We start from the raw sequence: 72,089 nt of genomic DNA on the forward strand, positions 1-72,089 counted from the left end.
GATGTAGATCGTTTTTTCGTCTATTGTTGTAAGATCTGTGTACTACATTCCGTGTTTGTCATGGACTTAAGACATGTTTTGTGTTTTAATGGTGTGTCTTCAGTAATAATCAGCACGCTTACAACTGCTCATTATCGTCGCTCATCATAAAGAACTTTTTTAAGGTTGGGTTTGCAAAGTCCTGGCCGTCCATGTCGGATGCTACAATGAATTTAAAGTGCATTCATCAACTGCATCCTAGGCATGCCAATGAGCTCTGGTATTGAGCGAAACGGCTTAAGTTCCAAAGTCTTAAGCTAATTTTTCGAAAAACTTCTTTTCAGTGTTGATGCATGCCTCCGCATAAGACATAAAAAGATCTTTGCCATTAATTTTTGCTTCTTCCACATTCAACTTCATTGCAACTAACGCATCTTATGTGAATTTTTTATAACCTGGAATTGAAAAACGTATGAATTTTGTCAGATGCAGTACTATATTTAATGTTTCATGCATGTCATCATAAGCTTTTCTTGAGGAAATATTTCAAGGTAGGAGCATAATTTGGCACATTATTCAGCCAAGAAGTTTTATCTTGATTTTGATGTACTAACCTGTTTACTATATAACATACAATTCATTTACAGAAACACCAGATGGCATTAATGAAACTTTTATCATAAAGCAAACCTTTACAAACCATCGTCATGATTGTCAATAATCTGTCAAATTGTCCAGGCAAGCTGCTTAATACAGGTATCTTTTATTGTACGATATGTACCAAGGAGTTCATTAATTAATCCTGCACTGCATTCGATTTCAATACAGCTCTTTTTTTAGTACTTGCTTTATATTTTCAGAAAATTATCACGAAAAAATCTTCCATTTCTTGAAGGTAAACTCAGTCGAAACAAGGAGTTTTAAGATATGCATATCTCGATAAGAGTTGGTTGCTTTGCCTCGTCTAGCAAGCGATTAAGTAAGGAATAAATAAGACTGGATAAACATAACTTTAATTATAACTTAGGAGTAAAAATGTCAAGGTAAATATTCAAACGCCTATACCTAAAAGTTTGCTTATGAAATGTTTCTCCAATGAAGAAAAGACTAAAGTTTGTTTATGAAATATTTAACCAATGAAGGAACGATAAAAAATCGAAAAAGATGACGACAGACTGATATGGTGACCCCAGCATTGGTTTCAACAATAAAATGTTGGAAAGGCCAAAAACACTCGTCTTTTTCACATACTTCGGAAAAGATTTGAATCTTGAAAATTGGTAAGAAGGTAAAAAAATTCATCCGTGCTCAATCGGCTGTTATTTTTTGTTTCATTGTTGTTGTTAATTAATAGTTTTAATTGTGAGTTTTTAAAGTATTTGTTTACTTTAGTTGCCTATCTTTTGTAATTATTAAACTGATAAGACACGTCACACTTCTTCAAAATTTCTTCAAGCGAATAATTTTTATCATAACTGGTTCCTAGCTTCTAATCAACTGACTGACGAACAACTCTCTATTCCTTATACAAAAGAACAACACCTACTAATTTAATTATAACAGGTTTATTCATTTTAAATCATGCAAGAAATCTTAGAATGATAAAATCTAGCTCAGCCCCATAACTGATTCATTACACTTACGTCTACGCAAATATATTTACCTTATTAATCGATGGTTTTTGTTGAATGTTGAGCCAATTGTTTAGACCTGAGAAAATGGCATCATTAAAAATTCGCTTTTACTAATAATCACTATATCACTTTAGTTAAGTATTTGTACTTTGTTACAGCCGGTGAAACTACCAGTGATTCGCTAATTGCATGAATTTTCGCGGCTGAAAACTCTTTGCCTTTCTTGCGTTTTATTTTGCTTGGATTCCATCAGAATGGTATCCGAATGTTATGACGTAAGCATTCTATATTTGTCAGGGCTCACTGATATGTATATATAACTTTGCATTAAATTAAAGGAATGAATTATAATAATAATTGTTAAAAAATTGAAAAGTTTCGTGGAATGTAAACATGTCATCGTAAGGTAATTCTTTACTTACTAAAAAAGGTTAAATCAACGAAAATCATTAAATGACTTTTTTCTTCCCATTAGACACATTTGTATCGATTTTTGCTAGATTTAGTATTTAAAACTTCGTGAAACTACATTGATTAAAGTTTTGATGAAAAACTAAGAAATAAAAGATGTTTATAATTGTTTGATAAGACTTATGCAAACCGAGGGAGAACTTAAGGGCAGATAAGTACAAGCACGAGACCGAAATACATACACAAAGACTTTAAAGCCAAGTATTTGAAATAAAGCCAATTTTAAAAATGTTTAAACTATTAATCACAATCGAGATGATTGGTGTTTATTTCAATTCAGTTCGCTTTCACTTCAGTTTAAAAAAACGACGTGGCTAAAAATCAACTTTTCTCGCAGCTTTCTGTACGCTAAGCGTAATAAATGTCCATATCACCGTAAATCGTGAAAAAAGGCAGACATTAAAACTCAAAAACTTACGGTGATTCTTCTTTTATTCAACAGCATCATGTGCTGACTATATTTTTATCGAGAAAAAGGTAGCAATGACGTCTAAATTGTGCAACGCATTTAAGAATAACATAAAAATTTACACTAAGACTAAAAATCATATAGTTACCCGCGCAATTTGACGTAACAATATTTAGTTACCAGCTTTCTTGCTGCTCATTATCTGACAAATAAAATGGCGTTTATATAAACATGGCAGATCATTATGTATGCCACCTGCATAAAAACCATAATGATAGGCAATAATCTCGCCACAATCTTCATTGCCATTGTTATTACTAGGTTTGCCGTCCCCCCAGTTGGTGAAAACCGGAAGACGGCCATTGGTAATGTAGAATTTCAAACCGAGGCCTGGAGCCGTCTTGAAGAAACCAATAAAAGCCTTATTTATCCCTTTTTTACTCATTTCTGAATAAAGATAGTCATCGTTTGTCTTTGAGAAGGGAACTGCAAGGTCAGCACCTTTATCTTGACAATACTTTCTTGCATTAAGCCTAGGTGGTTGTGTGATTACTGAAATAGTAACAATTTCCATGTACACACTCCCAACCTATATAAGAATTTTAACTGTTTTAAACATTTCTCAGTTAAACTAGTTTCTTATTCAAAGACAATATTCGTGCTAAACTCTTAGGTGCACTTACCATTCACCTGACTCGAAGTTCTGTCCAACACAAACAGCAGTAGCAGTAATTTCATGTTGCTGTTCATTTTCTCGATGATGTTATTTCTATAAAAATGGAAAATGTAACTTATTACTTGTGTACTCGATATATTTTAAGTGAATCCTATTTCTTTGAGAATATTTTATTGTATCCTATATTTTTAGTGTTTCCCGAGATATATCATTGTGCATCTTATTCATTTAGTTTTTTCTATTCGAATGATGTAGCGTTAAGACGAAACTTGTGAATATTACAACCCGAGTGATACACAAGATAAGGAATCAGACAAAAAGTTTGTTATCAAATCCGGCAGAGACAGAAAAGGGTTATTCCCTCCCCCACCCTTTATAAATTTTGCCGACGTTTTACTTTCTGAAATCAGCCCCCGTACGTTTACTTTTTAACCAACTTCAGTGCTAAGAAATTCCCTATAAAAGTGGCAGAAGAATGATGTAAGAAAACTTGGGACGCTAATAGTGTGTGAGTTACATGATAGTTCATATGAATTGAACAAAAGCAAGGCGAAATAGAATTGAGACCAATTGAAGGTTTGCGTTTTGGATCGATCGACTTGCCAAGCTAAACCCAAAGTGACTGCGGTGTGTGTGTGTGTGATTGGCGACGAATTCAAGTACGTCAAAGTATATAGTTGCAGCTCTTAATAGTAACGCTGAGACAGCGTGTACATTTGGAAGAGTGGCAAGGACACAATGAAAAATGCAGTAGAAATGCTGAGCTTTTAATTTGGAAGTGTGAGAACTTATGTCCCCGAGATAAGCTCTGTCATCCTACTCTTAGGCAAATTTTTTTAATTCGCAATTTTTCGAACAGATGAAATGTTAAAGATCTGTGAGAATAGTTTGTACACATCACAATCTCGTTCTATACAAAAACACTTCGGTCCGATATTTCTCCAAAGGACAAAAAAACCTCGCGCTTTGTCAACAAGTAATAATAGTTGATTATCACTGATATTTTATGATAAAAATAGCTACTCAATGTTTTAAATACTCTTACCAAACTGTGTAAAGTACTAGTTTTAAAGGACGTAAACATTCACAGAAATGGCGTAAAACGAATTTAAACTTCTGTTTTGAATTTGAAGACCATCTCACGAATTACCATAACACTTAGCGTATGTAGCAAAAGAAACAGATAATCTAATTTTCTTAACAGATCTTTTCTGATGGCCTCGAAGAAATTATTTCCTAAACCTTTTTTTGAGACATTGTCCATCACAGCATTTGTGTTTTACGTTACGCAAGTCATTATATATGAAATGGTTATGAAGTACTCACGTCTTACGTTTGAGTAGCAGGACAACGTTTACAAGATTTGATTGACAGTACGGAAAGCAAAAACGTCTTGAGCAAAGTATCTCATCCAAGCGCGCCGTCTTGCAACCACTCCGTTCAACGATTTGACGGATTTGACATACGTATGCAAAAATTTCTTTTAGAACGCATATGGTAATTGGGTCACATGAAACAGCATTTAATATTAATAACAATTGATGAAATATTATAAAGTTTTGAAGAATGTAAACATGTCAATGTTGGGTAATGCTTCACGTAATAAAGAAACCAAAAAACACAAAAACATTCAGATGACGTTTATTTGTTTCTTTCTATAACCAAGTACACTTTCACGAATTTAGTATTGAAATCTTTTTGCAAATATGTTGGAGTTTTGAAAACAAGCCTTCCACACAATGTTTATGGTGCATGAGATGAAAGAGTTAATGAAACGTGCATTGTAATTGTTAGTGGTGGAATTTAATAAAGTATATGGTTTAAGGCCGAGACTATCGTTACATGTTTGTAGATGTAGATCGTCCAGGTTAGTAGAATCGTGAGAAGGACTGTTGATGCTGATTTTGACTGATGTTTCGAAGATAAAGTACCGCACAGGTTGTCGAAACGTCAGTCAACATCAACAATCCTCAGGATTTTACTAACCTGGACGGTCTGCATCTACAAACATGTAACACTAAATCATCTCATAAAATCAATTCTTTCTCCTGTCACTTTTTGACAGAAGTTAATTTTCATTTCCTCCTTCAGTCTTCTCTTGCATCTAGTATTCATTTTGAGGAATTTAATGTGTCTTAGTTACTAAAAATTTACTATTGACCATAAGGTGTTCGTTCTTACAAATCAATCTCTCCCAAAAACTCTTAGACAGTAATAGTCTTCTAAATCTATCACGTTTTTTGAGGAAATCTGGCAAATCCAACTTTCGCTACATGTTAAGATCTGGAAAAATGGTTTTGACTGCAAGATAACTTAAGTCATTATATATGTCATTAAGTTGCACGAAAAAGTATTATTGTTATAAGCCTCGTGCATAAGCCCTTCCTTGTATAATCTAAACCTATTAAAACCGTATTTTAAGCATTTCTAGAAATTGTGTCAGTCAGCATGAGCATTTTATAACTTACATGCATGTCAAATTTCATTTCTTAAACTATTTCCATGTACTGCGCGTCATAAGTTGTCACATGGCTGGGAATAACGTTCCAGCATCCCAGCATTCAGTGCGTGCATTAGCAGCGTCTCCCAACAGTTTTGAGACTCTTGAAAACTGGAAATTTTCGTTGATTTTGGGCGAATGTCACATGCTCGAAATGTTTCTCACACGAAAATGTCAACTGCTTTACTCAAAATTATGCAATTCGATCATCGAGGGACATTTCTCTAAGCTGGCTACAAACGTCCAAGAATCATTTGCAAATCTTGGGAAAATCATTATATGACAGTAGATAGCTTCCCCCTCTAAAACCTAGCAGTGGCTCTTCCGTTCAAAAGTCAGACTCACGTAAGGAAAATAGCCGCGACCAAAACACTCATGAAAACAGGAAGTTTCATAAGATGATATAACTAAAATTGTAAATGAACCCTTCAGTCATCAGTATGTTTGTAAACCATTTACATTAAGTCATCAGTATGTCAAGAAAACAAACAACAAATCCACCCCCCAATTCATCACATTTGAAAGCTTTGGCCATAGTTGTTTATTACATTAAGTGATGAGAAATGAAGGCCTGAAGTAACTGAAAGCCTTGCAAAGGTTGCTGATAAACTTCATCGCATGTAGCTTACTGAAGAAAAATTAATATAGAAACAAGGTTTTCCCCCAAGTTAAAAGGGAAGCCATAGAACCCACCAGAGTAAACTCGGAAAATTGGCAACAACTGCAACCCAAAAGGTGTAGAGTTCCTTACTAAATGGACTAATCAGTTGAGCAAAACTCTCCTCCAGTTGGCAGAAAGCTTCTCTGAGGCGAAAGCAGAGAATTATTTGTAAAACAAGCTCTTGATACTTTATCCTTAATTGCCCAAGCGAATAGAGTCAAAACAGAGACAACGAGAATCAACGGACTAAACCTAAACTCAACAACAAAATTATCACGTGTTTGACTTGTAGTGCAAAGAAATAAAATTCAAAATTTAAAGGAGACGAACCTGTATGCTGATTTTTGATGTGATTTTTGTGAATTCTATCACTTGTGATGCAGAAAAAAGGTGATCACATCCCTCTACTCTCAAAAGTCCACCCTTGACACCTACCATCATTTGGCCAGTATGCTTTAGAATTTGAATGCTGGGTGCTTGCTACGCAATCTCATGTGATTCCATTGTTCTTGCATTTCAAGTCATAGTATTTAAATCAAACATCTACATAAAACTATGCATTCTTTCATTTTTGAATTATAAATGATATAGTTGTTTTGATCATAGGCTAACTTGCAATTAATTGACGAACGTTGCTCTTGGTGAAACAACACGCGATTTGATTGGCATAAAAATATTTTTAGCGGTGGGTTAATTTTTTATAATGAACGGGCGTAATTAAACGTAATTTCACAAAAAATTAAATAAATTTCCTGAAGCCAACAGAAAAAGATTTGTACAACGCAAAATTATAAAAAAACTATGTTCGTGTGTGCGACTAGGAGAAGGAACACTCGTCAAGTGAGTTAGAAAAGGTTTTATTTCTTAATTTTGTTCCATCCAGATAACAAAATTTCAAATGATTTATTTTCCAAAGACGAAAACCAGAGAAGAAGTATAATTAGAATTTGAGGTACTAAAGACTTAAATGTTTCTTAAACAATAATGTAATTCAGCCTTTGAGCTGCGAAGTAATGTTAATAAAATGATTAAAAACTATCAATGTCATATATTAGTAACGATCGGTTAAATCGGTCCGTCTGCTTGTAAATAAACACGCACAGTGTTTATGCAAGCTTTTGACCCTTATCTATCAAGGAAGACTGAGACAATTTACAGCACATAGATGAAAAATAAAATTAAGATATGAGTTAAAAAACAACGAATACCATTCCTATGACAAGGCTAGAAATCATCTATATAATGAAGGAATAAAACCAAAGGAAATTAAAACAACAAAATCGTATTATTATACTCATGAAATTGCAGCATTACGTCAGAGAAACACAAGTAAAAGGTGGAAACAAATTAAAAACCTAATGGGTCAGAATTATGCAACAGGAGCGGTACTATCAATTCTTGAGAGACAATGGAGATATAAAGGTATTAGCACTGCACATACAGTTAACGGTCATTTCTTGGTTATAACAGAAAACTTCACAAACACATTACCTTCTGGCACAAATCAACAAGTGCAAAACGAGTTACTTGTTTTTTAAGAAGAGGATTATTAGTCGCTTTTGGTTTATAGGTCGGTTTGTAAATCATATTGCAGATTGATCTCGTATGTAATCAAGTATGTAATAGGTATTTATGTAAAATTAATTATTCTTGAACTTTTCTATTCAGTGGTTAGTACTGCAAAAGAGTTTTCAATAAACAAAAATTATTAAGTTGGCTCCTTTGTTTACGGCATTTAACCCTTTGCGTGAGGTATCTGTCCCACATCACTATACTTGTTTCAAAGAATCACACTTTTCTTGCCTTATTCTTTTTACATATTTCTGACACACTTTTGCAAAATTTCTAGATTATTTTTATTGTGAATGTTCCCATCTCCACACCAAGGTCAAGAATTTTTTGACTTTCTGAGAATGTTAAACCAGCTAGGCTAAGCCGAAACCTAGACAACAGACATGTAAGTACAGCTACGTGCACATTGCACAAGTGAGTAAGAAAACCATTTAGTTTTCCTAACTAGGTGGCTCTCCTTCGATGAAATTTCTGTTCAAATTACATAGATTTTTGAGGTTAATTTAAAAAATCTTTACGTTCTTGCTGAGGCCTAGCTGAATGTGAATACGACATAATATTCAAAAATGGGATAAATTTTGACAAATCTAATTGCACTTTACTCCTAAACCGCGAAAGGTTGAATGCTAAAACGATTGAAGTCAAAGAAGAAGTTTCCAAACATTCCGTGCATGTTAATAAAGTTAAACTAAATTGCTCAGCAAAAGCAAATATATAATAGCACAAGACACACTTCATGAGTAAGTACAAGTGTGCATAAATAAATTATAGGGAGAACACGTGCATGATTTAAAGTTGAACTATATATGTGTGCATGTGCATGTGCGTGTGTTAACTACAGTTCATACATTTCCTACTAGTAAAATGATCCTCGACATTTTCCAAGCTATATATTAGGTTTGACGTTGTGGTAGCTGTGACGCTTGCACCATTGTCTGGTCCTGGAAAAAAAACTACACAGTTACCATTATCAAAGATGGTTGAGTGGTTCATTATTAAGACGTACACGACCAACCCTTGTAAGTGGTGAATCTTGAAAATAAAAAACGGAAGGTGGAGGTGGAGGTTGAGGTGTATATCCATGTAATTGCCATGGGACTAAAAAAACGTTATAAATAAATGAATATGTTATAAATAAGATGTTATAAATAAATGAATATGTGCACTTTATACATTTTTCAATGAGCATACTGTTGATATTTGAGTGATTCATTACAATCAGAAATCAGGAATACATAGAATAGAAATGTAATTGATAGAAAAAATAGTCATGGCTTCCCGTATAACATAACATGTGCTAAGATAACTTAAATACTTCATGCAATAATATTATAGTGTAACATTACATCATCAATAATACTTCATATTGCTAACACTCCCACTTAATGTGCACTATAAATGTTCTTTAAGAATTACGAATTCTTAAACTAAAATTTCTTTGACACCTAACATGTCTCGAAAGTTTTGGAATGTTTGCTTTGGTAAACTTTTCGTCATAACATCCGCTAACATCTGATCTGTACTACAGTATTGAACAATAATGGAATTATCGTTGACCTTTTCTCTAACAAAATGATACGCAACGTCAATATGTTTAGTGCGATTGTGAAATCGTGGATTCCTCGAAAGTTCAATTGCCCTTGGTTATCTTCGTTCAGTGTAGATGGTTGATCTTGATTTATTCCAATATCCGCTAGTAAACGTCGTAACCATATGATTTCCTGTGTTGCATAACTTAGTGCAACATACTCAGCTTCAGTCGAAGATCTTGCAACACAAGATTGTCGCTTGCTGCTCCAGCTGACGGTTGATTTGTTTATCTGGAACACGTATCCTGATGTAGATCTTCTTGTATTTACATCACTTGCCCAATCAGCATCTGAATATCCAACCACTTCGCATGTTGAATCTTTGCTTTGAAAAACAAGACCATAATTGATTGTGCCTTTTAGGTATCTCAACACTCTTTTTGCTCCCTGCCAATGCTCCTTTCCTGGCTTTGACATAAATTTTGAAAGAATACCTACAGCAGATGCCAAGTCAGGTCGAGTTGCCGTTGTCACGTATGTCAAACATCCGATAAGTTTTTGATATTCATGAATATTTGTTGCGGTCTCTTCTTCGGGCAGATTCTGAAAATGTTTTCCAGGTTCTAACGGTGTCGAAACAGGTTTGCAATGTTCCATGTTGAATCGTTTCAAGATTCCTTCCAAATATTTTGATTGACTAATTGTCAATTTTCCCCTTTTTCTGTCTCGTTTGATCAGCATACCAAGGACATGTTTGACTTCATTTAAATCTTCAACTTTCAACTTTGATGCAATGGCTTTCTTCTCCACCTTCAGCATTTTCGTAGAATTGGAAAATAGGAGAATATCATCTACATGAATAGATAGTATCACGAAATTCACATTTCCATCTTGCTGTTTAATAGATTTCATGTACAGACATGGATCACAGCTCATTTGATTGTATCCTTTTGACTTCAGGTATGAGTCGATGGCGCTGTTCCAACATCTGGCTGACTGTTTTAAACCATAGATGCTTTTTCTCAATTTGCAGACATAGTCAGGATGCTTCTTACTAATATAACCTTCAGGTTGTTGCATATAAATTTCTTCATCCAAATTTCCTTGTAAAAACGCTGTTTTAACGTCCATTTGGTGAATTTCCCAGTCTTTTGCATTCGCTAAAGCTAACAACGATCGAACAGTTGTATTTCGTATGACAGGTGAAAATACTTCATGATAGTCGACACCTTCAGCTTGTGAATAGCCTTGTGCAACTACGCGAGCTTTATATCTCTGTATTTCTCCATTTTCGTCTCTCTTCACCTTGAAAACCCATCGGCTTCCAACAATATTCCTATTATCTGGTAATGGGACAAGTTCCCAAGTATCGTTCTCGATAAGTGAATGAAATTCGGAGTCGGTTGCCTTTCTCCAGTCATGTCCATGTACTCCAGAATATGCTTCGTTGATGTTTGCTGGTTCGTTGATTTCCGCAGTTAAATCATTGGCGATGTAGCATTCTTCATCAAACCTTCGGGGAGGTCTTCTTTGTCTCCTTTCACCAATGTTTTGTACTTCATTCATAAATCTCTCCTCGTGCGTTACTCCCACTGGCTCGTTATCGTTGATTTCTGCATCCATGTTGACGTTTTCGATAATTGGATTCAAATCAAAATCTTTACCTGCTTGCGTTGGAGTTTCTTTGATAATCACCGGAACATTTTGCTCTTTCTTTTGATCAAATGCAGTCAATGGTCTTTTGTCTTCACCAAAGTCATGGAATTGTGTTTCCACAAACATTGCATCACGGCTACGGATGAATTTCAATCCAATAGGGTCATAAAACTTGTACCCTTTGTTCCGTCAGGGTATCCCACAAAAGTAATTTCCGGGATTTTGGGTCTAACTTCTTACGCTGGTTCTCTGGAATATGTACATAGCTCACACAACCAAATACTCGTAGATTAGCTACATCCGGTTTTCTTCCATATAGACATTCGTATGGAGTCATATCCTTTACTGATGTTGTAGGACTTCGATTACGTAAATAGACGGACGTATTTACAGCCTCAGCCCAAAATTCATTTGGCAAATGTGAATGAGACAGCATAGAACGAGCAGATTCAACAATGGTACGGTTCATTCTTTCTGCAATGCCGTTTTGCGCCGGATTATGAGGTACACTTAACTGATGGATGATACCATTTTTCTTCAGGAAATCTTTAAATTGCTGTGAGCAATATTCCCCACCGTTATCAGATCGTAGGGTCTTGATAGGTTTGCCAGTAATGTTGCGAACATGACTATGAAATTCCTTGAATTTCTCTAAAACTTCGCTTTTCTTCTTTATGAAGTAGATGTACGTATACCTTGAATAGTCGTCGATGAATGTGATGTAGTAGCGCGATCCACCAAAAGAGTTTACAGACATGGGACACACACATCACTGTGTACAAGCTCAAACGGTTGGTTGGCACGGTAATGGTCATCTTTCGGATAAGAACACCGATGTTGTTTCCCCATCATACATCCCTCGCAGAATGAGATATTTTCATTTACATCACTCATTCCTTTAACCAAATCTCCATTTAACAATTTACGAACATTGTTCATTCCCAAGTGCCCAAATCTGCAGTGCCATAAATGCAAGCTTGAATTTGATGCGTCCTTTGCAATGTTCACATGTTCATGTCCAATCCTTAATTTGTACAATTTTCCATGTATGTCCCCAACAGCTAGAAGTTTGGAATTACGAGATATCTTACACTTGTTACCTTCAAACATAACAGTAGCTCCAAGTTTTATCATGGCATAGACTGATAGTAGATTCTTGTCCAATTCTGGTAAGTACAATACGTTGCGTAATGATATGTTCTGAACGTGATCATCAAGTATTGCTTTCAAATGATAGGTACCTTTTCCATATGCCAAGATTGATCTATTATCACCTAGATTCACCACCGAGGGTTGCTTGAATGTCACATAATCCGTCAGTGCTTCTCTTTCATATGACATATGCTGGGTAGCACCAGAATCTATGATCCAATCTGATCTTCCAATAAGTTCAGATCCATTGCTTATCAAGGCTTCATCCTCATGCACTTTGTCATCTTGTCCTTCGGCACAGTGCGCTTGAGTGTTTCTGTTTGCACCATTCATAGTTTTCTTGTTTGGACAGTCACGAGCATAGTGTCCTTTCTCTTGACAATTGTGACATTTTCCTTGAAAAGGCTTTCTGTTGCTTCCATCGTTCTTCCCTTGTTTATTATTTTTATCACCACGATTCCTACCACGAATAAAATTTCCTCTATGAGCAGAATATGCATCTTCCTTAGTATTCTTCAAATCATTAGTACGGTCCACATCATTCAGAATTAAGTTCTTTACTTTTTCAAAAGAGATCTCTGTTTCTCCCATGGCATCTAAGGCTGTTATTAATGGTTAGTATTGCTCAGGTAAGCTAGCTAACAGCGTCATAGCCAATTCTTTGTCATCCACGCTGACTCCCATTTCCTTGAGTTGCTCATGCAGCGATTTGAGATGGCTGATGTGTTCAAGCACACTATCTCCAATATGGTATTTACAGGAATAATACTGTTGGCGTAGTCTCACCTTCTGAAGAAGTGATTCTCGTGCGAATTGATTTCTAATTGCATCCCATGCCTCCTTGGCAGTTTTCGTATCTCGCACGTGGATCTGTTGCTCGGGCTCGATGGCCAAACAGATGTACGTCCACGCTTTCTTCGCAGCCGAGTTAAACTTCCTTCGCGTTTCAGCACTAGCATCCTCATTTGGAAATTCAGCTGTTCCTCCGCATGCTCGAAAAGATCCAGACTTTCCAAATACAGCTTCATGTTGAAAACCCATGAGCGGTAATTACTGCCGTTCAGTTTCGCGAACCTTAACGCATTCGACATATCCGACGTGGCCATGCTTAAATTTCGACTATATATTTTATTGCAATGACTTTTCACTCAAATAATGACCTTCTACGTCCTGGGCCCATAACCTGTTGATATTTGAGTGATTCATTACAATCAGAAATCAGGAATACATAGAATAGAAATGTAATTGATAGAAAAAATAGTCATGGCTTCCCGTATAACATAACATGTGCTAAGATAACTTAAATACTTCATGCAATAATATTATAGTGTAACATTACATGATCAATAATACTTCATATTGCTAACACATACTTGGTTGTCCTTGCCATCTTGAAGATGGAGTGATTTGAGCAGTCGAAGGTGGTTGGTCAGAGTTCAGTAGTCCAGGAAGAGGAGATAGAAGATTGGATTGTCCTCGAGGGGCTAAATTTAAGTAAAGGAGGTAGACAATGTATATCTGAAACAAGTTAACTATATATAATACATATTACCTTGATTATTACCAAGCTTACCATGCATTCCAAATTGTTGAGGGTCATCAAACAACATTTGGTTACAAGGAGGTTTGCTCGATGAATAAGAACCACGTGGTATGGCTGAATTCCTCTTGAAAAAGTTTTCCACTGGCTATATATGAAAATTGCATTATATTTAACGAGAATTATTCAAATATGATTCACGAGTTATCTTATACTTCATGTCCTGTGTTAGGACTCTTTGCTCATGGGCGCATGTGTAATGATTCTACTCTTAATGTTTCCTGAACATTGTGTGCGCAAGGGTCTGGAAACAGGTTGTAGTGGTGGACATACAACTTCCAAAGTTCCCTGATATTTACGCATGGTGACATTCTGCTGACTAAAGTTGTGTTGAGGTGTTCTTCAATAGTTAGAGTATCATAGAAATGCTAATCACACTTCATCACTCAAATAATTTGAAAATGTTAGCCGAAAGTGCTCCGTATTTGTCTATTCTTTAGATCAACAGTTTCATCTGAGTTGCGTCAAATGTTTCTAAATTTTGAACTTTTAAGAATGTATTAGAAAACATACAGTTTTTAACGTACACAGATAGACTGCTCTTCACCCAACTCTTTATTAATCAAACCTTAATTTCAACATACCAAAGCGGTGTTTCCCCCAAATGACTCTTGAGCAGAGGATTCACTATACTCGCTCATTTCCGATGGTGTCTACAAAATAAATTATTGAATCTTCAGTGTTATCTAAGGTCGAGCTACACAATTTAAAATTTTTGTACCTTTCGCCTTGTTTCTTCTTCACTTGTTTCTTTCAGATTTTTATCACCAATTATATTTTTGTCATAAACGTCAGTATGTTCTTTTATGCAAAATAGCGAAGAGCAATCGGACCATTTTTCAGCGATGACAAATGTACCATCTTCTTTGGCCAAAACAACGACCTGCATCTCACGAACATTTTCAAACTGTATCAAGTCATCTCTTCCGGTAGTCGCGTCGTAAATTTTCACGTCACCATTTTTATCCCTGATAAGATTTTAACCATGACAGATTTCGTCAGTGTGATAAAGTAAAATGGCTACTTTGCGCCCAGAAAGTTTAAAAGCTTTTTCTGCATTTTCAAGCGAAATTTGTTCATTCATTTCCGGTTTTGGGTATATTACATCTAAACAGTTTTCCTTTTCTAGCAAAGAAAGCACTTTAGTACATGACTATAAAACAACTTCTTTTTTCAACACATCTGCCAATTCACTTCTTACTTTAGAGACCAAATCTCCAGTCTGCCTCCATTTATAGTTCAATTTTTTCCATGTTATCTCCACCAATCGCATGTCGAACAAATAATTAATAATTTTCTGGGACACCCTTGCCGGGCATAAACCTGTATTTTCATACTTTAGCGCCAAGTGTACCGCATTCATTCCGCATGATGAGTACTTGCACGTAAGTACTTTTTCAGGATCTACGCCTAAAACCTATAAAAATATTTACTGTATTTTAGGTATAACACAACTGAATTAACGGCGAGATGTTCCATTTTATAACGCAAATATTTTGAAGTTCAGCTATATAACGGTAATTTAAAAATTGACGAGGAGAAAAAAATTTTGAACAACACGCCTTGAATGCATCTTACCAATTCAACGGCACCGATACTTGGGTAAGGTTTACAAATGCAAAAGGAACTTCTGCATGGGTAACGTTGTCCTAATCAAATTTCAGATAAATTATCAAGCAGGAATACTTGGTTGTTTTGATTAAAGTCACAGCTCATCAGCATGCTAAGAAGCACGAATAATTTAATTTTAAACAGGATAGCCATTAGAATTTATGCCATCTGGTTTAGGCCGTAGAGACTAACCTCCGTACCTCTACTCTAGGAGTTCAGTTAGAAATAATTGAACATTTGGCATATGTTATGAATGTGAAATAGCTTAGGTTTTGCGACATCTCAGTCTGCTCTATTCATTTCATTTTCCCCACCCCACCTCCCTTGATGTTAGCAACTTGAAAAGGGGGAAAAAAAGGTCGTCGCTAAAATTTAAACTGAAGGAGGTGGGTTTGTGTATTCGTATATTAAGGTCTGTGCTGCGATACAGTCCTGAAATGAAAAGACTTTTAACATCAGTCAGCCTGATGGCAAAAAACTCACGTTTTCATGTCAGTTAACACATAAAGTCACTAAAACTATTCGCTACTTCCGTGCGTGTCGAATTTTTCCCCTAGAGTATACCTTTGGTGAAAGTACAATATTTTTGCAAAGAGAGCAACACAAATAACAAATGCCAACAAAGCACTGGTTCTCAAATCATCTAAAACTATTATTTCGATTGCATAAAAGATACTATTAAAAAAATTATAGTCTTTTCAGATCGTCTATAAATCCCTAGTGTGGGTTGCGCCACCGGCGTGACATGGGCAGGAGTTAGTATTTTTTCTGGCTACGTCACTGACTACGAGTTAAATGTAGTAAGCCTTATGGTAGTTTGATTTTGCCAACCATTTTCATTGCTGCTATTAAGTATCGCTGTCTGCGCGTAATCAGGGTTTACTACCTTTATGATCAGGGTTTATATCGAAGCACAAATGTATTGCAACGCACAAATTAAATGATAAATACAAAGATTAAGACGAGTGTTCATTGCTGTTGAGTTTTTTCCTCCTCCCCGGTGAAAGTTTAATTCCGAAAAAGAAACCCAAGTGGTTAGATATATTGCAGTGATGTTTTGAATCCTAAGAAAGTTGCTTTTATGATGAAGAGAGCGAGATCACAAATAGTCATGTAATTATCACTTAGTGTACGTCCAACTCCATGAACTGAAAACGTAAAAACTCCATCAAATACTAAGAAAATCCTTTAGTCTTTGCAGGGCGGATCCAGGATTTTAATTCTTTAGTGGAAGGGCGTGGTCGAACAAAATTTTAATAAACGTGGCGCACTAGCTAAAAATCTGCTAACGCAACATTGCCACATGACGAAATTATGGCGACTGTTTCAACCTCATATCTGAAGCCAATCAGCATGCCTAGGAAATGGCACCCTCACCACGTGAAAATGCAATTCGACATGGACAGCCTCAACGTAATGAGAAGCCTTTAAACAAAAAGAGAGCAGTCTGGTTTTAAGGCGCCAGATACTGCCTTTCACACCTTTGCAACAAAGCAACAGGAGTTTGATTAGAAAAGCGACAACGTGGGACATTTCAAAGATGTAAAATTGTTCAGTTTTCTACATAATCCCTGTCATTCTAATCTTTTAACCTCGCCCCAAGAATATGCACACACATAATCTGAATCTAATGGTTATTTTTGCCGAGCTAAACAGAAAAGTAAACACAAACCACCGCTAAAGAAAACGTCGAAACGCTGACCTAAACATTCAATTTCCATAAATTTTGACGATACTTCAAGCTCAAACTGATTTCTTTTATAAAAGGTATTGTTTAGGAAAAGATATGCTATTGACTGGTGACACAGTTAACTTAAATTCCTTTGAGAGCGTGACTCCAAATGTCAGTAACCCTGTTAATGATGAAGTTAAATATTTGGTCTTTCATAAGGTCAATTGTTCATTCACAAGTATCACAATTAGACAAAGTTGTTGTTATTCCCAGATCAAAACGCATATGCATTAATTAAGACCTTACAAAGGTGAATATTTCTTGTATGTTAGGCAACTTCATCAAACGCGCATCATATATATATTTTAAGATGTAGATCGCCTGTTAGTATAGTCCTTAGAAGGACTGTTGGTGTTGATGTTGACTGACGTTTCGACAACCTTAGTGGCGGTCATTTTAAAAGTCTAGTGACAGAAGATGTTGTATATTTGTACCATTTTCACAGAGATAAAGCAATTGTGCTGTGTATCACATAAATTGACGTTTTCAATGTTCCTTTAAAAAGTGCTACGAGAAAGAGATGAAATACTACATCCAATATTCCTAATTCAAACTTGAATAGACATATTAAAATGATGCAACATCATACAAATAATTTCAAAATTTCACGCAGGCTCAGAGGATTACCCATAATGAAATTATTTAATATACAAAATTAGTACAAGGACACGTTTGTCACTAAGATTTATGAGATATCATGACTATATAAAAATTAGAAGCTCTTTCTTTCCTTCTCGTCAAAACTATAATGACCAAGCCTAAAAGAGTCAAATTTTTACAGTAAGAAAGTTCTTTAATTTGACTAAAACATTTCTGACAAAGGGGACAGAACATGAATTACCAACACCACCTTTTGAGTAAGAACCAACCTCCTGATGATATGAAGAATCATCACGGTGCCTCTAATGCTAACCCAAGTCTACCACAAAGTTTAATAGTATCAATTATTGATACAAGTTTTCCCTATTTTGCCTGATGACTTGCTGTTTGTGCTCATCAATCAACACCTCAATCTGCAGTCCTTCTCCTGATGCCTGACCAACTAATGACAAATATTTCTTACGTGTGCTTTCGTGCAAACCTGCTCTGGTGAGAGCCTTAGAACTCAAACCAATATGGCGTTTGAAGCAAGCTTTAGCATCAGGCCAATATGTCATTGGTTCACTAAAAAGTTTTTTAATTTTTGTATTTTTATTCGGAAGCTGATCACCAAACAAAACACAAGGCAGACAAAAGCACCATCCAAAGAGGGGAGTAACACAACCAAGAACAATCTTCCAGCCACGAATAAAGAAAAGATCGACCATCAGCTGATTTAGGAAATGGGTAGGATCTATTGGTTTAAAACATTGTGAATGAGCTGCAGCTTTTGAGAATCATTCATATTTCTAGCTTTTCTCTAAAATATCTCACATCATTTGGATATTGCTGTGAAAATCTAATGAAAATGATTGCAAAAGTTCTTGTTTTGGGTTATGTATTAAACCAAGACTAGTGATGGCAGGCACCTTTTGTGTTGATTGTGTTTGTGTAGTACTAAATAATTTGGGCAAAATAAATTGTTTAGCCTTATTACTTGCTGGGGTTGAAACTGGTTGAAAAAAATTAGAAATGTTAACAGTAGAAGACTCTCCTTTCAACTTTGCCTGAACATGAGGAATTTTCTTGTTAGCTTTTTCTAACAAAGCAGAAGCCTTTCTTTAGTTTTACTGATAGGTTTGAAAATAAGAGGTGCAAAGTGATTTGGCTTAAAGACTTTACTAGAAGTCAATAGAGTTGTAGAACAAAACAAGAGGTATAAATAGTTATATTGAGTAGGTGGTGTTGGTAAAGGAAGGCGAGGTGAAATAATTTGGTTGAATAACAACTTAAAGAAACTTCTCCACAATCAGGATACATCAAAGAAATGATTCTATTAGTAACTGAGGAGAGAGCAAGTATACACAAAAACTACCCCAAATTTTATCTCTACAGTTGCAAAGAGCTTCCATTTTAACAAGATCAAGCCCTATAAACGTGAATCCACACTTTCAAAACAACAGGACATAGCCAAAACATTTTTGCACTAACAGAGACCTTGTCACCATGCTTCTCTAAGGTGGAAGTGAATATTGGATGATAACAATAATAATTTGCATATATAAAAGCTCTATAGATACCATAGCTCTCAAAGTGTGAATGAGAGCATTGCTAACCAAGGCCAGAGAAGCAGAGCTGTATAGACAATTTCCAGATGGTTCAGATCTAATAAAACAGCAGTCGAAAGATTTCTTGATTATTAAGACTGCAACAATTTATGCAATGTCAACAAAGCGAGTTAAAAGCGATCATTTCAACAACAATGAAATGACAACAAATCGGCAGTTTTGGTCTTAACGTGTCATAACAACTACGCAATTAGGCATATTCATTTCTACTTATCTTAATTTAACTAATTTTACCTTAGAGCAACCGATGGCTTCGTATTGTCGGCCTTCACATGATGAGGCAAATAGCCTGTCTCAGCATTTACATAACGATACAAAGATCGTCCAATTAAAGGAAAATGCTCTTCAGGCATTAAGAAACGAGAAGAATTATATATATCACATAATTCCTCAAAGGTCTTAAGCAAAGCAACATCATCACTTTTTTTTAAGTCAGAGAGAACCCGATCTAAAATACTGCTAGAGTTAGCCATGACGATCGATAAATATTCAAGCGCAATGAAGCAGACAAATATATTCCGACTAAGTTCGCTACAACAACCAATCAAATCTGAAGATTCGGCAACATCATATACCAAAAATAGATATATCCTGCAAAAAACTAACAATGTTGACCAATCACAAGCTTTAAATTGGTATAGATCCTGCAAGAAATCTCCACCAATTACAGCTATATAGCTGGTTCGTCTGGGCAAATCAGAATCACAGAATGAACATAGATCCTGCAGATCCTGCACGATACGCTAACCAATGAATGCTCGCAAATTGATCAATTTAAACCAATCAAAATCGGTATATGGACCCAAATCCTGCGGAAATTTTAAAGCACTCAAGTGTTATAATTTAAGGAATACCCACGGAATTTTTTGAAAGTGACACGTTAATACGTTAGTCGCCCGACTTAGTTGACTAAGTTTAAATCCGCCTCTGCCTTGCAACTACAGCGTCCTGGTAGTTTTGACATAATCAAAGTCCATAACCGTTGTAAAAACGACATAATGCTCTGAAATGAAAAAAAGCAACACTTAACCTAGAACTATACCATGACAAGTGACAGAGTAAAATTGCTAAGAATGTCTTGTGAAAGGATATTTCAAAAACACCTTATTTACCTTTGAGAAACTTCTCACATAATCCAGGAGTAATGGAAAAAAGCGATTGCTTATCAAATGACAATTATTGACATTACCAGTCGACCACAGATCATTCTTTTTGGATTCATTTTTTGGAATGTGGTCTTCGTGACAAATTTGCAAGTTCATGTATTGAAACAACAGTCTCACTATCCGCATAATCTTTGCCTGCATTCAAATCATCGACCTTAAAAGATTTAAAAATTGATCTTCCAGAAAACACTAACTCAATTTACAGTAAAACAAGCATGAAAAAATAAAATGAAACTGAGCTACAATACTTGGTTGTCTGCTCCTTCATTAAGTGTGTTTGGAATATGATTCCAGGACTGAAAAAATAAAATATTGTAAACAAATTGCTGTCACGACATCGACATTTTAATAACTTAAGTTGGGTTGAGGTGTGTTTGATAGTTTGATAGTAATATTATGATTTTGCATTGTTGTAGACCACACAATCATTTGAAAATGCAACAAGAAATCACTCCGTCATTTTCTGACCGCCAACAACTTCTCATCAATTGTATCATTCCCCTGCTTTGGACTTCAAAGAACATAATTGAGGTATTACAATTTTCTATACCTGAGAGATTGTGCTTCCTTCACTATCAACAGCCACTGGTTTTATCCTTTCGGTCAACTGCTAGCAAAACATAAAATTGACTTCAGTTTAGTCAGGTGGTCGTTGTTTAATAAAATAAGAAAACACACAAAATATACATACCAAATACTTGTTTGTCATATTTGTCGCACAAACTGAGTGCTCACAACATTCAGACATTTCTAACGGTGTCTATAAAATCACGGAATCTTCAGTTTTATAAAAGGTTTTATTGTTTTGCACAAAAAGACAAGCGTCATACCTTTGCAGGTCTTGCTTCTTCTCCATTTGTGTCTCTATTCTTTTTAACACGCATCATATTACTTGCATGACTGTCATCAAGTTCTTTTTGCATAAATCAAGGAGCAGTCTGCCCATTTTCAACGATGACAGCTTTACCGGCTTTTTAGCCAAAACAACGACCTGCATCTCACGAATATTTTCATACTGTACAAGCTCATCTCCACCGTTTGTTGCGTCGTGAATTTTCACGTTACCATTTTCATCCCTTATTAGATTCGCACAATAAGTCTTTTCATCAATGCGATAAAGTAAAATTCCTGCTTCACAACTACAACTTTCAAAAGCAATTTTCGCATACTTCAACGAAAGCCGTCCATCCAAACTTGTTTTATTGAATATTGTATCTAAAAGTTTCTCTTTTTTTAATACAGAAAGTTCTTCACCACATTGCAGCAAATTATTAGGTTTTTGCAATTCATCCTCGGTATCAGTCATTACTTCAGAGATCAATTCCTCCATTATTTTCTTTCCCAACGCTAGTTTTGCCAATGCTATGGCCAATTTTAATAACACTGCCTCCTCCAGTTTTGTAATATAGTAATACAACCCGATTTTTTGCATCACTTTTGCTGGACACAGATTGCAATTTTCAAGTTTCAACATCAGGAGTAGAGCATCTTTTACACTTGGCAAGTGATTACACGTCAGCAATTTGTGAGGATCTACTACGTAGGCAACCTAAAAAATGATGTATGGTACACTTGTGGTCAAAAACAACTGCTCAGGTTTGTCATTATAGAGCTATAATTGCATGAGTATGTAAAGACAATAAATGAAACCGATAAATCAAATGAAATATGTTTAACTTTTGTAACTTTTCGTACATGGCAGGCCTTTTAATCCTCCTTCCTCCCCTTATGTTTTTAGGCAAGAATTTTTCCAAGCATGGTGGATACTGTTCCACAATTCATTCTCGAGATTTTTGTTTCGAGTCAAAGTTTCAACATGTCACTAAAAAATTGTTGGCTTATTACGTAAACCCATTAATCCGTAACTTGCCTAGTTTCTTCTTATCAACGAAATAACTGTTCGCTCAGTAATTGTTATTGTATTGGGTAAGCAATAAAAATTTGAGCAGTTGTTTTTGACGTCTAAAATTCTTGAACACTCAAAATTTTTAGATAATCCTTTATATACATTGGATATTTTTACCATCTAATTTACTCAAGGAAAAAATCATCAAATTTGAATTTTGAGTAGCTTTCACTTGGCTAAGTTTTAAAACATTGCATAAACTTTCCTTTTCCTACAAAATGATACATCTACTGAAGTTAGCATCTGAGCATCAAAGAGATCCTCGCACACAATACCAAAACAACAAGAATGAATTCACGTGATTATGCTAGCCAATACCATTTCTTCAAACTTATAGATCATGTACGAGTAATATTTGCAAAATCATGACTTTTAAATTGTTCAAGTGCTGGTGCAAAGAAAACAAGCTGCTTGACAGTTTAATTTGGGAATTTTTATTTTATTATATAAAACAAATAGGTAGCATTTAACCATTTAACTTTATCAGTTCTTATCACAAATGACGTCATACCAGTGCATCTATAACTGTAGAAACTACGGCTAAATATTATCTATTTGTTAAATAGCTAATGATGTTGAATGTCATTTAATTGATTATACTGATGCTACTGAGTATCCGATTAAGTGCACTTTAATGCAATAGAATTTCATCATGTCGGTTCAACCAAAACCTTTACCTGTTTAACAGAACACCACGGTAGTTTTGACTCAATCAAAAGTATGGCGCTGATAAAATGATACAATAAACCAGAAGATTTTCTGAAATGAAAAAATTAAGTCAGAAATATATTACGAGCAGACTGCTAAAATGTCATATAAAAGATGTTTTAAATTATGCTATTACCGTAATGAAAATCTTTACATAATTTAGGGAAGATAGCAAACCGTAATTGCTGCTCAAACGATTCGAATGACAATCATTGACAGTACTACTACCATTGTCTTCATCTTGTATTAAAACAGCAGTCTCACCACTCAACACATCGAACTACAGGTAAAATGATTATTGTAGAAAATACTAACTCAAGTTTCCGTAAAACCTACATAAAATAAAAATGAAAACGAAATACAATGCTTGATTCACATTTGCTGTTCGTTGGTTCTTGTGTGTTTGGGATATCATCAAATTTCCAGGACTGAAAAAGCAATTATTTTAAGTTCCAAACACAATGATGTTACGGCATAAAGTTGTGTTGAGGTGTTGTCCAATATTTAGTATTATAAATTGCATATTGATTGATGGGCTCGACTAGAACCCATAAAATTATCTAAAAATGAAATAAAAGTGCTCCGTGTTTTGTTTGGAAATAAAAACAACAGCTTTTCCTCAGTTCTGCCAAGTGGTCCTTCATTTTAGACTTTAAAGACTATGTTGTAGAATTTAAATTTTACAACACCTGAGTGATCGCTTGTCCACCACTTTCTTCAACTATTGGTTTTGAATGATGAGTCGAATGCTGGCAAAAACATGGAGTTGACTTCAGTTCAAATTGAAACAGTTGGTCCTTGTTTCAAAATTCAAAGAGAAAAACTGCAAAATGTACATACCGAATAATTTGTTCCCATGTTCAACCCTTCAGTTGATGGTCTAATATTCTCGTGCATTTTACAATAAGCCTACGAAAAAATATATAATGTCAATTTTGCACACTTTTCTATTTCTATGTTAGTCTTGTAACTAGGATAAATATTGCGTTAGTTAACCTATTAGTAAACAATTTCTAAATCAAGAGATATCTTAAGAAGTTGCAACTTTCCTGTTTCTTCCAAGTTTGAAGAAGAAAAAGAAAAAGATTAAGAATAAGAATGAGCAGTATTCAATGCATGTCTTCATCCAACATTTCATTGTGTTCCTACAAGTATATCACTTTGCTCATGTTGTACTATAAAATATACTCATTTAATCTCAATGATTCTCCACACTATTTATAAAAATTGCCTAGTTTAAGTATTGCTGGCAGGTTATTCCCATGGGAGATTAACCATTGTTGCTAGTGTAGTGAAAAAGCACCAGACCAAATCAGCTAGCCAGCAAAATAAGCTGAAACAAGTCGTCAGCATTTAGTGTCAGCGAATCCCCATCAATCCGAGGTAAAGAGCTTCACTAGATAAACTACTATTTGCCCTTAACAATTAATGCCAAGGTCATACAGTGGATCTGACCTTCACGGATGATAAGTATTGAATCGTTTCCATTTACCAAAATCATTTAACGCCTCACTGAATCCCTGTTAGCCGGGATCATGAAAACAGCCCTAAGTTTGTTCTGGCCATTAGGGAATTACATATAAAAAAGGCAGCGTTAGAGCTTGTTGGTGACTGACTTAATAGTTGTAGCTGGATCAGTGTTGTTGTGGCAGTGACAACAGAAAGAGATGCTTATTTTTCATCAGAGCCATCATACTTTATATAAAAACTTGACATCTGTTAACTTGGAAGTCACCAATGGCTCGCTCGTAGTTCACAAGAACAAAGGAGCTTCCTCTCCATTGTTTTAGACTACGCACATGCGCAAATGAATACATATTTTAAAGGGGACACGGGAGATGTGAGACTGACCAAAATCTGGCAGTATTGAGAAGACTGATGATCGCCACACGCCACCCCATAAGAAGCAAGAACCGTGCAAGAGGTCATTATGAACAATTTCCAGTTGTTTATCCTTTGTTTTGAGAATAAAGTTTTGCCGATCGTGTCAGCAATTAAAGAAATGAGAAATCCATTTCAGTAGGAGAACACAAGAAATCATTGGTGATGCCGTGGTCGAAGCTGGGACATAGGCGCTTGAGGAAGTTACTAATGGTCAAGATCGCTAAAAATGTTTTTTCCAAGAGTGATTCCAGAGAAGAACAGAGTCAAAGTCGAAGTAAAAAGTTCGTAAATAAAAAAATTTAGTTGAAGTTACAGTTCATTTTAAAACGAAAACCTGGAACACTGGATACAATTTTTTTAAATCTTTTTTACATCACTTTAATGCTAGTCGTAATGGAATGAAGACATGAAGAAAGAGACAAGATAATTATAATTCTGGCCATATGATTGGTCCACGTCAGTTCGCTTTGTCTTCGGGGGCGAAGCCCCAATATATGTCTAGTTTATTTACGACGAGAGTAATGAAGACGTTAATGTGAATCATGTGAATCCCATTGCAGCACAATGCGAAATGAATACACTTTTATTGATTTATCATACATTCAGTCACTTATTTGGAGTTGGCATACTATTTAAGACATCTGTGCTCGACATAAATAGGACATAACCGAAGGTATTCAATTCACCGTCAACATAAACGACGAAGCAATTTTGAAGAGTTGAAACCGAAATCTGTTGACTACCCGCTGTGAAGCAGTTAATACAACAAAAACATTTCACTTGGCGGAATTTTTTTTATCTCTACTCGTCGGCAAATAAATACACTGCACTTGAGGTAATAATATGATACATGATTGATGTCAAATTTTATTTTTTGGAGAAAAGTTTCTGTGTACTTTGATATCTAACATTGGCACACTTTATTCCATGTATTTAACTGCATGATCCACTAGGTATATTTTTAATGACAAGGAAGACATTCATTAAATGTGGATGGAGTACAACAACAATCAAATTTTATTCTGCCTCGTTGTCTTATAGCTTGAGTAAATGGATACTATAGTTTGTTTATGTGTAAGAGATAACACTGCTTTACTTCATAACAAAAAAATTTCGTTTATAGTTGGTCAAAACAGTAGAGCAATTGTCGCACTGGCCGAGAATATTTATTAATATATTTTCCAGGAATTCACTTTTAAATAAAGCATTTTATTCTTTCTTTTTGCCTTGTGTTGAAAATATTTTAAATTAATGCATCAATAATTAACAGTTGGTAATATCATGTGTAAAAGCTTGCGAACTGTTTTTATGTATTATGATGCAACCTGTAGCTGTAGGCTGTTTTATAAAGATTTAACATATAAAAATTGTGTTAACAAAATTGTATCTTGTGGCAATTAACAAATGTAAAATGACCAATATAAGTTACTCAAATAGATAGAACTATTAATGTAGAGAAAAGTATAGATGTATATAACATACAAATACTTCTCCAATTGCTCAAGGCTATATACAGAAAATAGTTACACACTGTAAGAAGCATGATAATTCCCATGTGAATGAATTAGGTGGTCAACTTTTATAAGCTTTTAACTATTTTCATTATAGGTACATTCATATATATAGTATACAGTTATTGCTTTTTAAGTACCTTGATCTTGTTCTCATTGCTAATTAAACAACTAGCTGGCTCATTAGTCATTGACTATTAAATAATGGGGTATTCAGAATCTTTGCATTTTCATTTTCTGGGATGGAGCATACTTTGAAGGTTTGGGGAAGGGGGGGAGGGGGAGGGTAACACATATTGTTGATATTCAGGTGCACAGTGAGCCTAACATCTTTGCATACATGTATATATAATTTATATTTTCCTTTATTTAGTCATGTTATTTTTTCATGTTAGAATACTATCCAATGTAAATTGTGATTGGTTTTTTAATACCTTTTGTGGGTTCAGGGGATTGACCCGGATAGTATGCAAAACTAAATTGCCTGAGAAGCCTTTAAAGAGCTGTCCATGTTGCTTAAATATAATAGCATAGCCATCCCCAAAATATGGCCATGCTTTGTGAATTTTTCTGCATTTACTCATTACCAAAGAAAGTGTAATGATAATTAATGAACTGAAATTTACTTTTCAGGACCAAAACATGCAGGGTGGCTGTACCATTGGTTGAATATAATCAATTCAACAAGGTAAATAGTTAATGATCATTCTGGACAAAACAGTCCGTCAAATCAGTTTTCAAAAAAACTACGAAGAATAAAAAGTTGATTATTAGCAGGAAATCATATTTAAGAGTGCATAACCTTTGCCTTTCAACAATTTATAGTTGATGTTTAGATTCATCATATTTGTAGTTGTAATAGTTTGTCCTTTTTGGTTCAAACATTGTTGAATATATTCTACAAAGATTTTTATTATACATTTTTACATTTATTTGATGAACATTTCCCAATACATGTCTCTATGAGTATGAAGATAGACTACATACTAAATCCAATACCAAATAGTAAAATTCCCAGTTACCACATAAACCCTGTGGTCAATATAAATATTGATTGATTTATTGATTGATTGACTGAGTGGTGTATTAAGATATATCATTGCTGCCGTTTGCTTAATTATGTATAAATTATTTTTAACATGAAGGTAAAAGTTAAGGGTTATAAGATGAATCAAAAATTATATTTAAGTATATTTACAAGTAATACACAAAAAACTAAATTAGTTAAAAGTTTATTTTCTTTGAGTTTCAAATTATAAAACTATTACTTAGTCTATGTTTCTTACAGAGAGGAAAATTGAAATTATGCTTAATCTGCTATCGATGATCAGTTTCATTTAAATGTTTTGTAGAACATGGAAATGCGAATGTTAGCTTGAACCCTCCTTCATTGTAATAAATGACAAAATGTCACACGAAGTGCAAATTACAATGAAGGATGGTGTAGGATAAAAGAGGATGAAGGAGGTATCATAAAGAAGGAGGTGTCATAAAGAACAAGATCTGGGAAGTGGCAAATTGCATGATGCATCCCATTGATAAAGCTAAGCTGAACCCAAACAGCCCAAATGCATAAAAAGAGTAAGTAACTTTTGTAACCAGAGCTAAGAACATCAAACTTGCCTCACATCTAATATAAACATAAGTAGAACATTGATTTGTTGCTTTATTGTTGTTAATATTTGATTTTGCCCACATGCAAAATGATGAAACAAGTTGAAACAAAAAAATGTTGAGCAAGGAATTCTGTTTACTTACAACTGTTTTGTTAGCAGCTGGAGATGGCAATTTTGAAAATTCTTTCTCGTGATTCTGCCTCTATACTAACAAGAAAAAATAACACCTGCTAATTTATTGGCTATTTAAAATCATGCTATAAATCTCGGAAATGTTGACATAAGCTCACCCTCATAGACTGGAGAGTCAATTTAACATTTGTGGTGTTTCAATTGACTGTTGCATTAACCTTGAATTAACACAATTATTTATTACCTTCGTAAAGTTCAACCGATCACTCCGATGGTCAAGAACAGAAAATGGCGTCGTAAATAATCAAGTCTATACTTTGCTAATTGACACTGTCAAAATGTACAAATACTCACTTGAAATAATGTAACTTGGTACAGATATAGCCGTTGGTACTATTAATTACAATCTTTTGATAGTAAAAAACGTCATTTTGCTGTTTAGCAAGCCATTTGCCATTAACCATTTGCTATTAGCCATTTGCCACAAGTTTTTCACACTTGTTGTGTCACCTGTTACCCACTTTTAATAAAGTTTCATCATCATCGTCTGTGATAATTTATTGAGAGAGCTAGCAGTAGAAGATCCTGAACAGTTCCGTCAGTATCATAGATTGAACAGGCAATCATTTAAAGATATTTTGAAGATTGTTTTCCATACATTGTGAAACAAGACACGCAAATGAGGACAGCGTTAAAACCTCGCGAACGACTGGCAGTAACCCTGCGATTTCTTGCAACATGTACGTAGAATTACGTATAGTGATTGAGCACTTGTTCGGAGAAAGCAGTTCTCTTACTGTTTTATTATTTTCCCATTTTAGGTGAAACATTTCGTAGTCTGTCATTCCAGTTTAGAATTGGCGAGCATACAATTTCGAATATTGTTGAGGAAACATGCCATACTTTGTATATCTCGTTAAAGGAAACATGTTTAGAGGCAAGTTATTAAACATTTATAACAAATATCGGCAGTATAATTAACAATAACTGTTTACATTCATTAAGAGCTCATGTTATCATAGGCAGATGAGTCTTGACCTGAATTAAGCTCTCTAGAGATTGGTGAAGACCACATATTAACAACAGGACGGCTCAATCCACCATCTATTGGGAAGATGTGTTGTATCGTTGACTATTTGTCATATGATTGCTGATGGGGTGCATGTTGTTTTGTGCATAAGGTGGTTGAAACATATGTTGGTGCATAGCTACTGGCGCTCTTGTGCTATGGTGTGTAAGTTCCCCTGATTGAGCCTGGAACAGTATTTCATTAATTTTGTATTGTGCCAAGTGCCTTACAGTGGGGGAAAGTTCAGACAACGACTGCGTGATATAATGACCAAATGCTTCATCCTGGTTATTACATTGCTTGTGAGACATTTCTCTGCTTTTTCTTGAGATGTTTTTGCCAAACAAGTCATGAGATTGTATTCTTCGTCTGCCTGCCTTCTTCTATTTGGCTTTATACGTGTTGACTGTTTAGTACTAGAAATGGGACAGTCAACCTCGTTCTCAAGACTGTTGCTTGGTGTTGCTGGATCATTAAAACTGTCGTCATCATCATCATCGTTTTGATCATCAACTTCATCAGCAATTGTTATGCATGATGGTGAATTGGAATCGTCCTAGAAGCATTCAATAAATGAACATGCATTAGTTTAACATAAGCAAATTTATGATGTAATTGCTTTTATTTTCTTCAATTACAGACTCCATCTTGTGCAGAAGAATGGAAGGCTGTTGCAGACCAATTTGAAAAAATGGAACTATCCTGGCTGCATTGGAGCTCTAGATGGGAAACACGTAGCCATACAACAACCAAATAGTAGTGGATCAGAATTTTTCAACTACAAGTATTTTTTCAGTGTTTTGCTTCTAGCTCTAGTAGATGCAAACTACAAGTTTTTCTATGTTAATGTTGGAGCAGCAGGCCGTGCAGGAGATGCTGGCGTGTATAACGAGTATAGCTTGCAAAAAGCTAATCTTGAAAATAGTCTTGGTCTACCACTACCAATTGAAATTACAGGAGTTTCGTCAAAAATACATTACCACATTGTGGGTGATGTTGCTTTCCCATTGAGCAAAACAATGATGAAGCCATTCCCTCACGGGAATTTAAATAAAGAAAAAAGACTCTTTAACTACAGATTGTCTCGTGCAAGGCGGGTAGTAGAAAATGCTTTTGGGATTCTTGCCAGCAAATGGTGTGTGTTCCTAACTACAATAAGATTGTGTCCTGACAAGGTTATCTAATTCTAGCTGCTTGTTGCTTGCATAACTATATGATAGAAAAGAATAAATCAGGTTATACAGCACCAGCAGATGTAGAGGATGACAATCATCTTGTCACACCTGGCTCATGGTGAAGAGATGCATGCATGACAAATTTGAATCCATTCAACACAGACAGAAATCCTTCTAATAGTGCCAAAATGCAACGTGAAATTCTGACGACATATTTTAACACTTGCGGAGATGTATCATGGCAGGATAGCATTATCTAGCAGTAGCACTTACTCTTAATTATATATATATATATATATCACCTTTATAGGTTTGACTGGACACTAATACAACTGAGACATACATCGGATTTACAGAAAAACGATTTTAAGACTCGACACAGGAACCACACTGCCTCTTTCCGCCACAAAAAACTAAGAAACTCCACCGAACTGAGCAAACACATATGGACACTAAAAGACAACAACATCGCTCACGATATCTCATGGAACATCATCACTCACAGCAAATCGTACAACAGCGCCAACAAAAGATGCAACCTATGCCTGAAAGAAAAATTCTTTATCACCTACCAACCACAACTATCATCACTCAACAAACGTAACGAACTTATCTCCTCTTGTCGCCATAGACACAAGCACTTTTATCAAATTTGTAATCGTACACTCAACATATTATGTAATTCTATCTTAATTTTTTACCCTAACTTCCTCTTGTATATATAATCTAGCACATGCTTTTGTATTCATTTAATATTATCCCCTGAAGAGTGAGAAATCACGAGACAGGCTTGTCGGGATGAAATTGTAGTTTTTGTGTATTTTCTTCTTCTTATCAATATATACGCTCTGCTCTTAAGCATCGAGCACTGTACTTACGGAGATTCAAACAAACAAAACTTCCTATATATATAGAGAGAGAGTCTCATATGGAGACGTTCACCGTGTTCGCGATATGCAAAGCTCACCTTTATAGGTTTGAGCACTGTGGTGACTCTACAATACAATCCATATAATGTGTAACTGTACGTCCTGTGTCCCAAGTGCAGGAGTCATCATTTTACTATGGTGATAGCCGGGAGGGCACATTGTATATACACTTTGTATATATATATATATATATTTGAAAATTGGTAACCCAGGCATATTATGATAATATTAAGGATTCTTTAGATTTTTATTTTGAAATTTTTATCAAGCTTTCAACTTGGTGCTTCGAGCCTTCGTCAGAATGTAAGAATATATTATTTACAAAGATTTTGTAGGCGTTTGGAGCGTCTGATTGAATGGTTAGTAGTTGAGTTGATATTATTGGATGGTATAAGATGCGTTGTCATGGTTTCGGGTGTATAGATGCGATAATGAAATTCGAGTGTTTTATTTTAATCGTTGTGTTATTAGTTTGTTGTTTTGGTTTTGTATTTAGTTGTGAATAGATGATGGGGATGTCAATATGTCTGTTTATTGTGTTGTTGTCTTTGCTGTACCATGCCTCTTTGAATTCTCGTGCGTGTTTTGTCTGTGCGCGTCAAGAAGTTGTGTTTTGTCCAGTCAAATGTGTGGTTGGTATCGTAGGTATGTTCTGCTGGTAGTGATTTTGGGTCGCATCGTTTGATGGCATTCTTGTGTTCAGTGAGTCTTGTTTCAATTTTCTTGGAAGTTTGTCCTATGTACTATTTGGGGCAATCTTTACATGGTATCTTGTAGATCGCGTTGGTTGTGTCAAATGTCGTTGTTCGGTCTTTATAATTAGTGAAGTATGATTTGAGTTTGTGTGTTGGTTTATGTGCGATGTTTATTTTGAATGGTCGGAGTAGTCTTGATGTCATTTCTGATGTTCCGTTTATATATGTTAATGTCACTATTTTAATGGTTCGTCTTTACCTCTTCGTTAGGTTTTCAGTTTGTGGTTTGTCGTGTATCAAAGACGCCGACAAACTAGACTTTGTTGCCGATCTAGAATCCACACTGAAATTCACCAACTTAAGTAATGAAATCAAAGAAGACATTCGCCACAAAGTAACGACAAACCTCTGCCTCAAAGACCAGTCACACTTAACAACGAAGAACAAAAAGCTATCAGAAACTTACGAAACGACGAAGACATAGTCATACTACCAGCCGACAAAGGACGCAAAACTGTAATCATGGACAAATCAGACTACATCAACAAAGCGAAGACCCTCTTACAAGACACCAACACGTATGAACCTCTACAAACAGACCCCAACAAAACCACTACCAACCGCATCAACAAGAAATTAAAACAACTAAAAGACAAAAAGAAACTTAACGAAACTGTCTACAAAAGAATCCGACCCAACGACTCCTCCACCGCCAAATTCTATGGACTACCAAAAATTCACAAAGAAAACAACCCGCTACGACCAATTGTATCTCTTCCTGGATCTCCCACGTATGAACTATCAAAACATCTTTCTAACATTCTGCAGCCACTAGTCAAATCATCACATCATACTTTCAAAAATGCCACAACTTTCCTCACCAATATTAAAAATGTAAAACTAAAACCAAACAAAATCATGATATCTTATGATGTAGTGTCACTTTTCACATCCATACCACTAAACATAGCCAAACAAGGCACAAACGAACTACTTACTAACAAAAACTCGTGGAAAATCACAACCGAACTAGACCAAGACGATATCATCGACCTGCTCGAGCTCTGCCTCTCCACTGAATTCTCCTTCCAAAATTCATATTACCGACAAATCTCAGGAACACCAATGGGTTCTCCTTTATCCACCTTCCTTGCAGAAGCTGTTATGCAACACCTTGAAAAGCAGTCAGTCACCAACAACACACACATCAGACTATGGAGATTTGTTGACGACATCTTTGCTATCGTCGAAAAGACAAAACAGAACACATTCTACACACAATAAACAACACACACAGAACATAACCTTCACCATGGACAAAGAACAGAACAAACAACTTACCTTCCTAGATATTCTACTTACCAGATCACATGACGGCACATTAAACACACAAGTATTCCACAAAAATACACACACAGACCAAATACTCAACTTTAATAGCAATTACCCAACACAACACAAAATTAGTTGCATACGAACTTTCTTTAACAGGATTAAAACACACTGCAATACATAAACCAGAAGAATGAATGAAACTACTTATACTCTACATTCATAAACAACAATTACCCACGAAACTTTATCAACAAAGTATTAAACAAAATACACGACAAACCACAAACTGAAAAACCTAACGAAGAGGTAAAGACGAACCATTAAAAATAGTGACATTACCATATATAAACGGAACATCAGAAATGACATCAAGACTACTCCGACCATTCAAAATAAACATCGCACATAAACCAACACACAAACTCAAATCATACTTCACTAAACATAAAGACCGAACAACGACATTTGACACAATAACGCGATCTACAAGATACCATGTAAAGATTGCCCCAAATAGTACATAGGACAAACATCCAAGAAAATTGAAACAAACTCACTGAACACAAGAATGCCATCAAACGATGCGACCCAAAATCACTACCAGCAGAACATACCTGATACCAACCACACATTTGACTGGACAAAGCACACTTCTTGGACGCGCACAGACAAAACACGAAATTCAAAGAGTCATGGTACAGTAAAGACAACAACACAATAAACAGACATATTGACATCCCCATCATCTATTCACAACTAAAGACAAAACCAAAACAACAAACTAATAACACAACGACTAAAATAAAACACTCGAATTTCATTATCGCAATCTATACACCCGAAACCATGACAACGCATCTTATACCATCCAATAATATCAACTCAACTACTAACCACTCAATCGGACGCTCCAAACGCCTACAAAATCTTTGTAAATAATATATTCTTACATTCTGACGAGGCTCGAAGCACCGAGTTGAAAGCTTAATAATAATTTCAAAATATAAATCCAGAGAATCCTTAATATTATCATATATATATATATATATATACAAAGTTATTATATACAATGTGCCTCCGGCTATCACCGCTTTAAAACGGTATCCTGCACTTAAGGACACAGGACGATACGGATTTACATTGCATGGATTGTATTGTAGAGTCACCACAGTGCTCAAACCTATAGGTGAGCTTTGCATGTCGCGAACACGGTGAACGTCTCATATGAGACTCTCTACACAATCCGACAGTGCTCAAACTACGCACGCGCAGTGAGCCAATACAAAGTGTATATACAATGTGCCCTCCGGCTATCACCGCTTTAAAACGGTGACTCCTGCACTTGGGACACAGGACGTACGGTTACACATACATGGATTGTATTGTAGAAGTCCACAGTGCTCAAACCTATAAAGGTGAGCTTTGCATATCATGAACACGGTGAACGTCTGCATATGAGACTCTCTACACAATCCGACAGTCTCAAACTACGCACGCGCAGTGAGCTTAATATACAAGTGTATGCAATGTGCCCTCCCGGCTATCACCGCTTTAAAACGGTGACTCCTGCACTTGGGACACAGGACGTACGGTTACACATTGCATGGATTGTATTGTAGAGTCACCACAGTGCTCAAACCTATAAAGGTGAGCTAAAGGTGATATATATATAATGGGATTTTGTGATGAAACTGTCAAAACAAAATTGCACGGATAGAGTGCTCAATGCACGGCAGAGCAGTATAATGAAAATAAAATAAACCACGAATTACTTCATCGAAATTTATTCTACAGCTGTTTCGTATGGCAGTTGTTAAACTTACACTCGTCAGGAGATAAATAGCACTATAGCACAACGGAACTTATACACACAAGATGAATAATTAAGTGTTTGATATAGTGTTACATTAATGACGTTAGTAAGTGTTTAAAGTTTTACGATGGCGGCATGAAATGAACCAGAACTCAGCTCGCTCAATAAACGAAACGAATATCATTCAGTCTTTGAACCTAGATATGATCTGTCAGTCAATATTGTTGGGCTCATGTTTTCTCGTGAAATGAATGTCATATGAATGTTTGGCACCGCAGAGGTCATGGGTTCGAATCCCGTTGAGTCACCTGATTTTTTCAGGTCCTGAGACGATTGCTTAAATTGTCCAGCTAAGTGCAAAGATCATATCTCATTTAAACTTGACTACGTTGCCGACCTGGAATCCTTTAAAGTACACCTTAACAGACCAAACGAAAGAAGACATTCGTCACAAAGTCACAAATAACCTCTGCCACAAACCACCTGTCACCCTAAACTACGAAGAACTACGAGCAATTAAAAACCTACAAAACGACGACCAAATAATCATATTACGAGCTGACAAAGGACGCAAAACAGTTATCATGGACAGATCAGAATACATCGACAAAGCCAAACCCTCCTACAAGACACCACCACCTACGAACTTCTCCACACAGACCCCAGCAAAACGACCACCAACCATCAGAAACTGAAACATTTAAAAGACAAAAAGAAACCAAACGAAAACGACTACAGAAGAATCAGACCAAATGACGCATCCACCGCCAAATTCTACGGACTACCAAAAATCCATAAAGAAAACAACCCACTTCGACCTATCGTATCGCTTCCAGGATCACCTACGTATGAACTTTCAAAATATATTTATAACATTCTGTATCCATTAGTCAAAATTCACCTCACACCATCAAAATGCCACTACTTTCCTCGCCAGTATTGAAAACATTAAACTACGACCAGACGAAATCATGATATCCTACGACGTGACATCACTCTTCACATCCATACCACTAGACATTGCCAAACAAATTACAAACGAACTACTCACAAACGACAAAACTTGGCAAGCTACAACACAACTAGACAAAATGACATCCTAGACTTACTCAACCTTTGCCTCTCCACTGAATTCACCTTCCAAAACACATACTACAGATAAATTTCAGGCACACCAATGGGATCACCACTATCCACCTTCCTCGCAGAAGCTGTCATGCAACACCTCGAAACACAATCAGTCACAAACAACACAAACATCAGACTATGGAAAAGATATGTCGACGACATCTTTGCCATAGTCAAGAAAGACAAACTGAACAAATCCTCCACACCATAAACAATACCACAAAGAACATTACCTTTACTAAAGACGAAGAACACGACAAACAACTTACCTTCCTCGACATCCTACTAACGAGAACAGATGACGGTACACTAAACATACTATACCGCAAAACCACCCACACAGACCAAATACTCGATTTCAACAGCAATCATCCAACACAACACAAAATAAGCTGCATTCGAACACTTTTCAACAGGATAAACACTCATTGTAATACGGAAGAAGCCAAAAAAACAGAATGCAAGTACTTATACTCCACATTTATTAAAAACAATTACCCTAGAAACTTCATAAACAAAACTATATACAAAATACAAAACAAAACACAAACCGACAAAAACAACAAAAAACCGGACGAAACAGTAAAAATCGTCACATTACCATACATAAACGGAACATCAGAAATGACTGCCAGACTTCTTCGACCACATAATATTAACGTCGCCCACAAACCTACACAAAAACTCAAATCATGTTTCACCAAACATAAAGACAAAACAACAATTCATGATACAACTGACACGATCTACATGATACCATGTAAAGACTGTTCAAAACAATACATAGGACAAACATCTAAGAAAATTGAAACAAGACTCACAGAACACAAAAACGCCATAAAACGACGAGATCCGAACTCACTACCGGCAGAACATACCCACGGAAACAACCACATTCGACTGGACAGAAACTAAAGTACTCGGACCACAGCCTAAACACGCACGCGAATTTAAAGAAGCTTGGTACAGTGAAGACAACGACACAATAAACAGACATATCGACATACCCATCATATACTCACAACTAAAGAAAAGGACAAAAACTACAAACAACACCAAAACTAAAACACTACACTGTAATATTATTAACACCAACCATAACAACACACCAAAACCCATGGCAGCATTTCACTCCATCCAATCACATTAATCCACCCACTAATCCAATTAGACGCTCTAAACGTCTCCAAGCTAAAAGCACGTGTAAATAAATATCCTCATTCTGATGAAGGCTCGAAGCAAAGTCAAAGCTCAATAAAAATCATTTAAAATCCGGAGAAACGTTTATCTTTTATATATTCAATGCCTGGATTACAAATTTTCAAACTTATATATATATATATACAAAGTGTATAACAATGTGCCCTCCCGGCTATCAACATAGTAAAATGGTGACTCCTGCACTTGGGACACAGGACGTATGGTAGCATAACATATATATATATATATATATGTTATGCTAAATATTAATTGTTTGGAAAATCAAAAAACAAGAATTTCACTTACAGTATCAATATTTGAAATGGGAACTTTGTTTCCACGAAAGAGAGGAACTTCAGTTTATCCAGCAACCAGTTACCTTGCTTCGTAAGATTTTGCGAGCGCTACCACTTGGAGGAGGTTTTTGACTCGTGTGTAAGCATTTCTCAATGCTTTTATTTTAGCCTGACCCAATCAACTAAGTAAGAAATTGACGTAAGTTCCATTGCGACTATTAATTATATTTTCCAGCAAATAAATTTCTGCTCAACAGCGTGGACTGAATAAAAAGAACTAAAAGATTGGAGAATGACTATATAACAAACACTTATAAAATCGATATTTATTATTAACAAATAACAACCTGTTTGCCCAAGATTTTCTGCAATCTCTTGCAGAGCCTATCTCTTGCGTCTCGATTTTAAATTCCGACGATCTCACATCGTAAAACATGGATATTTAGGCCAAATATCAACAAGCTGTACCTCTAATATAACGTCCGCCACAGGTTCCGAGTTTGGTCTGCCATTTTGTTTTCTCAATCTGGCGCGTGCGCATTTTGTCATTTACAGCGCGCTTGCTTTGCTCTCCGCACACTAGGAACTTTTGTCGATCACTTGTCGAATAACAAGTACGCACGGCAAGTTCACCAGTGTGCGGCGGGCTTTTAAATTAACTCTATACGCTAATTGTGAAAATACCCTCAAATTGACTCTATAAGTCAATTTGAAACGTCAATTCAAACAACAGGCCTGGTGACTTGCCTGCCTGGTCGCAACCACGCAACCTATCATTTACCGAAATCTACTATCCTTGAAGTTTGGATATCCTCAATCGTTTGCACAGGGGTCTCCAAACTTTTGCAACCAGAGGGCCATGAACTTTCATCCAGCATGTTGAGGGCCGAAGAATATAAAAATTTCCACGTTATCCTTCAGCTTTTAAATTTCGCAATATTCGACGGAAGTAGGAAGTTCGGAGAAAATTGACGGAAGCCACTCTTGCTAGTTGGCTTGCGACATAATGGGAACTTTCTGCACAAAGTTTATTTTGTTTAATAATATTATTATTTTTTTCTTAAGTGCCTCTGCGGGCCGGATTGAGAGGCCCAACGGGCCGTAGTTTGGAGACCCCTGGTTTAATGTAAAGTGTATGCTCTTCTGATTGAATTTTTTTTTTAAAAATCAATTTAAACGTTAATATTAAGTTGCGTTATTGCTGAAATGAAAGAAAACAATGGTAGTGGTAAGTAATTTTACACATTATACGTAAGTCATAAAATTACAAATACTGAAATACATAGGCCAATCCAGTGGCTAATTTATGTATTGAAGGCTATGTTACCTTTTAGGAGACCTAAACTTAGCTTGCTTTTTGAAAAGATAAACAGGAGTGCTTATCCATTCCCTTCTTGGTCATCAATGCATCTTAATGAGCAAACATCAACTCTAGTACACTATTTTACAGATAGAAATTACTATACAAAACTAACAATAGCATGCACATATGAGTGATATGATTTAGCTTAGTTAGCTACACCTGACTGACAGGACAGTCCACAAGTTAAGGTAACCTTGGACGAATATGGATTGTAAGAAACAAAAAAGCTTCAAGATTACAATGTTTTAAATACTAAGTAACTTAAGTTTGTCCAAAAGAGTTATATTTTGAAAAAGAAAGTTCTTTCAAGTTAATTTAAATACTTCCCCTTATCATGTTGCTGTGATCACCTGCAAAATACATGTCAATCTGATACTGTAGATATTTTTTCTTTGACAAGTTAAACTATAACAATTTACATATGTAAGTGTGTACAAGATTTTCCATCTGGCAAGCTAAACTGTAAACTGTTTACCATCAAAAAGAAGGGTATTTTCATGGTCAATGTAAAAATTATATAGTGGGACTAAAACCTTTGGCATGATTATCTTTGCTGTTCCTCAGTATGTTTTTCTCAATATCACATGCTCATTTATTTGTAAAGTTTGTTAATTAGTAATATTAATATTTTAATTTGTTAACATTATTTGTGTTAACAAATTAAAATATTGTTGATGTATCTTCAAAAATTTGTAGGTTCATCAAATATTTATTGCAAACAAATACAAGAAGTGTTATGGCATCTTAGAGTCATAATGATTGTGCCCAACAGTGATATAGCAATCTCAATAGTTTGGGGCTGGTATTCATTTGAGTGTTTGTTTTGCCATGCTAAGTTCTTAAAATAATTGTTTCTTCTGGATTAAAACATGCATTAATTTTTTACTTCATTGTTGGCCAAGGTTTCTTAGAGCTTACATACAGAAACTTAAAACAGCTCAGCAATATAAATATCTTGTGCACCAACTTTCATTGATGCTTTCAACATGCCTAATTTGGCAGTGAGACTAAAAGTGGAATACCCAGCTTGTAATTTGTGATCCTGCTCCATAATTTTAGAGCATCATTATTTCATTTCTGTTGAGATCTATTATTTTAACAGTAAGTGAGAACAGAGTCAACAAAAGTGGACTTAAGACATGGGGTGAATACACCAGTGATTTTTATGTAAATTTGCTGTGTGTATGGAGCATATCCACTGTGCAAACAATAGATTTCAAAAATGGATATTGATAATGTTTGAAATTTACATTGCAAGATAAAACTTGCAAACTTGTTAGGCTATGCTACCTCTGCTAACATTTGATTTGATGGCTATCAGTGCCATTCTGGGCATTAATGGGTTGTGTGCTGATTTATTCATACATTCACTTGTGCCCAAGTGGTTTCTTTTGAAAGCAATTCATTTATAGAATTAAACATTTTACTGTAAAAAGAAACTGGTCAGGCACAACTGAACTTATGAATAGTGCACATTCCAACCAATTTGCATTGTCGAGAGACAACTCTGATGATTGCAATTTTGGAAAATATGCATCTGTGAGTCATTCCATTTGAAAATTAATCAGCATATTAATTTCACAAAGAACAAAGTAAAACAGTATATGATAGTTTCCTTGATGTTTGAACAATTTCATGCACAATTGACTTTTCATCTAAGGTGTGTATAAAAAAGGATTTGCAATTTGCAGTAGCATCAATATATATGTATGTATTGTATTGACTTTCAGGTTTTGAGAGTCAGCTACTGCTGAATCATACAAATTCTAAGTGTCAGCTGATTTTAAAAATAAGCAGTTTTTTATACACCCTATGTATACCCATTGCTTTCATTATTCAAGTATGCATGAATATAATTTTTTAAATAAAGAACTGATTTTTAAAAATGATGTTAAAACTAAAGGAAATTAAAATAATGACCAGTTGTTGTAGTTAAGAAATTAAAGGCAATTACTGTTTATTAGGTAAAACTCAGCGACACACATTTATTGTGTTCTTGTGCTATTCTGCCCCTCATCATTATCATCAAGCAAAAGTTTATCATATATCAAACGTCTATGAAGCGTACACTGTGTATTAAAACTGCATTTTGAATTGTTGCTTTATTGTGTTTAAATTGTGTTTTCAATTGTATGCATGTTGCTGAAACTGGGGATTAAAATACACAGTTTTCTTGCATAAAGGTTACGTAAATGATGTGATTAGTTTCATGTTTGTAGATGTAGATCGTCCAGGTTAGTAGAGTTCTGAGAAGGACTGTTTTTGTTGTTGTTGACTGACGTTTCGACAACCTTAGCGGTAGTCATCTTTAGAGTCAAAGTGACATTAAATAATTTTAACGTCCGTCAACAACAACAAAAACAGTCCTTCTCAGGACTCTACTGACCTAGACCCTAAATAATTTTACCTAATTGGTGGTGCACTTCTATGTTATAGAGGACTAGCTCATTCAAAGAGGCCCTCTTCCGTCTCAATACCACAATATTCGATACGACAAGACAGAAAATGCTGCTGATGAAAGGGTTGATATGTGTTCTTTAATGTATCTTACATTGGAGCAGATGTTAAAATATCAATTTATAATTTGATTGGTTTCGGAATTTTCTATAATATCAATGTATAATTTGATTGGTTTTCGGAATTTTCTATAATATCAATGTATAATTTGATTGGTTTTCGGAATTTTCTATAATATCAATGTATAATTTGATTGGTTTTCGGAATATTCTATAATATCAATGTATAATTTGATTGGTTTCGGAATTTTGATTGGTTTTGGACTTTTTTTGTAGGCTCAGACTCTTCATCAGAACCACGGCTATCATGTGGTGGTAATGTATTATCACCCATCAACCACTGGAGGTCCAACCGTCTGGGATTATGCTGCAACTCCTGGCTTGGCGACAGATTTTATTAGCAGCAGTGGTGTAATTGGAAAATCAGCCAGAAACTTGTTTCAAACCGGGATGAAGAAGTTATGGCAAGATAGAAATGAAGATAGTCAATCTACAGATCTTTCATCTACAAATACTATCCCTGCCTCTACTTCCCCTTCCGTGTCGTTTTCTGTTTCCCCTTCTATTTCAGCATCTTCATCTGTAACTCTTTGTAGCTCTGTTACAACCTCTCTTCCAGTTAGTAGCGCTGTTTCAACATTCATTCCTATACGCAAAGATCTTCATTTTAATACGATTTCCGCGACTTTCGAATCTTCCTTCCTCTCTGCTGCTACAAATACCAATACAAATGTCGTCACTGATTCTTTTAGCACTAATCCCACTCTGGCCTCTTCCAGAGGATGTACCTCTATCGGCAATTCTTCATCTGTTTCAACCTCTTCTTCCTCTTCTTCAAGCTCCTTCGTCGCTACAACATCTGTGTCTACCATATCTAAAACGACTGCTCCATCTGTCCCTACAGCAACTTTTAGCAAAGGTCAGGAATAGTGTACATAGGTGTTAGCATTAGAATGGTTGATTTTTAGTTTCTTAGAAGTTTCAGGTTGTCGCAAAACAAGTTCGATCTTTTGTTGATTAATTTTGTCATCAACATTGAACACATTTACAACAATAGACATGTCCAAACACATGACTACTTTCAGCTTTAAAATGTTAAAACTTGATTTGGTTCTTTGGCAGCTACGTACATGCCGATGATGCGTAGCAATATTTCTTCTGTCATAAATAGTGATCAACGAAGCAAATGGCTATGTCTTGAATTTAAATTGTTTCATGTACACTTAGGAACTGTTGTAGCATTGGCCAACGAGAATGGTGTAGTGTGTGGTTTTGGATGTGTCTCAGGAATGTCGAAGGTGCATAATCGGCCCGTGAATCCCGGCTACCTATCTGTCTTTTTTACTAGTGTGGTACCGGGAAAACAGTTGCTCCACCATTTCCTGGTCCATTCGACGAAGATGTCGTAAGACCTGGCGAGTCTTACATTTGGCCAGTTGACAGAATGTTTGTTGCTGGACCAGATGATTTTACTCACAATATATAACTACGTAAATCTTCCGCATTTTTTTTCCTTTATGGATTTTATTGTTTTCGTAAAGAAACTTCCTTGTATATGTATATTATAGTAAATTTTCTATTTTTGTGCCTGATCTTAAAGTGGAAATATTTTTTTTAATATTGTATTATAAAAGAACAGATTTTATATTATGCGCGTCATATCACGTAGAAGTCCAAATAAAAATTTCCGAGTCGTGAAATAAGACATTTATAACTACTTTGAACTTCACACTTTTGTACTGCAGAGGAATTTCTTGTAAGTTATTTCTTAAAGTTTTCACACGGTATATCAATGAATGGAAAATGGCGATTTTGATGGAATAAAATGTAGGGTAAGGCAGCGTGCTAAAACGTTTATGCATGTTTTACAACAGTGGAATGAACATGAGCGAAAGACTTTAGTTTCTCTTACTAAAATGTTTACAAAACAAAGACATCGTGGAATTTTTATTCAATTCTTCATTTGTTCTTCTTTGAGTTAAATATTTTAAGTTTACGTTTATGCGGATGCTTATGTCATGTCCTTTAGAAATCAGCCAATAGTGAAATATTTAATGCCTGATGATATTGTTGTGCAGATTTCACTGTTACAATTTACGTTAAATTTCAAAAACAATAACTTGAATGCTAGTTGCAACATAGATATATAGTTTATAACCAAATGAAATGAGATGCACTTTCTCACGTAAAATTGACGTATGAAAAATATCTGTAGTCGCAGCCTAAGTGACAGAGCATAAGAAAATACAACAATAGATTAAATGCTAAATATATGTTCTACTTCATAGATCATACACTCATTCTTTCATAATTGCATTAAAAATATTCCAAAATAAATAGATTAGAAAATAAAATTTGCGATATGTCTTAGAACAACTAGAGCTCATTTATTATCTAAAATATTCATGTAATACACGTACACGATTTTATTCAAGTGTTGTTCACCTATTAATCCCAAAAGTAAGATGATTTAAAAGTTTTTCTATGGAGATGCATAATAAATTCAGAAAAAAAGCGTCAACTGTTGCGTCAAAAAAACACACTAAGACGCCAACAACCAACGAACTATATTCTAGGTGTATCAAAAAAGTAGACTCTTGGAAAAAATTTTCTAAAATAAGACGCGCATGTGTATTTTAACGTTCTCTGGTACAGCTGATAATGATTTATTTGCAAATTGAATAAAGTACAATATGAGATTAAGAAGCCAATTCCAAAGGTAAGTAAAGTGCGAGAAAGCAAAAAAACGTCAAGTGTTTTAAAGATCTTGCGTTGGCCAGCGCTTGCCCTCAAATTGCTTGCAATTGCGATAGCTTGCACAACCTCCTCCATATTTTGACTCAGGATAATTAAATTGTCTTTTCAATGAAAATTTTTCGTGCGCAAGGCCTGTTTTGAAGGACTTTTACCAGCAGATTTTTCACTGCTATAACATTTTGCAGTTTTGAAGCTTTCATTTACACTATATACACTGTTTAGGCTATACACATTATTTACGCTATATAGGCTATATACACTATTTACACTATATAGACGGAGTGTAACACAAAAGAAGAAACAATGGAAAGATAAAAGTATTATTATAATGTATAGTAAAAATATTGTGTTTAATATACTGTTTATAACATACATCAAACGACTTTTTCTGCATACGGCATTCCCGCATCATACCTTGACGTTCTATAAAGCAATTGGTGACGTATTGCTTGCCATTCATCTTAGAAAAATCAGTAAAGTCTACTTTCATAGAGCTAAGTACCAATTGCACAATTTATTAACCAAATTTAAAACAGAAATTTCTACAATCTTGATGAAACATGTTTTCAATCACTTTTGTTAACAAACAACTTATAACAGCTGCAAAAGGTGAATGGCTTCATTACATCCAGGGTGTCTGAGATATAGATATGTACGTAGTAACCACTTTGTCGAGAGCTATGTACTGGAATTGAACCAGTATACCAGCTAGTGGCTGGGAGCCATTCATAGCATTTTTGGTTACTTAGTGAGAATGAGCGACTGTTAAATCAATATATCTATCTTAGAGGAATCAGAGACCTAAATATCCAAAAAAAGACAATTTGTGTTGCGAAAAAGGACAATTTGTAGAAGATCATAGATTGTCGCAAAATAGGCCGTTTGCAGTGGACAACTACAAATGCGTGTATCTTCTTAGATGTATATACTTGCAAGTGTATGTGCATACATTTTATTTACAAAAAGAGCAACATGCAAATAATTTTCTATTCATAAAAATTGCACACAAAAATATGATAGCACAGCTTTCAGCAACAAAACACTACGAATTATATGCATCTTCTTCTTCAACATCTTCATGAACGTCATCTTCATCACTACAGTCTAATTCACTGTCACTACCGTATACTTTGACTATGGACTGTTCTAAGTCGTGAAAGTATTGAAAATCTTTTTCAACTGCACTCTAGCAAATGCAATTCCGCTGTTTGTGATGGCGAGACGACCATGCAGAGTCTTCATTGTGTCTTTTCGCACACAATAGCGATGTTTATATTCATCTAGAAGAAAGCTCTATAAAACAAACATAATCATGTCAATAAGTATGTTCGTATTTTAAAAGATTGGTGTCATTTTCTCTACTTATCTGACCTCTGTTTCAAGGAAAGAATAGTCATTAGATTCATCAACATTATTTGTAAATACTAAAAAAATAATTGCAAAATATGTTAAACGCATGTACATTACATTCCACTGTATATAAATACGTAATCTTTAAGCTTGTTTTAACATAATACGAACATTTATCTGTATACCTATCCTATCTTTAGTCTTCTCTTTTCCTTCACAAAGGAGAGGCAAAACGTTTTCCAAATAATAAATCATATAATTTCTCATCTCCATGTTCAGAAGTGCTTTTCCTCTTCCAATCTTTTAACTACCATGTACTTATCGACAATTTGTGCCTTGAAACGCACAGGTATATCTAAATATTGTAAAGTAAAATAGTTGAAACTAAAAAGAGCATGGACGTCACAATATACATAGAACTGTAATTGCTATTGTTTTACACACCATGTGAAGTCGTACTATCTATGTCACACTGGTTAAACGACTAAACAAAATCTCCAGACATGATTTCTTCCGCACTTGTTGTAGGAAGAGCACACAGACTTGAGAGGCAATTTAACTCTTCTACGGTGGATGTTATTTTGGACTTCTCTTCAGGGCATTTCCTTCTCATGGAAGATCTTCGTTTGCTAGAATCTACAGAACGTGCGTGTCGTAATTTTTCAGTAATTTGGAAAAATGTTTTGAAATATAAGTCGACATATTTCTTCCAGGATGGCGTAGATAGTATTTATCCGTTAACTTTTAGATAAAGCACGATTTATCTCGAATAAAACTGTTCCATATTTTGCATTTTGTGTCGCCTACATCTAAAATCTAACTCACTTTGATTTTGCTACGAACTTTAAAATAATGCTTACAGTTACTCATAAAAAAACCTCCAACAAAACTCACCAGCAATAGAAGTTATTTCTTTTGTGCGTCTAGTGACTGAAAAATACAACATTTCTAATCTCTTCTGCAGCTTTGCTACTGTGATTTTTGCCAGCTGCGACTTTCCTTGCTCAAGAAGCTGCTCCTCTGTCACATGTCCATCTAAAAGCTGTCTTTTCAATTCCAGCAATCTTGTTGCATTTTGTTCAAGTTGTTTCACTTTGTTTTGAGCGTCATGAACGAAACACCTATCACCCAAAAATGTCCGCGTTTGATCATCGTTGGCTTTTACAAAATTCTCCAAATGTTGAGCATTATCAACAGTTTGATGCAAAAGGAAGAAATCTTCGGCGGCACTTTTCAACGAAGAAACTCCAATTTGTTGTTCTAGACAAACAATAAAAATATTAATTTATCTACGTAATTACTAAGCACTCCTGAGCCAGGCCAAGAATTATTTAATATAGTTTCGTTTTAAATGATGTTTGAACAAAAATCAACCATTAGTACAGAACTGTAAAATACTAAACCATGTTTCTAAAAAATATTTGAAAGTAAACAATGTTACCTCTCGCAAATTGTTGAACTTCTTCTTTCCACTGCATTATCGAGTCGTCCAAGTCTGAATCCTGGACATTAAGTTCGCTTCTTAACTTTACATAATCGTCTCTGGCAGATGAAAGTTGCCTTTCGGTCTTCGAAATTGCCTTGCCTTGCCTTGCGTCATCCAATGCCAGATGGCTCAGGTAAAACATGAACGTATTCCAAGTGCCAGCGATGGCGATCTGCTATTGCAGTCGACAGGTCTTGTCCAGACAAGCCTGTTTCTTCCTCAATGATGTTCTTGAGGGTGACAAACGGGCGCCCAATTCTTCTTTTTGCTGAGGGTGTCCATAGCAGAAGCCTACCAGCGGGCTCTTCATGACGACTAACATTGCCCGCAAGAGTCAAACGCGGCTGACGAACCGTTTCAGACACACGAGGAAGCGTACCGTACAGAGATTTGTTGCATGGTAGGATGGCTTTTCCAAGAGATGTCATAGGCGTGTCTAAGCATTCTTGTGTATGTGCCGTCGAGACGCTTTTTACGTTTCACATTTAGCGTCCATGAATCTGACCCGTAGAGAAGTATGATTTCAATGCAAGCCTTGAACACTTTAGTCTTTGTTGACTTCTTGATTGGAGACTTCCAAACTGCCGGAAGAGAATGCAGCGCACTCCATGCCAACGCTATTCTGACAGACATATCATGCTCAGTATCTGAATAACCGCCAAGGTACTTGGAGTCTTCAACATAGTCAATTTTTGAGCCGTCCGATGCAAACAGGGGACACATTATGAAAAACAGTGAAAGGACAATTATAAAAAACAATGAAAGGACACATTATGAAAAACAGTGAAAGGACACATTATGAAAAACAGTGAAAAAGAAATATATTAGCGCAGTAAACATATTGGGTTCAAACAACACCTATACACAACTATGAACTGTAAATTCATTTCATATTATACACGTACGTAGCACACATTAGAATCATGGACTCACACTAGTATAATTTTGACAATTAACTGAAGACATATACAACGTGTAACCTTTTTCATTCGAATAACAAGGGAGTTTGCCAAGTTTAAAATTTTTCGCTTGTTCCAACTCAGAAGGTGTTCAGTAATGCATTCTTCTCGTCCTTAATACGTACAACCATTAATGTGCACATTAGTTCGTGGACTTAATCGATCAAAAAACCTGAGTGGATACGCAGATAAGAAAATAATACTCACCGGAAGTCGTCATATTTTTAGTAGTCGAGCCAAGTCTTGACAAATACGAATTTATTTGCTCAACTTCTTCGCCAGAAGTTGCTGCCGCACCACAATGCAATCTTCCGCTCCAAATAACCTAAAAAGTGTGAAAAAAATCATCCATTCAAGACAACCCATTTCAGATTTACGTAACAACGGTTTAGTTACGTGAAATACAGTATTATTACAGTTTGACAAAGCACGCTTCGTCTCATAACATCTTTAATAGAGCATTATCGTCGGCGTATGCGGTATTTAGTTTACGAGTTGTTGGGTAAACAATCATAACCTACGTATGTAACGTACCTGACATGACCAACTGTGTGATTTCCCATGCATTATAGACAGTGCTGGTGCAATATTTCTTAGCGCATTTTGATTTTCTTCCTATGTAACACGTAGAACCCTGCGTAGAACATGTAGAACACGTCGAAAAATGCTTTAACCTAATAATAGATTACTACCTTTCAATCCTACTTCATAACACATTACCTGAATTGACTTTGAACCAAGACTTTTAAATGAGAGTCCACAAAACTATTGTTTGCAATCAATACATCACGATAATAACACTGGACTGGACCCTGTGGTAAAAGTAAGTTATCAATTTAGAACACAAGCCCTCATAAACTTAACAATGCAGGTAAAGAATCAAACATGAGCAGTAGGTCTTTTTCTTGGATTTGTTGAAATTGGTTCAAATTATTAAAACATAAAAATATCTGAATCATTTACAAAGGGTAATTCCATTTTTGCAAGTTTGAGAATTTGCCATCCAATATCACAAACCTTGGTACTTTGCTGAATCTGTACACTTTTTGATTTCCATCAACATGACATGAATGTTGATCAATACTACAAGGAGGACAATTTTTCCATGTCTGCTCATGAAGAAGGTCAATTTCATGTTAGCAATAGCTCCATTCAGCAAACAATTTTCTGAATGTGACTGGATTGATAACATTTCACATCAAAACATAGCACAATTATATACTATTTGTTGATTATGCAAAACCCAACTGTACTATAATATATTCTCATACTTTTAACATACACATTAGACGAAGCATACAAAAATTGACATGTGCTTGTTACAAATTTTAAACAAATTTTCCTTGAATTTCCAGAATTTACTAAAATTCACAGAAAGAAATGATCATAAAGGATTATTTTGAAACCAAGATTTACGTCTTGTAGCTTTTGGTTTGTGAGGGAAAAAATATATACAAAATAAAAAGCACACTAACAAAGACATGTAGATAGCATAAAAATTAATCACCCTTCCTCTAGAGCTGCAAATATCTTCCAAACTTCTTACAAAAGCAGATTGTGATGACCCAGGCATCCTCTTTCTAAATGCATCCCACAAATTAAAGACATCTGACTAAATATGTAATGAACATTTTCAGGGCTACCAGGCCACCAGCCACTCTCAATTATACTGTCAACAGAAATTGGTGACTACTTCCATTGAAAAGATGAGCGATGTACAGTGAACCGATTAAGACCAAATCGTCCTGTTGAAAAAAAATATAATCAAAGATAACCAGTACAGTGCTGAAAATATGTGCTTCGAAGAAATCAAATCCTGGGGTTTCATAAGAAGCCAGCAACTTCATTGATGATTTGAAGTTTTTAGTTTCAATTTAAAGTTTCTGAATTAGTGTACAATCCAACCTGCTGCCTATGTATTTTTCTCAATAATCAGCCCCTAACAAATCAGATTTTAATATGATGCATCATATGTACATCCATATAACAAAAAATGTTATTTGGACTCAGTAAATAAATTGTATAAGGACATTTTCACCTTCACATGTGATCATAATCATAAGAGAATTGTTGGTAATTTTCATAATGGATTCATTACACAACTGACATGATGATGGGTAAAGGATGGGACATGATCAATCTACAAAGATAACAGCATCATCACAGAAAAACATTTCTCTCACATAGGGCACAACAAAAAAAACAACAAATATTTATACAAAATTCAATAGTATCTACATTATACTTACCAATGCTGCAAATCTTTCCATCAGATGAAATGGATTGTGTAGGCTTGATATATTGAAAATAACCATCCAACCACACTTCTCGATCATGGAGAGGATTGTTCTCATGGACATCATTATCGTATTCTCTACAAATATATCTCAACACACCACATTGTCTGCATCTTAGTACAGCTTCATTTTTATTGCATCTCCAACACTTTATAGAAGATAAAGGAGGAGCAAATGATTACACAGTGACATTAAATAATTTTTCCCTCATAATTTCCCATTTTTCTTCTCGATTTTCCATTTTTTTTGCCAGGCAGATGGCCCAGTATTCACTTCTCCAATAACCAACGGAGAGCTTTCAAGAATAGCTTCAAGATCTAAAATGAAAATGAAATGATTTTATGACATAAAGCTGTTTCCTTTTCTATTTTCTTTTCTAAAATATGATACAAGAGTACATTGAAGTCTTAAAAGCACAGTCACATGTGTATAAAAATATAAAAAACTATGTATAGATGCAGTGGCCTGGACAGCACAAAATTTTTGCTTCTGTTATGTAAAGTTGAGATGTAAGAAGTATTATCAACAACCTCTTTCAGTAACACTGTCATCACATATCATTCCTGTGGAACATCATGTAAATCTGAAGATGTTGTAGGCATTTCCTCACCTATGATAGTAATAACAACAAGTAACATAAAAACGTAACATACAAGTTACACAAAAATCTAAAATGCTGCTATTTCTTTGATAAAAGTATTATTTCCGAGCACACACCTCTTTGTGTATTTCTATTTCTCGAAGTGCTTTGCTTGGCTTATGAATAATCCGTTCGCCAACTTCACTTCTTTGAAGAACTATATCTCTTCTGGCATTTTTCTTCTTAATAGTTTTATTTCTACCACGAACATCTAGCATTAGGCAAAGAACTGGCAAAGGAGCCACTCATGTCACCAGGCCTGTTGTTTGAATGGACGTTGCAAATTACTTATACAGTCAATTTGAGGGTATTTTCACAATTAGCGTATAGAGTTAATTTAAGGAAGAGACTGGGTTGTGTATGTCAGTCGTATGTACTTGTATGTACTCGTATGTCACTCGTATGTACTCGTATGTACTCGTGTAGTGTTTTAGTCACGATCATCTCCCACTAATTTATCACGAATTTGAGATCATACACACATTTTTTTTATAACGTATACAAGACCATTGCACATAAGTTAATTGGAAGTTAAGTAATCTGGAGCAAAATGTAAGTGAATTCCAGTTGAGCTGCAATGTAGATTATAATTATCTGTTTCTATTCAATGTTAGCTACATTGCCACAACATATACATTATAGGTATATGAATGAGACATGCAAGGCGTTCAGAAAATTTAACATGCATTTTCTGCACGATTAGTATGTACAATTCAAAAAATGTTAATCCTTAACATAATATTTCGGAATTTATGTAAAGAATATTCTTAAGATGCATTTTAAGATGCAAACTTTTTGTGTTTTGCATGCTTCCGCACACGAGAATTTCACATAACTTATATGAACTTATATATCAAGAAAATGGCATTAGCTACAAATAGACAATCAGGTCGAAAGCTAATCGCATATTGACCATTCCTAAATTTACTATTAAAGTCTAGAGGCAGTTTGATGTTTCTTATTGCTATATAACAGTAAATATAAACAAATACATCGAAATCTACATAAATCTTTGTGAAGGTTTAGTTATAATGAAAATTCCTAGTGTGCAGCATGCATATAATAATCTTATATAATAAACATGTTTTCTTTACTTTGGTAATGTTAAACTATTTACGAGATGATGAAGATGCTGGATTTGTGGCCATAACTTTTGCTCACGAAAATGAATTGCGTTAAAGGGACTCTACACAAGAAGTCTTTTCTCCAACTGATTTGCATATATTACCAAGGAAACTATCTATCACATAGCTTGAAAATTATGTCTTGCTGTATTCGCTACGGGCCGTATGACTCAAAACAATCTTATATTTCTCGCACGCAATAAATATATTTCTCTACTCTTTATACTCTTGAGTGGTAATTTCACAAAGTTTGGTGAATTAATTCAATTTGTCATAACTTGTCACTTGCTAAGTATTTTGCTGGCTAAATAAGAGCTTTGAAATGTTTTTATTAATCTGAATTTTCGATTTTAATGGAGGTTTTATAATGTTTTAGAAAGCAGTTTTGAATTGGATAAAAATGGGAATATAACTATGGACTTTACGATCTCGAAGGGACGAAGGTGCTGTTTCGTTTGTCGTTTGAGGGACTGCTTGAGACCATTTGACGAGTTCATGTGTGTTCTTTTATTAGTATAGAATAATGTTTGATCTGTTTTAATAACCATCGTATTGTTATATTCTTTTGCCATATTCAGTTTTTTATTGATCTCCGCAAGCGTCGGCCAATAAATAGCAAAAGTAAATCGGTTTTGTGCTTTTTTTGCCTGAAAAGTGCATCTGCATTCATGAAATTCATAGACTCATTGTAACAACACATTCAGACTATAAACAACTGTTTGAAAATTATGAGCTTTAACGAAAATGTGTAAACACAATCTTTTCTATTTAAATTTATATACATACAGTTATACTACCATTTCTGGGGCTGGTAAATAGGAGCAGTGGCGGATCTAGGGTAAGTCAGAACACATTATTGCACCTCATTTTGAATCCAAAATACCATTATATTAAAACAGCTGGGTAAAAAATTCTAAAGAATATGTTAAAGGCATAATCTTTTCAATCTGATCGTTTATAAAGTATTTTGAATTGTAAAAAAAACCATGACCAGACGACAATTTAAAGAAAAAAATAAAAAGCCAATTCCGAAAACATAAGACATCTTGAGATTGCAAAATATGAATCAAAATAAGACGAGAAGTGAACTGTAAATTTTCGACTTTATTTCAAAGTCATCTTCAGACAGAATGATATTCAAAACCATACATACACATATATATTTACAACGCATGAAATAAGTAAACGGAAGTAAGCAATAAATTGTCGGCTCTAAATTGTCGGCTGCTCATGGTTTTTGGTCTAAACTCGGAAACACCGACTCTGATTTACACAAACAATGCATACGCTAGCAAAGATCACGACGACATTATGAGAAAGCTCTACATGATTTGAAATTCTTAATCAATTAGTAAGAATAATCAAGTCTAACCTAAATTTGTAAGATGGAAGAATATCACACAAATCCCCAGCAAAAATAATACGCATCAATATAGCTACTTTTTCTAAATGATTTCGGCGCAAGATGTCTATCTTCCAAAATAGCCTGTTACGTTACAAGCGACATATACAAATTTTCTATTCTGAAACCATTGCGCGAGAACAATTCAAGAATGTTAAAATTTCAATTGGCGTAACTTGTAACTTGATTGATTTCCCCCTTTCTATTTGAAGACATGCGAGAATTTGTCAAAACACATTATTTTACCGCTGACTGCACCATTTTCTGTCATTTAAGACGACGCACAACCTGGAAATGTATAGCTTGTATTGTTTTATGGAATATGTATGGTTTTAGCTTGTTATTATCTAACAAATTATTGTAAATTGCATAATTGTCTTAAACAAAATGAAGATAAAAACCCAGAAATAGATGAAAGGTGAAAGCCGAGCATTAAGATCTTGAATTAAAGAAAATTGCACAGTAGATTGTAATGCACCGCCATTCCATAAATTCCATCTCAGTAAAACTTGACTAATATATGTTGTCTCCCACTAATTTATCACGACATTGAGTTTTGTTTGAGATCATACACACATTTTTTTTATAACGTAAACAAGACCATTGCACATAAGTTAATTGGAAGTTAAGTAATCTGGAGCAAAATGTAAGTGAATTCCAGTTGAGCTGCAATGTAGATTATAATTATCTGTTTCTATTCAATGTTAGCTACATTGCCACAACATATACATTATAGGTATATGAATGAGACATGCAAGGCGTTCAGAAAATTTAACATGCATTTTCTGCACGATTAGTATGTACAATTCAAAAAATGTTAATCCTTAACATAATATTTCGGAATTTATGTAAAGAATATTCTTAAGATGCATTTTAAGATGCAAACTTTTTGTGTTTTGCATGCTTCCGCACACGAGAATTTCACATAACTTATATGAACTTATATATCAAGAAAATGGCATTAGCTACAAATAGACAATCAGGTCGAAAGCTAATCGCATATTGACCATTCCTAAATTTACTATTAAAGTCTAGAGGCAGTTTGATGTTGCTTATTGCTATATAACAGTAACTATAAACAAATACATCGAAATCTACATAAATCTTTGTGAAGGTTTAGTTATAATGAAAAGTTCCTAGTGTGCAGCATGCATATAATAATCTTATATAATAAACATGTTTTCTTTACTTTGGTAATGTTAAACTATTTACGAGATGATGAAGATGCTGGATTTGTGGCCATAACTTTTGTTCACGAAAATTAATTGCGTTAAAGGGACTCTACACAAGAAGTCTTTTTCTCCAACTGATTTGCATATATTACCAAGGAAACTATCTATCACATAGCTTGAAAATTATGTCTTGCTGTATTCGCTACGGGCCGTATGACTCAAAACAATTTCTCTTATATTTCTCGCACGCAATAAATATATTTCTACTCTTTATACTCTTGAGTGTTAATTTCACAAAGTTTGGTGAATTAATTCAATTTGTCATAACTTGTCACTTGCTAAGTATTTTGCTGGCTAAATAAGAGCTTTGAAATGTTTTTATTAATCTGAATTTTCGATTTTAATGGAGGTTTTATAATGTTTTAGAAAGCAGTTTTGAATTGGATAAAAAATGGGAATATAACTATGGACTTTTACGATCTCGAAGGGACGAAGGTGCTGTTTCGTTTGTCGTTTGAGGGACTGCTTGAGACCATTTGACGAGTTCATGTGTGTTCTTTTATTAGTATAGAATAATGTTTGATCTGTTTTTAATAACCATCGTATTGTTATATTCTTTTTGCCATATTCAGTTTTTTATTGATCTCCGCAAGCGTCGGCCAATAAATAGCAAAAGTAAATCGGTTTTGTGCTTTTTTTGCCTGAAAAGTGCATCTGCATTCATGAAATTCATAGACTCATTGTAACAACACATTCAGACTATAAACAACTGTTTGAAAATTATGAGCTTTAACGAAAATGTGTAAACACAATCTTTTCTATTTAAATTTGATATACATAGTTATACTACCATTTCTGGGGCTGGTAAATAGGAGCAGTGGCGGATCTAGGCTAACTCACAACACATTATTGCACCTCATTTGGAATTCAAAATACCATTACATTAAATCTGCTGGTTAAAAAATTCTAAAGAATATTTTGAAGGCAAAATCTTAGCAATATGATCGTTTATAAAGTATTTTGAATTGTAAAAAAAACTATGACCAGCCGACAATTTAAAGAAAAACAATATAAAGCAAAATCCGAAAAAAACAAGACATCTTGACATTGCAAAATATGCATCAAAACAAGATGAGAAGGGAACTGTAAACTAAAAATGAACTGAAATAAGCAAACGGAAGTAAGCAATGAATTGTCGGCTTTAAATTGTCGGCTGGTCATGGTTTTTGGTCTAAACTCGGAAACACCGACTCTGATTTACACAAACTATGCATACGCTATCAAAGATCCCAACGACGTTATGAGAAAGCTCTACATGATTTGAAAGTCTTAATCAATTCTTAATCAAAGAATAATCAAGTCTACTCTAAATTTGTAAGATGGAAGAACATTACACAAATCCCCAGCAAAAATAATACGCATCAATATAGCTACTTTTTCTAAATGAATTCGGCGCAAGATGTCTATCTTCCAAAATAGCCTGTTACGTTACAAGCGACATATACAAATTTTCTATTCTGAAACCATTGCGCGAGAACAATTCAAGAATGTTAAAATTTCAGTTGGCGTAGCTGGTAACCTGGTTCATTTTCCCCTTTCTATTTTAAAACATGCGATAATTTGTCAAAACGCATTACTTTATCACTGACTGCGTCATTTTCTTTTATTTAAGCGACTCACAACCTGGATATGTATAGCTTGTATTGTTTTATGGGTATGTATTTTTTAGCTTGTTATTATCTAACAAATTATTGTAATTTGCATAATTGTCTTAAACAAAATGAAGATAAAACCCAAAATAGATGAAAGGTGAAAGCCGAGCATTAAGATCTTTAATTAAAGAAAATTGCACAGTAGATTGTAATACACCGCCATTCCATAAATTCCATCTCAGTAAAACTTAACTAATATATGTTATCTCCCACTAATTTATCACGACATTCAGTTTTGTTCGAGATCATACACACGAATTTGTGTAATTTTCACAAGTTCCTCTTGTAGAATCAAGAAAATGATTAAAACTGAACATTTTTTTATCACGTATACAAGACCATTGCACATAAGTTAATTGGAAATTAAGTAATCTGGAGCAAAATGTAAGTGAATTTTAGTCGAGCTTCAATGTAGATTGTAATTATCTGTTTCTATTCAATGTTAGCTACATTGCCACGACATCTATATTATAGGTATATGAATCAGACATGCAAGGCGTTCAGAAAATTTAACATGCATTTTCTGCATGATTAATATGAACAATTTAAAAAAATGTTCATCCCTAACACAATATTTCTGAATGGATGAAATGAATAATCTTAAGATGCATTTTAAGATGAACACATTTTTACACTAAAGCTATTTTTGTGTTTTGCATGCTTCCGTACACGAGACTTTTCACATTGAACAACATTTAAAATTAAAGAGAAAAAAAGCTTGAAATTCCTTTACAACTTAAACGAAGCACGAATCAAATCAATCGCAACCTGCAATAAGGCTTATTGAAGAAATTGCAATTTTTCTCTTTATTTCAGCTTTGTGTCATAAAATATCTTTCATCTTAAACAATCAATCACTTTGATTCATTGTTTGATATTTAACTTATATATCATGAAACTGGTAATAGCTAGAAATAGACAATCAGGTCGAAGGCTAATCTCATATTGAACATTCCTAAATTTACTATTAAATTCTGCAGGCAATTTGATGTTGCTTATTGCTATATAATAGTAACTATAAACAAATACATCGAAATCTACATAAATCTTTGTGAATGTTTACTTTCCAGCGAACTGAACAACTTTAAGTGGTTCAGTGAAGCTAACTAACTGGCGTTAAACAGTTACATCAATATTTGATTCCCAGCTTTGCGCAAAGTTTAATTACTGAAATAGCTCAGAAAACGGTAAATGCCTACTATATAGCACTAAGTTAGAGACTATGAAAACAATCTTGTTTGATTTACAATCACTCTTCTGGTACAATCTAGAAAATAATTACAATGGAGTTTTGGATTGAGAAAATGTACAAAAGAAACAAGTAAATTGCAAATTCTGAAATAAAGCAGTCCAGTTGCAATGTTAGACCACAACAGCCACTAAAACTAACATCATTGATAATTATACTTGACACTTACATCATGTTTCCTAGCTCACTGATAAAAGGATCATAGTTATCAAAGCTATGAATATGAATTTTAAGATGCATTATAAGGGGAATTTTTTGTGTTTCCTGTTTGGTAAGTAGAATAAGTTTTTTTTTGTACTCAAGATTTCGAAAGATGACAAACCCTTTAAACGAAAGAATAATTGAAATACCTGTGGTCAATATAATTGCAAACAATTTTATTAATTTTTATAATTAATCTAAAAATTGAATATGTTGGAATTTGCATAACTTTTTTATGTAGCTATTATTTTCATTGTCTCACTCACTATTGTGAATTCATGAGGGAGTTATGTATATCCTCCACCCTAAACGAAATTTTCATTTTTAGGCTAACAGCCTTTAGGAAAACATTGTCGTTGATGGTAACTTTCATGGTGCTTACTTAAAGGTATGAATTTGTACATACAAAGCCTAAATATAGCTTTCAAATAAAAGCATTTTAAAAAAGTGCTTGGGTATCAATTTACAATTGGTGTTAAAATTCTTGAATAAAAACGCACATTTCCGCTGTTCTATAGTTGTTGTGGATTAAAAATAATGTCAGTTATCGAATATATTTTACTGATATTAATGCTTCATTTGCTGTTGCTACACTCCTTTCACAATTATACGACCTATGTAGTTTTTGTTCACATTTTTCTCACAAAGCCGTATGTATATATATATATGAAGTTTATAAGTGATGATTATCCGTATAAAACAGTGCTCGATGCCCTAGAGCAGAGCGTAAATATATGTAGTGATGTTGAAAAAACTCACGAAAACTACAGACTTATCCCGACAAGCCTGTTTCGTGATTTCTCACTCTTCAGGGGATTTAATGAATAAATACTTAAATGTTTAAAATATATATACAAGATGACGGAAGCTAGTATATTAATTAAGGTGTATAGTTACAAGTTAAATGACGGAAGTTAGCGTATGTGAATACTGAGTTCGGTCGAGTTTCGTAGTTTTTTGTGGCGGAAAGAGGCAGTGTGATTTCTATGTCTAGTTTTAAATTCGTTTTCTGTAAGTCCAATGTACGTCTCAGTTGTGTTATTTTCCTTGAGTTTCACAGTAGCTTGATAGACGACGGATGATTGTAGGCAGTTTCCGTTAAGTGGGCAGTTTTGCTTTTGTCGGCAGTTGCATGTTTTTGTATGTGTCTTTTTGTTTGCGGTGTTGTCGTCAGTTTGTCTGATGCTCTCAGTATATGTTTGTTATGATTGTTGATTATTTGTTTATAACTTCCTATTACGCTTCAAGAAAAAATTTTGTCAAGCACTCTACGATAATCCGCAATGGAGAAATTCAACTTCAACTACAGCTTCAAGAACATTCTTTCACCATCACCGAATGAATACTTACAACGACTTATTGAAAAATCTGAGACCTTCCTTCGTAATATGCGCTGGAAAGCTTACTTCCTCCTGAATCCGAATACTACCATCACTTATAAAGATACCTATGGCTTCAAGAGCAGTAAAAACCCTCCACCGATTGACGACCTAAAAGATTTCGAGAAAGACATGACGAAAATGATACAATCAATAAAATTTAAAGACGTGAACAGCACATTCCTTAACAAAATGAAAGACCACACCACTACCATGAAACACGAAACGAAGCTACTAATCGCTGCCGACAAAACAACAAATTTCTACAAACTAGACGAGCCAGCATACTACGACCTCCTTGAACAAAATATCACAAAATCATACAAGAAATCAAATGCCCACACAATAAAAGCCATCCAAACCGAAGACAAAAATATCACATCACAACTGGGTATATCTAACAGAGTAGAAGCCACTGCCCACAAAAAATGCATTCATAACACTCAAAGACAATAATTCAAACTTTACGAATCAATGATCCTGCCAATTATCAACCTAATAAAATCCGAAATTGGCAAAGTTACCAAGAAAATACTTGACAGAATCAACCGCAACATAATAAAAACAACCTCATTCAACCAATGGAAAAATTCATCATCTGTGTGATCCTGTTGTTCAAATCCATCAAACACCAAAAAACATCACCTAATATCCTTCGACATGGTAGACTTCTATCCATCCATTAACCAAGACCTACTAAACAAAGCACTGGATATCGCCTCAACCTACGACAACATCACAAACACCGGAAAAAACATCATTATACACGCTAAGAATTCATTCCTCAAACACAACCAACAACCCTGGCAAAAAAAATATAAATCTATATTCGCCGTAACAATGGGCAGCTTCGACGGTGTTGAGACATGCGAGCTCGTAGGAAGCTACCTCCTTTCTCAACTACAACACATCTCAACAGACCTAGGTCTTTATCGAGACGACGGACTCGCCATTTCAGACACCACACCAAGAGAAAAAGAGAATATCAAAAAGGAAATATGCCGCATCCTCAACAACAATGGGCTACGCAAAACTATCGAAGCAAACAAAAAATCATCGACTTCCTTGACATCACCTTAAATCTTAACAATTCTTCCTATCGACCTTAAGCCTGGGCCACACTATCGTCTATATTGACGAAAACGAAAACGAAACGAAAATTCGTGCACGAAATGCATGCCAGACACGACGAAAAATTTCAAGCATGTTTGCAAAGCCAAAACATTATTGGCCAATAAGCAAGCGGCATTTTTGACGGATTAGAAACAATGGCGATCTCTAAAAGAAAAGATTACTTCCTCTTAAGAACAAGTTACTGCTAAAATGTTTAAAAGTAATGGAAATGAATGATTTGATATAAAAGTTTGTCGGCGGACTATCAATAATACTCACTATCCCACGCCAAGTCCGTAATTTTATTAAATTCATCTAAAACATCTTGCCAGTGATTTCTTTTCTTATTCCTCGAGTCCTTATAATCCGGGTGACTTTTATCATACAAAATTGGTGTTTCTCGCATCAGATTTATAAAAACCTCTTGCCACTCCGCCATGTTTGAGAACAAAGTCTGATATTATCAAGATATTTTTAGCCAATAGTATGCGTTTTCGTTGATGAAAAAGGTCAAAAGTTCAACCCTTCTAATATGAACGAAAACGAAATTTTCGTCGAGTTTTCGTTCAAAATTTTCGTTGCGGAAGTTTTCGTTCTAATTTTCGTCGATATGGACGATAGTGTGGCCTAGGCTTTACACAAAACCCAACAAATCTCTTCAATACGTCCACAGCAAAAGCAACCATCCACGAAGAACATACCCGCCGCCATCAACAAACGTCTATCATCCCTATCATCCGACAAAGCATCATTTGACCAAATAACTGCACCATACCAAAAAGCACTCGACGAAAACGGATACCGATACACACTAAAATTCGAATCGGACGCTACTACAAAATGGAAAAACAGACTTCAACAAAATATATTTTGGTACAACCCTCTATTTAGCAAAAACGTCCACACGAACATTGGCCACAAATTCCTTTTATTAATCGACAAACACTTCCGCATAGACTATAAACTCACGAAAATATTCAACCGTAACACCATCAAACTCAGCTACAGCTGCAGGAACAATATCGAACAAATAATGAACAATGATAACAAACACATACTGAGAACATCAGACTTACAGAAAACGAATTTAAAACTAGACATAGAAATCACACTGCCTCTTTCCGCCACAAAGAACTACGAAACTCGACCGAACTCAGTAAGAACATTTGGACCTTTAAAGACAGCAATATTGACTAGGACATTTTATGGAACATCATCACACACAACAAACCGTACAACAGCACTAGTAAAAGATGCAACCTTTGCATCAAAGAAAAATCTTCATCCTCTACCAGTCATCCAAATCATCTCTCAATAAACGCAACGAACTTGTTTCCTCTTGTCGCCAAAGATCTAAAACTCTCCTATGTAATTTGTAACTATACACCTTAATTAATATACTAACTTCCGTCATCTTGTATATATTTTTTAAACATTTAAGTAATTTTACATGTTTGTAAATGAAGATCGTCCAGGTTGGTATAGTCCTAAGAAGGACTATTTTTGTTGTTGTTGACTGACGTTTTGACAACCTTAGGGGTGGTCATCTTCAAAGTCAAAAATGACTCTGAAGATGACTACAGCTAAGGTTGTGAAAAAGTCGAAGCGTCAGTCAACAACAACAAAAACAATCCTTCCCAAGACTATACCAACCTGGACGATCTACATTTACAAACCGCTAACGATACTCCCGTGCTCAAACCATTTACTTTAATTAAGTATTTATTCATTAAATTCCCTGAAGAGTGAGAAATCATGAAACAGGCTTGTCGTGATGAATCTGTAGTTTTCGTGATTTTTTTCAACATTACTACATATATATAGATCGTGGATCTCCCACGTATGAACTATCAAAATATCTTTCTAATATTCTGCACCCACTAGTCAAATCATCACATCAAACTATCAAAAATGCCACAACTTTCCTCACCAATATTAAAAATGTAAAACTAAAACCAGACGAAATCATGATATCTTACCGTGTAGTGTCACTTTTCACATCCATACCACTAAACATAGCCAAACAAGTCACAAACGAACTACTTACTAACAACAACTCATGGAAAATCACAACCGAACTAGACCAAGACGATATCATCGACCTGCTAGAGCTCTGCCTCTCCACTGAATTCTCCTTCCAAAATTCATATTACCGAAAAATTTCAGGAACACCAATGGGTTCTCCTTTATCCACCTTCCTTGCAGAAGCTGTTATGCAACACCTTGAAAAGCAGTCAGTCACCAACAACACACACATCAGACTATTGGAGAAGGTTTATTGACGACATCTTTGCTATCGTCGAAAAGACAAAACAGAACACATTCTACACACAATAAACAATACCACACAGAACATAACCTTCACCATGGACAAAGAACAGGACAAACAACTTACCTTCCTAGTTATTCTACTTACCAGATCACATGACGGCACATTAAACACACAAGTATTCCGCAAAAATACACACACAGACCAAATACTCAACTTAAATAGCAATCATCCAACACAACACAAAATTAGTTGCATTCGAACTGTCTTTAACAGGATTAAAACACACTGCAATATAGATGAAGCCAAAAAGAATGAACGCAACCACTTATACTCTACATTCATAAACAACAATTACCCACGAAACTTTATCAACAAAGTATTAAACAAAATACACAACAAACCACAAACTGAAAAGTCTAACGAAGATACAGACGAACCAGTAAAAATAGTGACATTACCACGTATAAACGGAACATCAGAAATGACATGAAGACTACTCCGACCATTCAAAATAAACATCGCACATAAACCAACACACAAACTCAAATCATACTTCACTAAACATAAAGACCGAACAACGACATTTGATACAACCAACGCGGTCTACATGATACCATGTAAAGATTGCCCAAAACAGTACATAGGACAAACATCCAAGAAAATTGAAACAAGACTCACTGAGCACAAGAATGCCATCAAACGACGCGACCCAAAATCACTACCAGCAGAACATACCTACGATACAAACAAAACATTTGACTGGACAAAAACACAACTTCTTGGACGCGCACAGACAAAACACGCATGAGAATTCAAAGAGGCATGGTACAGCGAAGACAACAACACAATAAACAGACATATTGACATCCCCATCATCTATTCACCACTAAAGACAAAACCAAAACAACAAACTAATTGTAGTAAAGTGATACAAAAGCACGAGAGCTGTCGCGTAAACTTGTTTATTGAACTGACAACTAACTCCTACAAGCTTCGGGGTGTCCCATAAGGGGCAACTATCATTACATCCCCCTTCTTTCAATAGGACAAAATTATAAACATAACTTGGCTCTCAATGGAATACCAGGAAGATAAGAGATTTTTTTAACAGTCTATAAAGTGTTAATATTTGTAATCAAGGCATTACATAGTCATTGTATTTAGTAGGTATTGTTCGGGTTTTTGTAGACTTTTTAAGTGGAGGAGTGGGTGAAGATGCTCCAGGTTCGTCAACAGTGGTTTATGCTTTAGCCTGGTTATCATCATCTGTGATCGGTAAGGCTGTTGTGGTGAAATCGGCTGTTGCCTCAGTCTTCAAGAGATGTCGTCTGTTGCGTCGATACTTTAGGCCATTAGGTGTTGCAACTATATAGGAGCGAGGTGTTGTTGCGGGATATAGTACTTGGGCTGGGACCCAAGTGTTGTTCTGACGTAGCCTTATACCTTCATTCTCCGTGAGTGGCGACAATGGTCTAGAGTTCTGTTCATAATAGTGTTTTTGTGTCTGTTGGCATCGTTTCAATTCTTTTGTAACATCTGTTGCTAGCTTGTGTTGTAGCAATTCTTTTGATAGAGGTAGTTTGGACCTGGTTGCTCTATTCATTAGTAGTTGTGATAGTGTATATGACATACCGGTGACAGGGGTGTTCCTGTACTCGAGGAGACCAATATAGGGGTCTGAGGTTTTTTTGGGTCCTCTTGACAGTCTCAACAGCTTTTTCACTAAGCCCATTGGATTGTGGGTATGTGGGACTAGATGTGGTGACTTTGAATCCCCAGTTTTCTGCAAACCCTCTAAACTCTCTTCTGTTGAATGTTGTCTGATATGAGTTCTTGTGGTATACCATGACGTGCAAAAATTGACTTTGTGTGTGTGATGACAGTTTTTGCAGTTTTATTTGGTAACAGATTGACTTCGATGTACTTTGAGAAATGATCTACAATCACGAGGTAGGTTTTACCTTGGTATTCGCATAGATCAAATGCTACTTTCTGCCAGGGGAGCTCAGGTATCTCATGTGGTATCATGGGTTCCTTTTGGTTCTGGCTTCTAAAGGTGGCACAAACGGTAATGTCATTATTCATACCTGGCCAGTATATCACTGATCTAGCTCTATTCTTGCACTTTTCTATGCCTTGATGGCTTTCATGGATTAGTTGTAGCATATCTTTCCTCGTGGATAGTGGGATGATGAGTCTGTTGTCTTTAAATAGGAGTCCTTCGGCTTCACTCAGTTCATATCTTACATTTCAGTAGGGTGTGATGCATGTTGGCACTGATTATCGGTGTTTTGGCCAACCTTGCTTGATTGTCTCTTTTAGAGTTTGAAGGGTTTCATCTTCTTTGGTAGCAGCTTTGAGTTCAGCTATCTTTACTGATGTCGCCGGGATATTGTTGACTAAACTGTGAACCATGACTTCTATGACATCATTGAGGTCTAGATGTTCACCGTCGGTCTTGAGAAAGGCTCTAGAGAGAGTGTCAGCTATGAGCATGTATTTATGTATTTTCCAGGAACATATTTCACTGTTACTTGATACTTCTGTACTCTTATTAAGAGGCGTTGAATCCGGGGTGGAGCTTGGCATAGTGGCTTAGCCATTATTGCTTCCAGTGGTTTGTGGTCACTTTCTACTATGATCTCTCGTCCATAAACATATTGGTTGAAGCGTTCGAATGCAAATACTATGGCGAGAACTCTTTCTCGATTTGTGCATACTGTGTTTCTGCATTATTAAGAGATCTAGATGCATAGATGACAGGGTGTTCATTTTGAATCAAACAAGCTCCAAGGCCCCCTTGTGATGCATCGACTTGCAGAGTTATTGGCTGATCGTTGTCAAAGAACTTAAGGACAGGGCTGCTGGCTAGTGCTTCCTTTATCTTGGTAACAGCTTCATCGTGTTCTGCGAGCCAGATCCATGCAATATCTTTCTTAAGCAATGATCTTAATGGGGCTGTAATTTCAGACATATTGGTTATGTATTGTGACAGGAAATTGACCATACCTAGTAAACGTTGTAGATCTTGCTTGTTGTGTGGTTTGGGCATCTCTAGGATTGCATTGATTTTTTCTGGATCTGGGTGGAACCCTTTGGCGTTTTTAATGTTGCCCAGATATTTTACTTCTTTGACGCGTAGTTGAAATTTCTTCTTGTTGAACTTCATGTTTCGATCTCTGACACGATCGAGGACTTTGATGAGGGTTTTGTCATGCTCTTCTTTGTCTTTAGCAGCGATGATGATGTCGTCATAGACTGCAAGTACACCAGGGATATCTGAAAAATTATCATCAACCATTTTCTGCGCTACGTCAGATGCTGAACAGATTCCAAATGGCATCCGGTTAAATTTATATCTCCCAAATAGAGTGTTGAATGTGCAAAGCTAAGAATATTCTTCGTCAAGTTTCTTGTGCCAGTAGCAGCTTGTCATGTCAATTACAGTGAGCAACTCAGTGCCATTGAGTTTATTTGAGATTTCTTCGGCTGACGGTGGGTTGTAGTACTCTCTTTTGATGGTTTGATTTAGATGTTTGGGATCTAGGCACAGTCGTAGCATTCCATTTTTTCTACTATTACCAGGCTGTTTACCCAGTCTGTAGCTCGGTCAACTTTGCTGATAATTCCTGTCTCCGTAAGATTTTCTAGTGTTGATTTCAAGCGTGGCATTAAACTCAGTGGGACTTTTCTTGGTGGATGAATTGTAGGTTTAGCATCACTTTTAATTTCGATGTGGTATTCACCATTGACGAGGCTAATACCTTTGAAAATATCTTGATACTCTACGAAAATGTTTTGTTCGGTTTGGTGAATTTCACAGATATCATTTATGCTAATGAGGTCGAGGTCACGGCATGTTTGTAGACCAATCAGTGGCTTCGAGTTGTTGATTTCAACGACGTAGAATTCGCTATGAATTTTCTTGTTGTTGTGTTCGATGTTCATGTAGCATTTGCCACGAATTGGTACTTGGTTCCTCCGTAGGCCTTTATTTTGGTGTTTGTCTGGTGAAGAGTTGGTTTGTCATTTAGTTAAATGAACACGCTGAGTGGTATTATATTACACTGAGCGCCAGTGTCGATTTTGAAGCGGATGACTTTGTTGTTTACTTTAATGCTAGTGAGTATTTCGTTTCCGTTAGGCTTGTTTATTTCACCGAGGAAAATTTCGTTGTAGTTTAAAGACCGTCTTGAGTTTCTTGAGGGGTTTCTTGAGTGATTTCGTGGAGTTTATTTCTGTAAGAGTTAGCAAAGCACATTTTGGCGTAGTGGTTTTTGCCTTGACACTTTGAGCACTTTGGCCGTAAGCTGGACATTGGTTAATCAGGTGATGTTTACCACAACGTCCACAAGGTTTTCCTTTTTGTTGAGGGCTTTGCTTTTGGTAGCTAGCTCTCGTAGTTTGGATGGCAGCTGCTTCAGTGGTTGTGTTGCTAGGTTTTTGACTTGTGCGTGGCTAGTCTCGGCTGCTCGGACGGTGTTGATGGCTTTGTCGAGGGTTAGAGTGTTATCTCGTAGGAGGCGTTCTCTTACGGAATTATTGTCGATTTCACATACGATTCGATCCCTTATCAGACTGTTTTGCAGCTCTCCGAACTCGCAGGTTTTTGCTTTATTTCGTAGGTCCACGAGAAAGACGTCGAGCGGTCAGCCATTTTGTGAGCATGTGTTGAACCTTTTAGTCCAGTAGATTTATGGTTGAACCTTGAACTAATTCCCACAAAAGCTCACTCTTCAAAAATATCTTTCCTTTCATGTACAGAACAACATATTAAAAGTCCCATGATCTGAGGCCGGCAACTTAGTAAAATAATGTTTTCTGTGAAATTATGACATGAAAACGAGGCTATAAACAAAATTACAAAATAACACTGCTTTGACCTAACGAATATCATATTTGATTATATAAATCTGCAGCGTGGCTATTAAAATCATGTTAAGTCTTCAACGACCGAAAAAGGAATCCTTTAGGTTACATAGTAATACAAGAGTGTCACTAAATTTACATATGGTTGATATAGTGTACTTTGATTTACAAAGACATTTCTGTCATTTCATACTTTTGTTAATCATCTTCAACATCAACACCACTGTTAGTGCAACCAGTACCTCTACATTGACCATGCCATTGTGCAGTGAAGTCCATTTTACGACAGGTACATCTTGCAGTTGAACAATTTGTGGTACAGTTGCATCGTATCATATTAAGCAAGTTTTCAGGAGCTGCTGGAAGATCAGTTGTTCTAGGTACGATAACATAACCACATTTTCCAACCAAATGCATCAATCAACAATCCTTCGTCTTGACTCTGCCACTGCTTAACTTGAAGAAAGACTCTCAATGAATGATACTTGGCTGCACTAGATGTTGGGGGAAGACTTTGGGGCTCTACCATTCGGCCTTTAGTGCACACCTTCTCGTAGTACTTCTTGTGGCGCAAACTGTCTAGAGTCTCGCCTTTTTTTCCTCCATACATGCAGACCAAGGCATTTTCACCACTCTGGATAACCGTATTCATGCTGACGTTTGAAACTTCAAATGCTGATGCTTGTTCACGGAAATAGTTTGAATGTGTGAATTTCTTAAGAGGTGCCGATTTTCCAAGGCCAAAGGGCCGGGATGTCGTGTCACAACCAGCAATAGCATGAAGAAACAAAATGTTTTTACACAGAGATTCACCCAGCTCTGATCTCACTATTCTCATGTTCCATACTCTTTCCGTTCTACGTTTAGTAGTTTTCAATCCCGAACCCGCCATTAATTAAGTGACCAATACTGCCAAGAAAGCTCATCAAAGTATGGAAAGAGCCAAGTCTAGGAATAATCTTTCGCAGTTTACTGTCTTGAGACTCAGTGTTGATCAGCGAGAATGCCTTATGCCAAAGGGGCTGGTCGTAAGTAACGATAGGATTTTCAATTCCATGTTCTTCTGCATGCTTGCAAACAAAGTGAAGTGCAGAGTTGATACAGTAATGTCACTAGCGTTCATGTCAATCATCGTAAAACAGTATAGATGACTTGCCGGGTATTTCCCTGTGATGGTTTTGCATAAATCCTCCCCAGTTCGGTCGACTAACATCTCTGAATAGCAATGATGATTTCCATAGTACATCCAGATTTGCTGTTGGGTCTTCTACACTGGCAATGGTAACCTCTTTAAACTTGATGTCTAAAGTTGCCTTTCTTGGTTGTGAAACCGGTATAATTTCTATTTGACCAGTTGATAAGATGTCTTGATCTTTAACCTTTTCCTTAGAACTTGGCTTATTTTATTTGTACCTGGTGTTACCATTGCAATTATCCCTGTACCGTGAAATGTACCATGCCCGTCGATAGTTCGGAGTTATGGTCGAGTTATCAAACCCTGTGTAAACTCACCATTATAATCCGGGATTGTAGTCCCTTGGCTTGGCTGCATTTCGTTTGAATGAGGACTTCTTCATATGAAACAGAAACCAGCATGATTAAGCGTGTCTATTAAAAACGCGAGGCAAAGCTGTGATTGAGTAAAACACCCATTCCAATCTGTAAAGGTGCAAAGCAAAGCAGGACGAGTTGACTGCGTAATCGCTTGATAACAAAGCTACTTTCCGAGATGTGTCTTTCCTGAAAACAGTTGATTAAGAAGGAGCTGAAGTGTTGGGGTAAGAATTCAAGATTTTGTCAATGTCACTGTCGATTAACGGATATATGTCGTTTGGTGTTTCAATACATTTTATGTCACTACGTAAAAGTTTTGCTGCTGCTCTTATAACATTCAGTTTCTCATCTTCAGGATTGGAATTTTCTTTCTGCTGGAATTCCTCTAGTATAGACGCAGCAGTTCTTCTGAATGTCACAATACTTGGCATGCCTGGTTGATTTGTGATAATCACATTATCCCCAAAGTGCTCTAGAATCCTTTCTTTCATGTAGCGGTTGCTATATGCGGTACTATCAGTCACGGACTCCGCCAAATACTCCTCCATCTTTTTTATTAAATCTAATACAGTAACTTGGTCATCAATGTTTTCTAAATATTGAGCTACCTTTAAAAATGCATCGTTGGCAGTGTTGTTGATTGGTCGTCCTGATTTGCGCTTTTTGAGCGGTGGTTGGTCATTAAATGGCGCTGGAATTCTCATTTTTGTCCTGAAGTTTGTACTGCATAGATGATGATACATTGCGTCAGCTGCCGGTAGGTCATGCACTTTGGATCCTGATTTTACGGACTCGGCCCAGTCATCGTATCTCACCTTTGCAAGCATTCAAGATAGTGTCTTGAATGTCCATAGTCTAACAGTGCAAACAACACGCCTTGCGCTCTTGTTCTTGATTAATTTCATTTCCGCAAAACAAGCAATCTCTTCTGAAATCGAACTGAACTGAACTTTGTGAGCGAGGGTTCTTGGTACGGGATGACGCTCTTCCTTCTGACGGCGATTTAGAAATATATGATGGATTTGTGTATCGTTTCCTACATGCTATGTGAACGCTGTCACCTTCACGGACGTCAACTGTATCGCCTCTTTCTTTACTAGCTCGGTTTATACCATCTATCCCTTTAGATGTTAGAGCCACCCGTTTGTTCACAATTGATTCTTTACATATTGCACAGTACTGACGCAGAATTTGATCCATCCTATAATGATTCACAAGCAAAATAGTGTTCGACAACACAAAAAGCCTGGTTTTATTTACTGGTTTATGCATATTTACAGCCCTAATGTATCTTTGAACGCGATATTATAATGCAAACATTGTATTTGGTAATTAGGTCGCTAATTATAGCCCCTCTTGTTGGTTTTAACTTAAATTGTGACAATATTGTCGTATTCCACAATATGTCAATATTGTCCCACAATATTGTCGAAATTATTGTGACCCACAATATTGACGTATTCATTCATTGTAAAATGTAATAGCAATTAAATAATACATTCATTAACTCATAGTCTTCAAGTTATCTATTTTGCTTACCTTGAGGAGAACAAAGAAACGTCACATTTTGATGCCAATAATGAGCCAAAGCTTCAATTTGAAGTATTGAAAGGGAAGTCACATTAAATATAATAAATATCCATCTAAACACGTGCAAAATATACGTAAACAAACGTACTTCAAACACGCGTTTGTCTAAAAAACTACCAAGTCAGCGAAAATTAGTACCCAAAACAGCAAGATCAGCATTTTTGACGTAAACAAAGGACAAAATATTAATTAATTTACAAAATATCATTATGCACTTGTTTTTAATCTATAATATTTATATTTGTGCTTTACTAAGTGTTCTAAAAGGATAAAATCTAAAACATTAATTTTTGAGCCTCGTTTCCATGTCGCTCAGATTTTCAATCCAAATGCCTCAAATAAAACGTAATTTACACGATGTTGCCGTGCTAGGATTTTGTGGGACTTTCGATATGTTGTAAAGGGATATCAAATATACTAAAATCAGTTGGAATTTCTTTTGTGGAAATTTGTTCAAGCTTAGAGTGTTTTTGGTCGTAGATTGACTGGACTATTTCGTATGTGACATTTTTCTTAGGGGAGCAGTGTTCTTCGAATTTCTCGATAAGTGGGTTGATTTTACCTTCTTCTTCTTCGGTGAATGTGAATGTATTGTAAATCTCGAGGGTGTCTTCGCCAATCATGTGGAAAAAGATTGCACACTACGTGTCTTAAACTTTTGAAGTGGCACCGCTTGCTTTCGAGTAAAGGTCCCATCTTTGTCGCTATTTCCGCCATCTTTCTATGGCGTTTTCATCTAAGATGAGAGGCTCTAGAGGTTTTAAGTGTCCATGATAAATTATTTTCTGACACCATTTAGTAAAGTGATACAAAGCACGAGAGCTGTCGCGTAAACTTGTTTATTGAACTGACAACAAACTCCTACAAGCTTCGGGGTGTCCCATAAGGGGCAACTATCATTACACTAATAACACAACGACTAAAATAAACACTCGAATTTCATTAACCCATGCCATACACCCGAAACCATGACAACGCATCTTATACCATCCAATAATATCAACTCAACTACTAACCAACCAATCAGACGCTCCAAACGCCTACAAAATCTTTGTAAATAATATATTCTAACATTCTGACGACGGCTCAAAGCACCGAGTTGAAAGCTTAAAAAAATCACTTAAAATCCGGA

The 72,089-nt window shown here is 35.5% G+C and overlaps 4 protein-coding genes and 5 long non-coding RNA genes across 19 annotated transcripts; 4 read left to right on the top strand and 5 right to left on the bottom strand.

The window, feature by feature from the left end:
• Positions 1 to 3,029: 3,029 nt before the first annotated feature.
• On the bottom strand, positions 3,030 to 4,883 carry LOC124457935. Its single transcript, XR_006952895.1, has 3 exons — positions 4,496 to 4,883; positions 3,177 to 3,262; positions 3,030 to 3,082 (listed from the first exon to the last, which is right to left on the bottom strand). It is a non-coding gene; the product is annotated as an uncharacterized LOC124457935 (long non-coding RNA).
• Positions 4,884 to 8,595: 3,712 nt separating this feature from the next.
• LOC124453590 lies at positions 8,596 to 20,592 on the bottom strand. Of its 7 annotated transcripts, none has more exons than XM_047004387.1 (9): positions 20,502 to 20,592; positions 19,624 to 20,392; positions 19,342 to 19,426; positions 14,561 to 15,256; positions 14,424 to 14,492; positions 13,792 to 13,927; positions 13,613 to 13,723; positions 8,918 to 9,000; positions 8,596 to 8,843 (listed from the first exon to the last, which is right to left on the bottom strand). In XM_047004387.1, the coding sequence occupies exons 4-9, from the start codon at positions 14,726 to 14,728 to the stop codon at positions 8,796 to 8,798; spliced, it is 615 nt and encodes a 204-aa protein (XP_046860343.1). In that variant the 5' UTR covers positions 14,729 to 15,256; positions 19,342 to 19,426; positions 19,624 to 20,392; positions 20,502 to 20,592; the 3' UTR covers positions 8,596 to 8,795. The 7 variants fall into 7 exon arrangements, with proteins under 7 accessions (XP_046860343.1, XP_046860352.1, XP_046860376.1 ...); XM_047004396.1 differs by lacking the exon at positions 20,502 to 20,592 and having other exon boundaries at positions 14,561 to 14,964; positions 15,041 to 15,256; positions 19,624 to 20,401; XM_047004420.1 differs by lacking the exon at positions 20,502 to 20,592 and having other exon boundaries at positions 13,813 to 13,927; positions 19,624 to 20,401.
• A 15-nt stretch (positions 20,593 to 20,607) lies between these two features.
• LOC124454399 lies at positions 20,608 to 22,098 on the bottom strand. The gene is made up of 5 exons (XM_047005213.1): positions 21,386 to 22,098; positions 21,247 to 21,315; positions 21,106 to 21,165; positions 20,804 to 20,851; positions 20,608 to 20,709 (listed from the first exon to the last, which is right to left on the bottom strand). The coding sequence occupies exons 1-5, from the start codon at positions 21,476 to 21,478 to the stop codon at positions 20,608 to 20,610; spliced, it is 372 nt and encodes a 123-aa protein (XP_046861169.1). The 5' UTR covers positions 21,479 to 22,098.
• A 781-nt stretch (positions 22,099 to 22,879) lies between these two features.
• On the bottom strand, positions 22,880 to 28,949 carry LOC124448474. Of its 3 annotated transcripts, none has more exons than XM_046999506.1 (6): positions 28,667 to 28,949; positions 28,323 to 28,387; positions 24,010 to 24,078; positions 23,859 to 23,918; positions 23,306 to 23,449; positions 22,880 to 23,220 (listed from the first exon to the last, which is right to left on the bottom strand). In XM_046999506.1, exons 3-6 carry the CDS (start codon positions 24,064 to 24,066, stop codon positions 23,170 to 23,172), a joined length of 312 nt encoding a protein of 103 aa, XP_046855462.1. In that variant the 5' UTR covers positions 24,067 to 24,078; positions 28,323 to 28,387; positions 28,667 to 28,949; the 3' UTR covers positions 22,880 to 23,169. The 3 variants fall into 3 exon arrangements, with proteins under 3 accessions (XP_046855462.1, XP_046855455.1, XP_046855448.1); XM_046999499.1 differs by having other exon boundaries at positions 28,323 to 28,530; XM_046999492.1 differs by lacking the exon at positions 28,667 to 28,949 and adding an exon at positions 28,471 to 28,566.
• On the top strand, positions 25,533 to 28,136 carry LOC124448571. Its single transcript, XR_006949153.1, has 3 exons — positions 25,533 to 25,888; positions 27,198 to 27,252; positions 27,917 to 28,136. It is a non-coding gene; the product is annotated as an uncharacterized LOC124448571 (long non-coding RNA).
• A 13,172-nt stretch (positions 28,950 to 42,121) lies between the features above and the next one.
• LOC124454410 (uncharacterized serine-rich protein C215.13-like) lies at positions 42,122 to 43,240 on the top strand. Its single transcript, XM_047005223.1, has 2 exons — positions 42,122 to 42,750; positions 43,059 to 43,240. Exons 1-2 carry the CDS (start codon positions 42,150 to 42,152, stop codon positions 43,238 to 43,240), a joined length of 783 nt encoding a protein of 260 aa, XP_046861179.1. The 5' UTR covers positions 42,122 to 42,149.
• Positions 43,241 to 46,251: 3,011 nt separating this feature from the next.
• LOC124448641 lies at positions 46,252 to 47,057 on the bottom strand. Its single transcript, XR_006949189.1, has 3 exons — positions 46,833 to 47,057; positions 46,383 to 46,574; positions 46,252 to 46,293 (listed from the first exon to the last, which is right to left on the bottom strand). It is a non-coding gene; the product is annotated as an uncharacterized LOC124448641 (long non-coding RNA).
• A 4,753-nt stretch (positions 47,058 to 51,810) lies between these two features.
• Positions 51,811 to 55,631, top strand: LOC124448631. 2 transcript variants are annotated; one of them, XR_006949186.1, is made up of 3 exons: positions 51,811 to 51,872; positions 53,233 to 53,282; positions 55,445 to 55,631. It is a non-coding gene; the product is annotated as an uncharacterized LOC124448631 (long non-coding RNA). The 2 variants fall into 2 exon arrangements; XR_006949185.1 differs by lacking the exon at positions 51,811 to 51,872 and having other exon boundaries at positions 53,204 to 53,282.
• A 1,368-nt stretch (positions 55,632 to 56,999) lies between these two features.
• Positions 57,000 to 60,307, top strand: LOC124448615. 2 transcript variants are annotated; one of them, XR_006949178.1, is made up of 4 exons: positions 57,000 to 57,114; positions 58,163 to 58,250; positions 58,509 to 58,568; positions 59,429 to 60,307. It is a non-coding gene; the product is annotated as an uncharacterized LOC124448615 (long non-coding RNA). The 2 variants fall into 2 exon arrangements; XR_006949181.1 differs by lacking the exon at positions 58,163 to 58,250.
• Positions 60,308 to 72,089: the final 11,782 nt, after the last annotated feature.

The sequence above is a fragment of the Xenia sp. Carnegie-2017 genome, unplaced genomic scaffold (assembly GCF_021976095.1).
Source record: "Xenia sp. Carnegie-2017 unplaced genomic scaffold, XeniaSp_v1 HiC_scaffold_13, whole genome shotgun sequence".
Taxonomy (NCBI): Eukaryota; Metazoa; Cnidaria; class Anthozoa; order Malacalcyonacea; family Xeniidae; genus Xenia; species Xenia sp. Carnegie-2017.

Excerpts from the sequence above, each read along its gene's own strand:
- LOC124453590 (XM_047004387.1), bottom strand. The coding sequence starts at position 14,728 with ATGCAGGTCGTTGTTTTGGCCAAAGAAGATGGTACATTTGTCATCGCT. Across the intron at positions 13,724-13,791 it reads TAAGCTTGGTAATAATCAAG|CCCCTCGAGGACAATCCAAT; the intron begins GTAATATGTATT and ends ACTTAAATTTAG. Across the intron at positions 9,001-13,612 it reads AAGATGGCAAGGACAACCAA|TCCCATGGCAATTACATGGA; the intron begins GTATGTGTTAGC and ends ACGTTTTTTTAG.
- LOC124454399 (XM_047005213.1), bottom strand. The coding sequence starts at position 21,478 with ATGCAAAAAGAACTTGATGACAGTCATGCAAGTAATATGATGCGTGTT. Across the intron at positions 21,166-21,246 it reads ATATGACAAACAAGTATTTG|CAGTTGACCGAAAGGATAAA; the intron begins GTATGTATATTT and ends ATGTTTTGCTAG. Across the intron at positions 20,710-20,803 it reads ATGAAGGAGCAGACAACCAA|GTCGATGATTTGAATGCAGG; the intron begins GTATTGTAGCTC and ends AAATCTTTTAAG.
- LOC124448474 (XM_046999506.1), bottom strand. The coding sequence starts at position 24,066 with ATGCACGAGAATATTAGACCATCAACTGAAGGGTTGAACATGGGAACA. Across the intron at positions 23,919-24,009 it reads ACATGGGAACAAATTATTCG|CATTCGACTCATCATTCAAA; the intron begins GTATGTACATTT and ends TGTTTTTGCCAG. Across the intron at positions 23,221-23,305 it reads ATGTAAAGATTTTCATTACG|AAAATCTTCTGGTTTATTGT; the intron begins GTAATAGCATAA and ends TTTTCATTTCAG.
- LOC124454410 (XM_047005223.1), top strand. The coding sequence starts at position 42,150 with ATGTATTATCACCCATCAACCACTGGAGGTCCAACCGTCTGGGATTAT. Across the intron at positions 42,751-43,058 it reads TACAGCAACTTTTAGCAAAG|GAACTGTTGTAGCATTGGCC; the intron begins GTCAGGAATAGT and ends ATGTACACTTAG.